Source organism: Chelonoidis abingdonii, chromosome 3 (genome assembly GCF_003597395.2).
Source record: "Chelonoidis abingdonii isolate Lonesome George chromosome 3, CheloAbing_2.0, whole genome shotgun sequence".
NCBI lineage: Eukaryota > Metazoa > Chordata > Testudines > Testudinidae > Chelonoidis > Chelonoidis abingdonii.
This window is the reverse complement of record NC_133771.1, coordinates 166,613,487-166,685,575: the sequence shown is the minus strand read 5'-3', so window position 1 is coordinate 166,685,575 and position 72,089 is coordinate 166,613,487. Positions and strand designations below refer to the sequence as shown.

Sequence of the window (72,089 nt, the reverse complement as noted above, 5' to 3'; positions counted from 1 at the left end):
CCATATAACCTAGCAGATTGGCTGCTTGTAGTCAAGCCCTATAGCTGACTTTAGTGACAAAAGTGAGCTTTTGCTGCTTTTTATTCCTGTCAGCCCTGCAGGGCCAGCCCAGCTAAGCAACAATGAGTCACCATCTATCCCTTCTAGCAGCAGAATCATTTAGCAAGCTCCAAATCATTTGCATTTGAAGGTGTCCTGAGACAAAGCCACCATGCCTCTCACCTCCAGAGCACCTCCCCATGCCTGGGTATGGCATTGCCAGGCTTTTTCTGGTTAAGTACCCATATGCGTCGACTTCCCCTCTTTTCCCTGGGTGCTCAAACCCCCCCTCCGCCCCTGACCCCATTCCACCCCTTCCATGATCCCTCCCTACACCTCTTCCCACCCCTTACCCATCCCAACCCCTTCCCTAGTCCCCACACCAACTCCATCCCCTCCCTGTCCCTATTCCAACTCCTTCCCCAAATCCCTGCCCCACCTTTTCCCTGCCTTCCTCCCCTGAGCATGCAGCTCCCTGCTCCTTCCCTCTCCCTCCTGGAGTATGCTAAGGCTGCCAAACAGCCATTTGGCAGCAGCCGGGCAATGCTGGGAGGTAGGTGGAGGAGCGGGGATGCAGCGCTCTCAGAGGCCGAGGGGGAAGGAGGAGATGGGGCAGAGAGTGAGGGAAGCTTGGCTGCCAGTGAGTGCAGGGCACCCACTAATTTTTCCACATGGGTGCTCCAGCCCCAGAGCACTCACCGAGTTGGTGCCTATGCAAGGCCCCCCATAGTCATTCTGGTGTCCAGTGTTGTACGTGGTCTAATCTTCCCACCAAGTCACCACTCAGTCCATGCCCCTGCCAGGGATTAACAGAGAGGTCCAGAAAATAAACTCAAATTCTAATGACCTTCAGGCCTGGCTCTCAGTCTGACACTTGTCATTCTTTGTTTCTTTTATTCTTGACATTCATGCTTCCCCTTCCAGTCTGGGGAAGAGGCAGAGGAAAACTCACCTTCTCCTCTGGCTTCAAACCCAGGAGACCCTGTTTACGTGGCTAAGGCCAGTTCTGTCAATGCCTCAGCATTTTCTCTGGGCTGCTCCTACCTTTATCTCACTCACTTGTATCACCACAAGATGTGCAGGCTCTGATTTCCTCACCCACCTTGACTTTGGTGGTTCCTCACAGCATCTCCTGGGGCCAGCTACAGAGGTGTTTCCTAAAAGCCAACCTTGGCTCTTCCCTGCAGCAGTGGGATTGTATGGCTACCATTTTCTCTGCCCCTTGCCTTAGAACAGTCCCTCTCTCTCTGGCACTGGAATTACACCTGATAGTCTGCCTTAGAGTAACCAATATTACCCTCCTCCTAACAGGAGTTCCCCTTCAGCCCTCTCTCTGGAGCTGGAGTTCATATCTCTGGCCTCTTGCCTTAGAGGAGTCACCCGCAAGGCTTTTACCAGCTTCCTTCCACTGACCCCCATTCCCAATTAGCTTTCCAATCTGGAGGGCTCAGCAGGCCAGTCTTCTGGCAGTGTCTGTGTGCCATGAGGGAGGAGGAAGGCAACCTTATGCTGCTCCCCTTCTCCAAACTCTTTGGCATTGGGTTGGATGAGAGGGGAGCCTCACTATGCTTCCTCTGTAAGGTTTCAGGCCTTAAAAGGTACAGTCTCCAGATTCCTTCCCCAGTTCCCAGGATCCTTAGGTTTCTATATATTTCTACCAGCCCTTTAAGGGTTCAGAAGAGTCCAAGCCAGGTGGTAGGATGGGTTCACCACTAGGCACTATTGCCATCAGTGGCACACTACCCCATCACAGGATATAAATGTGAAGACAATGGGGTTGCACAGGTGTAACTCATGGCCTGGTGGATCCTTTATTAATGGTGATGGAGAAAACCCAGCCTTGCTCTCAGATACCAGGATGTGTTTGCAGCACTGATAGTGATAAAGTTAACACATCCTGTTACTTGCAAACTGAGCACATTTCATATGGATATCACTGAGAAGCAACAAATGTGGGACCTCACCACCCCGTTGTTACAAGATTCACTTTAAGAGCAGAACTTCATTTTCTCCAGCGATGTCTGGGAGGCTCTTTCACTCCCTCAGATGGAAAGAGTATCAGTCTTTGCTTTTTATTTGTATTACAGTAGCACTTAGAGGCGCCTCCCACACTTAAGGCCCCATTGGGCTAGACACTGTAGAAATACATCATAAGAGACCCTTCCTGCCTACAATTTAAATAGCCAAGACACTGGGAAGAAAGGGCATATTATCCCCATTTCACATATAGGGAATGGAGTGAAGTTCTGGAACAGCCTTCCAAGGGGAGCAGTGTGGCGACAAGAAAGCTAACTTGTTAAGTTTATGGAGGGGGTGGTATGATAAGATTGCCTAGAGTGGCACATGGACCATCTGTGACTGCTATTAGCATTCTCCGGCAGCTGGAGATGGGACACTGGATGGGGAGGGCTCTCAATTACTACACAGAATTCTTTCCCAGCTGTCTTGCCCACATTTGCAGGGTCTAACTGACTTATTTGGGGTCAGGAGGAATTTATCCCCAGGGCAGATTGGCACAGAGACCCTGGGGAGGTTGTGCCCTCCTCAACAGCCTGGGGCATGGGTCACTTGCTGGTATGAGCTAGAGTAAATGGTAGAGTCTCTGTAACACTAAATCAAGATTTGCAGACTTCAGTAATGCAGCCAGAGGTTATGGGCTTATCACAGAGGTGGGTGGTGAGGTTATGTGGCCTGCGCTGTGCAGGAGGTCAGACCAGCTGATCGTGATGGTCCCTTCTGGCCTGAAAGCCCATGCCAAAGGACATGCACAGGGAGTTTGAGACACAGCTGGGAATTGAACCCACAGCCATACAAACCTAAATCCAATGCCCAGCTATACAACAATCCTTCCTGTTTCCCATCCATGCTGTTAGAATGGTGTAAATAGGATCTAATGCATTCTCATCACCACCATATAGAAGGAGACATACAGGGCAAACAATAAGTGGTTTCAGGGGGCTCAGATGGAGCCTGCTACCATTTCACACAAGTTATAATCATCCTGTACAGAAGGCAATTCCGATCTTTTATTGCTTATGCAGTATCCTGGCTGTAGCACCTGGGGCACATCACATTCAATTTGAAAGCAAACACATCTAACAAACTCTAGTCACTGAAATGGATGATGCAAACAAGCGCTCACACTGAAGCCAGGCCTTGCTGTGATAAGACTATCATTAAGGGGGAGAATGAAAGGGAAGCCTAGGACCAAAACCTGAACCACCACCACCACCTCTAATTAATACATGGTTAAAGCAAAAGGGCTGTGTCCCTTTGGGTGCCCAGCCACTTTCCCATTCTGGACTGAGCTCTATTGGGATCTGTATTTAAAACTCCAAAGGGCTTTTGTTCATGTCACTTTAGATAGTGATGCACCTGCTTATAAGAGAGACTTTAGCTAAGAACACTACAGACAGGTGCACTCTAGGGAAGGGATTGTTAGAATGATCTGGGAACTACAGTCGTCATCAGGGGACCTGGAGCTTACATAAAGAGATTGTGTGCTGAGCTCTTTGAGGGCATATCTGAGGAAGAGGTCAGAAACTCATGGAGTGTTGTCACAATTGGAAGAGGCTGGGGTTACGTGAAGCACTTTTTAATATACACCTCTACCCCAATATAATGTGATCCAGTATAACATGAATTCAGATATAATGTGGTAAAGCAGTGCTCCGGGGGAGAGCACATGCCAGCAGATCAAAGCAAGTTCAGTATAATGTGGTTTCACCTATAATGCAGTAAGATTTTCTGGCTCCCAAGGACAGCATTACATCGGGGTCAGGGCTGGCTTCAGGGTTTTTGCTGCCCAAAGCAGCAGGAGTGTTGTCCCAAGGATATAACAAAAAGAAAAAAAAAGCGGTGACTGCAATCTGTGGGAGCTCTACTGCCGCTGCTTCGGTCTTCAGTGGCAATTCAGCAGCTGGTCCTTCACGCCGAGAGGGACTGAGGGACCCATCACTGAGTTGCCCCAAACAGCTCCTGCCCGGCTGATGCCTGGAGCTGGCCCTGATCGGGGTAGAGGTGTATCTTAGTGTCCATGGTCCCACACATTGTAAGTTGTGGGTGATTTTCCTGTTTTGCAGTGATTGCTACTGATCAGACATATTTCAGCCAGTGCAGTAATTGCCCTGAATTGTGCTTTGTGAATTCTTTTAACAATCTCCACTGCTCTGCACATCCAGAAACAAAGAGCAAACCTATGTACTTTCCACTCTGAATGGCTTTTATTTTAGATGAAGGAAAAGCAGCAAAAAGGAGGAAGACAAGTAAAGTCTCCATGAGAGAACACAGTACATCTCTTCTGTAACATGCTGCATGCTCTCTGCCCAACAAGTAGAGCCCTGCGCAGATACAAAATTTATGTCCGCAGATGCAGATAGTCACAGATAAAGTGGATCTGCAGTAGCCAGAGCCCAGCCTGGTCAGAATCTCCTGTCTGGGAGCATGCAAGCCACTTGCACACACTAACACACGACATGGGATGGTGTTAGTGAGTCTGGTGCCTGCCCCAATGGGCAGGGCTGGGGAGCAGTACAGTCACTATGGAGGACCTGCCCAGGCTGGGCACTGGCTCCTGCAAGCGGTGGCCTGACATGCTGCTGCAGTTCCTGGTAGAGTCCTGAAGCTCCATGGATACCTGCTTTATATCCATGGATATCGCTTCCGTGGATATAAATTTAGTATCTGTGCCAGGCTCTACAACAGGGTCTCCAAACTTTTTATGCCCAAGATAATTTTGAATCCAAGAGTAACCCAGGATCTATCCCCCCCTTCCCCAAAGGCCCCCCTCCATCACTTGCTCTCCCCCACTCACTTTCACTGGGCTGGAGGAGGGGGTTGGGAAGAAGGTGCAGGCTCTGGGCTGGGACCGAGGGGAAACACAGTGTGGGAGGCAGCTCTAGACTGATCCTGGGACAGGGTATTGGAGTGCAGGAAGAGGTGAGGGGTGCAAGCTCTGGGAGGGAGTTTGTGCAGAAGGGAGCTCTGGGCTGGAGCAGAATGTTGCAGTGCAGGAGGGGTTATGAGGTGTTGACTCTGGATGGGGGTGGGAGGTGCAGGCTCCCACCAGGCAGCACTTATCTCCTCAGCCAGCGGTGCAGTGAGGCTAAGGCAGGCTCCCTGCCTGCCCCAGCCCCATGCCGCTCCTGAAAGGGAGCAACACTCCCCTGCAGCCCCTGAGGAGGGGGCATGTGGCTCCGCACGCTGCCTGTCTCTGCAGGCACCACCCTCACAGCTCCCATTGACCACAGTTCCCCGTTCCTGGACAATGGGAGCTGCAGGAGCAGTGCACAGAGACCCCTGCTCAATCCCAAGGCCACGGGGGCATGCTGGACACTTCCGGGAGTGGCACGGGGTGGGACAGGCAGGGAGCCTGCCTTAGCAGCAGCCCCACTGCACCAGAGATCGCGATCAACCGGTTGGTGACCAGGAGAGTTAGCTGGTAGAGAGCTAAGAGAAAAGTGATTTAAAAAACAAAACACAATTACAACTCAACTGTTTCCCTGCTGTAATTAGGAAGTATACTGTAATGCAGTTAAGAAAAGTAATTAGGAGTATAGGTTAAAGGCAAGCTACAGCACAGTTTTGTCTGGCATCTGTATTATTTAAAGGTCTACTGGTGGTTTCAGATTGGTTTTATAGTGTCTCTAGATGACATTTATCCCCAGCCTTCTCCAGGAAGCACTCCAGTTGCAGCTTTTGATAAGCTAAAGTGATCAAGTGTATGTAGGGAATTGAGATAACTTCAGCAAAATATGCAACATGTTCTCAGCCTAATACAAAAACTCCAAAGGGCTCTACTCAAGGCTCATTAGGACCCTCACTAACCAAATGATTCTGAAGGAGGCACCTGTTTTGTTCCAGTCTATGTCCATCCATTCCTTGTACCTCACTCACTGATTCTAAATTTGGTTATGGAACCTCTTTTTTTTTTTAGGCCCCATAAAATAGCCTCAGGCTGGGTAATCAGTGACATTTGAAGGAAATCAGATAACTGAATGAAGAGTACTTGACAAAGCATGTTTAAATGGATTCCAATCGACAGCATTTTTTCAGTGCTGAATCAGACATTTGTATGACAGCACGTGATCTTTCACTCAGGAAGCACAGATAAAAATATGTTTTCAAGCCATAGTCATGTGGCTAATAAATTTCATGGGATTATGGCTTGAAAACATGTTTGTTACCTGATCAAATGCTTGTAAGTCCGTCCTTATTGGATATCAAACACTAAAGAAGAAAGAGACCTTTCAAATCAAGGTCATGCTAGTAGTGTTTATGAACAGGACCCCACCATATCCCCGCTACTTCCCAGGAAGCCTGGAGGCCCAACAGAACCAAATCATGGCGAGTGGCATATAGACACCCTCCTTCTCACTCCCAGCAACCTTTTAGCCTCCTTCCACCTGGAAGCATGGACCATGCTCAGTCCTCCAGCATCTCACACATTCTCTATCTTTGACATGACAGGGATACTGTCAAGTTAAAAAAACAAAACAAACAAAAAACCCCACAACTCACAATCAAAAGTACAATTCCAAAAGTCCTCACTGAGCCAGACTTACTATTATTTATATTACAGTAGCACCTCCAGACTGCAACCAAGATTGTGGCCCCACAGTGCTAACCACTGTATATACTGTAACAGCATGTCACCCACTTCTCCCAAGCATCCCTTCTGGTCAGGTGTGGCTGTAGTCTTTAAACAGTCCCTGCCTTGGTAGCAGGCTGTAACCCAGGACTTCTTCCCTGGAGGCAATGGTTTTGCCCTATACCCAGTTAGGCCACTAAGTAGTTCAGGTCCCCTGCTGGGGGGGCTTATTGCTGTCCAATTGCAGGTCATTTCTCCAGGCCCACTTACTACTCCAGGCCCCAGCCCAGGGACCCTAAGAATAGCAGCCACACACACCCAGTAACCCTTTAACAAAACTGCTTTCAGTTCTCTAGGACACTTCCCTGGCCATCACCAAAGCTTCACTCCTACCTCAGGGCTCCTCTGTGTTCAGGTCCAGCCAACCAGTGAGAAGCTCTTTCTCACTCCCTGTCAGTACTGAGCTGTCCGTGGTGCTACAGTTCCCTTTGGTCAGCCAGGAACACCAGTAATACTCCTCTGACTTCAACAAAGAACTGACTGGGGTTGGCACTGCAGCTCCTTTTAAACTAGCCTGCAACAACTCTGATTGGCTAGCCCCCTGCTGCCTCCCCCTGATTGGCTGCTTCCTGTGCAGTCTCTATAGGCTGCTTGGAGGATTTAGCTCCACTGCTTCTTTCTTGGGACCAGTGTGGCAAGACCCTGAAGCCTTCAGCAGGGGGCCTCTGGGCCTACTCCACCCATCATGCATACACATAAAAGGCCTCAAGAAGCCTATAGTCTCAATGGGGAAAAAAACAGATACAAGGTAGGAGAAAGGAGATATTATTAACTCCACTTTATAGATGGGCAACTGAGGTACCAAAAGATTGAATGAAGGATATTCTCCCCTTTTTTAATCAGATGGGGAAACAGGGACACACAGATAGTAAGTGACTTGCCCAAGGGCACACAGAAAGTTAGTGATAGAGCAGGGAATTGAACCATAATCTTCTGACTTCAATCCATTGCCTAAGTCACAAGATAACCCTTCCTTTTTTTTACACAAAGACCTCCAATTTGGCCCATCTAATTAAAAATAATCAAAGTCTCTTATTATCTGAGTTAGCAATAATACCACAGAGTGGTATGAATTGTGAATTTCCTATACAGTTTATTTACTTACCTTTTGCACGTCTCCCAGCATGGACAGTGGAACTTGCCTAGTCAGCTCTTCTTTCAGGTTCTCATGCGCTCACCAACTGTTACAAAGTTTGGGGTGCAGATGGTTTGGAGGGGGGTGTACAAAAGCAATCTACAGCGAAAAACCTGTTGAACTGAAATTAAGACTGAAGAAGGTGGGAACATTTTATTACTATTGGGATTGACCACATCCTCACTATTATTAGGGTCATCATCTCTGGGGGCTCATCTCAAAGGATTTTGACTAATGGTGTTTACAGACTAAAGAGATAATTGATTCTTTATCATTTTCTCTCATCTCAAAGGATTTTGACTAATGGTGTTTACAGATTAAAGAGAATTGATTCTTTATCATTTTCTCTTGTTTTCCTCTCCTTTTCCCTGTTTAATTTACTCCATGTTAATTCCCTCTGAAATCACATATATTTTGCTAATCTCCATTTCTATTGTCACTTCACTTCTTACTGAGCAAGGTTTTCACAGTGGAAAGGTGTCACCTAATGAACAGCATAATGTCCTTCTGGACCTTCAGTGGCAGCCTAAAACCAACAATATTAAAGCAGGACCAGCTAGTCCTGGCTGAAGTAACAATTACTACTGCCCTCTAACAGGAACATATGTGGTGCTACAATAAACTACTCTTGGCCTGAGGTGCACTAGGGTAGTAAAATTAAAGAATAATGCTCACATGTGAGTAATCCCTGGTTCAGTGCTAATCACGCTTTCTGATTCCTAGCTAGCTCCACTGAAAATTAATGAACAAGTATTATGTGCAATTAAATAGTAACAAAAGGGAATATGCTGTAAGGTATACTGGACCCAGTGGGTCATTGTGGTTCTTAAACCTCTAATGATCACATCAGCTTTTGTACACATTTCACCTCTAATCTCTCAGACACCTCCACTTTGAAATGGCTTCTTGAAAGATGATCAGGTAAAGCAACCAAAGTAAAGAGGAATGGTCTCTCTCTCACACACCCTCTCTCTGTTTGCTGCCAACATAGGGATTTCAAACCAAAATTGAGATGGATGTCTCTAATGTTCAGATATTTGGGAGGGGGGAGTGGTTGTCCTAGGACATTGCCCCACTGGGGAACTAAAGTGGGCAATTCCCTTCTCCTACAGATGAAGGATTTTTGCCTGAAGAAGTGAAAGACCCCTGGAAGGCCTAATTCTGCTGCTATTTGCAGCTGGACTATTCCAAAAGAGGTTTAGTTCCTTATCAAAATAAATAAAGGTGGACCTTTATGATTTTATAACCAGCTCAGCGTTGTGCTTCCCTCCCCCATTTCTGCTCTTTCCTTTCTTTAAAGGCTTCAGCCAATATTTTTAAACCTGGGTGCACAAAAATAAGTGGCCTGGTTTTTCAGAGGTGCTGACTGCAATGAGACCTGTGGATCCCTAATGAAAACTCAGCATAGGTGTCTAGATGTAGTCACTCAATAGGCTCCAAAGCATATTAACTTATCTCTGACTTGGAGATCACAGCATTGTGTTGCCTGGGCTGCTTACTGGACCTGCGTACTCTGTGATGCTGTTGCCCTACCAGATTAGATACAGAAGTGTGTTAATGCAAACCTGCCAAGTGAAGCTGAAATATACTTATGCTGCTTTCTGTACCTCCTAGTGGTTTCACTGGTGATCCAGCACACAAGTTTATGAGCCACTGCTGAAAGTGCAGCCTGGGGGACAAGCAAGGCAGCTGATCACATGGCTACATCTCTGTCTTGACAGGCTTATGCATACTTGTGAGTGGTGCTTCTGCCATCCTTTGTTCACAGTGCTCTGGAAGACTGAGAGATTAATGTCTGGCTGACCTCATACCACAGGTCGTGAGGTTAAAGCAGTTATAATGTTGGAAGGAGATTCTACATTGCAAACAAGGGAGACGATGAGACTGTCCTTTTGGACGAGGGGGAAAGTTTCACAGCCATACCTGATGAAGAATCTAAAAGGAGCCAGACTAGCCTAGCTTGGGTAAACACGAGATCTTGCTGAGATCAAGAGCAAGTGGATGCATCTCTCACTGAGATCAACAGAAATTGCATCCATTTCTGCCAGGACTGGATTTGGACCAGATTGTCTCACAAAGATGCACTACTGTAGAAGAGGGTAATATCCCAGAACACTGCAATGTCACTTGGACATTACATTGTTTGGAACCACTGCTGTCCAATCCAGATGCTTTTTTAAAAGTAGGTATATATACAGTGTAGTTGTAGCCATGTCAGTCCCAGGATATGAGAGAGGTAAAGAGGGTGAGGAAACATCATTAGTAGTGGGAAAACATCAAACTTGTGGGAGGTTGGGTTCCTCTTGCACCCAAGCACTCAGTTGATTTTATGAAATTTATCTGAATCTCCTGAGGCTGTAAAGTTGGACTGGGATTATGATGTCAAGCGGAGATTTCAGAAACTGCCCGTCTGGGTTGGATATAGCATAAGCAAGGAAGTGCTCGTGTTCTTGCAGCACTTCCAGATCTGGCAGGCAGTCTGAAACTATGTGGAAATGCAGACCCACCAAAAATTAATTGGAGTTAGGTTCTGCAGCATCCGTTTGAGTGAATGGCTGAGGGAAGAGGTTTCCTGTTCAGTGGCATAAATCAAGGTCTCTAGCCTGAGGTGACAGGAAAGATGAAGGAGAAGCCCAATAATTCCCCATGGAAAAACTCTCCCGCCCTGTGCAAGCAATCACTTTATAGTGTGGGGTCGCCTTTGACTGCTAAGGCAGAAGCTGAGGCAACTATTTGCACTTGCTGGGCCTGATTCTTCTGCCAACTACACCCGTGGGACAAACCATCCTTATTCAGGGGCTGATTCTCCACAGCTTTGTACCTCACACCATCATTTAGTCCTGTGCAAAGTTGATGTAAAATGCTTCTTTGGTAGGAATTACTGCCATTTGAACTAATATGACTACACAGATGTAAGGCAAGCTGTCCACAAGTGAGTATGGCCCTCTGGACCTTGGCCAATATTTATAATACTCTACCACAGCAACACAGAGAGAGATTTTGGCTTTGCAGCGCACCATGATGCATGGTCTTCAGCACAGTCAATGGAAACACTGCGAAGTGTGGGTGGGAAGGGAACGGTTAGACTAGCCACTGCATTGCTCCCATGGGCAAGCTCTTCTTTGCCATCCTACATGCAAAGCGCTAGGAATCCGAACCAGGCACAGTCAGGTTTTCCTACTAATACTGCTCATATTATAGACATGAATTAATAAGCACTTGCAACACTCTTGCCCTGTGATCCCCATTAACTGACATGAAGTGATTAAGGCACTCGAGTCACATGGCAGCTACGGGTGCTTGGCAACTCTGAAGCCATGGCCACACAACAAGGGATCAGAACTCAGGAGTTCCTAACTCCTAGCCCCACACTCAGTCCATCCCCCTCCCTAGCCCATCCTGCATTCCCCCTAATAGCAGCTGAAGGCATTTTAGTCAACAAGCAATTAGGGCCAAAGGAGAAGAAAGACTGATGTGCACAGACACTTGTTTGGCTTGTCGCTTGAGGAAGAGAGACAAGATGACCTTAATTATCTTTTTGCAGATGCAGTCAAGTGGCAAGGAGAAGTGTATCCAGTGACAAGGCTTACTTTTAAGCAGTTGTCTGGAGACCAGATACCAAGTGCTGTGCTCAAAGAAAAAAGGAAGTGGCTCCTCTAGAACTGCCTCCAGATAAAGGAGGATGGAGTGTAACACTCTGTCCAGCCTGGAAAGGGGAGTGAGAGCCACAGAGAGCCACTGCAATAGGTAGGAGGTGTATTGAAATGGGGTCATATGTTACAGACCCCTTAATTGCCAAAGGGACTGCTGGGTCGCTACAGTGTATAACACATTGCAATTAACAGAGAGGAACTGTCACAGACTCACAGATCGTGTCCACTCATGACCACGTGCGGTCCGTGGGGGATGCCCCTTTCAATGAGACAGCCCTTCTCAGGGGTCCACTCTCTCTTGGGGTCAGGCCCCTTCACCTCCTGGAGCCGCACCTCTCTGAGCCTTAGCACGTCTGTCTCTCACCGTGGGCCCTCTCAGGGAGTCCACGCGCTCTGGACCCCCCGGGCCTCTTCACCCCCGAAGGGGTTGATGCAACCCTGTTCTCTAGACCGGAGCGACTCTCAGCCAGCATAAAACAGGAGGTTTTATTGAGAGTTGAACACAGCACAGGAAACTCTCAGGGCCTCAGGTCTGGCCTCCCTCAGCACAGCATACCCTGGTCCCCCTGCATCCAGGTGGGCCCTCCTGCTCCCCCTCTCCAGCCCAGAGCCCCCCTGCTTCCCAGCTGGGCCTCCAATATCCCTAGCCCCAAGCCCTGCCTCTGTCCATTGTCTTCTCTCCAGGTAAACAGGGTCGTAAACAGGAAGGCCTGGGTCTCCTCTCCTCTCAGCCCTCCTCTGGCCCCCCTCTGGCTGGAACCAGCTGGTCAGGTCACCGGGGTCCCCTCTTCGCAGCCCATTGTCCTCCCACTGGCCAGAACTGGCTGTGACTCCTGAGCTGCATCTCCGGGTCACCAGTTCACCGATTGCTGGGGTCTCTATCCTCCAGGCCATCGACTAGGGTCCCAAGTTCCCTCTCCGGTCCTCTGTAACAACAAACTCTCTCTCCCCTCCCCTTGTTAAACCAGTAACACCCGGGGACACCGAGTCCTCCTCCCTCTGCATGCAACCCACTGGAAAACACAGAAAAACCAAGAAAACCCCCCACTTCATCACAGGAACTCTCCTGAGGACAGAGATTTTACTGGGCCTTAGGGAAGGTGGGCCTTCTCTGCTGACCCTTAGCACAGGTTTCACTGTACATCACAGTTTTCATCCGCAAGGATCCCACAGCATTTTATAACCCAAGGGTAAAATATTCCATTCTTACATACCAAGCAGCTCACTAAATGCTAATCTTGCCCTTATTGTGAGAATGGTGTTCCCGTGTCAAACAACTCCTGAATATTGCAGGCAGCAGAGATCCCTACTTCAGTGAGAGAGAAGAATTTTGTCCTGTGCCTACTGTATAGAGTTCATTCACATCACTAAAACACAGCCACCTCTGGGATGGAGCATGGAAGCTGTTCTGTGCTAGCAATACTATAGATCAGATTTATTAGTGTGATGACAGTTAAGAAGGGGAATGGAAAATAACTTCTCCAAATGAAGCTGCAGAATATAGTCAGGCAGAATGTAGCTATTCAAACTAGAACTTGTCCAGGACGCTGGAGCTTTGAGAGGATCTTTAATTTAGTGACCAAGAGCCTAATTCAAACAGTTCTAAGCAGGAGCAAATCCACTGATTCTAAAGAAGCTGCATCCTCTGTCACCGTGGTGTATTTGCTTGTGTGTGGGTTGCAGGCCTCAGTTTCAAAAACTGGCACCTCCAGTGATTCCATGTTTGGAAACTTTACCTCCAGCTGAAGTTGCAAACCATCCTGCAGGCACTTTCAGGTTTCTAGTGTGATGAGCTAATAGGACTCCTTCCCAGGCTGCACACTCCCCTTTTCTACCTATTAAATGTAAATATTTGGTTTTGGGCCTGCATGTGGATCACTGACAAGGTTTGTTATCAACCAATGTGCCTACTGAGAGCACAAATCACGTTTCCTTACCACCTTGCCCTCTCCTTCTCCTACTTGAAAACATACAGAAGAGACATAAAAAGGGCCTTCAGATTCCCTCCTCCTTCTCTTGCTCACTAAAACTCAAATGACAGATGCTATCCTCCTTGTTTATTCTCAATCTGGAAGGCACTCAGGTGTTTTGCTATTCCTAAATGGAATAGACTAAACCATGTCACTAAACAAAGTCTTTAGAGATGGGCCCATATCAAACTCCTAGATTCAAATTCAGGATATGGGTGGATGCTTCAAAATCTAATACAAATTTTGAAGCTGACCCTTTCTATCCCTTTCTGTCCAGACCAGCTGTTTGGATCTGAACGCTGCTAAATCTTGGAGTGGAGCTGGAATTTGAATCTAAATTCTGCCCTTTGGGCCTATCTGTGGTAATTGTAACTCATGACATTTCAGCATGACACAAAAATACTCCCCAGGCAGAAAAAAGAAAAGGTTTGTTTGTTTGTTTGTTTGTTTTTTAAAGTATCATTGCAGTGTTTGTTTTCCAAATGGCAGGGAATCATTTTATTTTCATTTTGGCTTGAAATAAGTTGCTGGTGATTGAAACAGGATTTTTTCTCGCTGTAAGAGGGGAGCAGCAGATTGACAGTCACTCAGATACGCAGGAAATAAATATCTTCCAAGTTTCCAGGCATATGAAAATCATAACACATTTGCAAGAGTCACAGGGATCTGTACTCAATTCAGATGCAACAGCTCAAACTATTGCACAGCACAGCCACTGTGGGAGGAAGAGAAAAAAGGAGTTAGACTGCCTGGAAGGTCCATTAAATGTCTTTAATGGAATTACATATGGGCCCTGAAAGGAAACTATGGATCCAAATGCCACCGGACTTTGGAGAAGATTGGATCGGCATCTAATCTCTTTTATGGGGTGAACCAAAATCCACAGATCCAATCGCTCTTGAACTTTGGGGAAGTTCAGAGCTGGGAGCTGGCTTCAAACTTTGCAAAAATCGGGAGGAGAGAATGCTACAAAAAGAGATGCATGATCTTTTTAAAAAATCTTGGAGCCAGATTCCTCCCACATCTTAACTGGATATGATGAACTGCCACTGGAATCACAGTGGGGGACTCCCATTCATCCCTCTGTTTGGATTTTCCCTGCAGAGGAAGGACTGGGCCTCATTACTTTTGCACTACTTTGATTTGAACAATAAAAACCCTCATAAAAAAAAAAGGAATGAAATCTTAGTTCACCTTCTGCTTGTGCAAGAATTGTTCCCTGCTGTGCATTTTCTAGTGCTTTGCTCCACTTTGAAAGAAGAGACTGAAAATACCCATAAAGATATCATCTCCTAGACAAATGGAGGCATTTTGAATAAATTCTCTCTCGCTGTATGTATGATAAGTGTTCATTCTCTGGAAGAACAACTATTGGCTTAGGAAGGATTTTAGGAAGAGCTTTTTGTCTGAAAATCTCTCTTCCACTGTGGAATCTTCAGTAAGTCTCCTGTTTGAATCGTTATTACATTTGTTTATAAAGCTGATAATGGATTTCCTGAGGAAATATGTTTTAATTGTGACCAGTCATTGCAACAGTTTAACCATAGAGTAGTTTGATGTAAATAGCCTTACCTCAGCCAAAGAGAGCTGGATGACTCCATTCTTGTCTTTGTCTAGGATCTTGAACATTTCTGAAGAACAAAAGAAGGGAAAAAATAAAATATAAGTGTAAGCAGAGTCAGGATGAGCTGTACCCTGACATCTGGTGGTGAATTATGGGAAGTGTGGAAAGAATGTCCGGAATGTGAAGTCTCAAATATTTGCATAGGCACACCCAGCAAGGAGCCAGCAAGGAGCCTGGGAATGGTTATTTTGACATTTCTGGGATCCCCAATTTCTTAATGGGGCAGATAAATGAAGGTTGCCACCTGATTATGTAATGAGGAACTACAAGACTGCTTTATAACAGAAATGTCTCAATATAAAAAATGACAACTGCTAGACAGGGATGGGTTCCAAAACCCAGTGAATGAGAGAGGTTGGAGAGGTATCGGCAGGTGGTGCAGTCTCCTTGTGGAGCCAGAAGCACCAGTCCACCCCTTCTCTCTCCACTGTGAATGTCAGAGTTGATTTTTTTATCCCTTAAAGATCTAGATACAGGTTGCGAGCTGAACTCAGTTTGAGCTAATGGTGCACTAGCACTGGGGCTCCCCTACTATGTGCTGAGCTCACTAAGAGCGAAATCAAAAAGAGCTGAAATTGACTGAGCTGGGAGGCCTTGAATAGTGCTTGTGCTAACTACGGGGAGCCTGACGCTTACTCTTGGAACAAGCAGTGTGGAGGGAGCAGTTTGTGGGATGGCTGGAGCGGTCCAAACGGACAGCTGGTGGAGTGGAGGGCTGGCCAAGCGAGTAGCTGTGGACGTGTGGAGCAGCCCACGAGCGAGGCGGAGCGAGCAGTTTGCAGGGACAACTGGAGCAGCTCACAAGGCAGCTGGTGGAACGGAGGGCTGGCGTGGAGTAGCTTGTTGAACGGGTGGAGTGGCCCACGGAAGCGAGCGGTACCGAGCAGTTGAGGACAACTGGAGCAGCTCACGGGGCAGCTGGTTGGAACGCGAGCAGTTGTGAGGACAGCTGGAGGAGCAGAGTGGAGCCGGCCGTAAGGCGAGCAGTTCATGAAGAAGGGCGGAAGCAAGAAACCACGGAGAGGCAGGGCAGTTGGCCCTGGACCATGTAAGGGCCCTTTCACCCAGGCTGGGGGAGGGACTCTACAGATAGACTCTTGAATTCCTGGGGTGGCATTGACCAGAGCTTTTGGGTTGTTGGACTTTGGAAGTGATTAGATTTAAGCCTAAGGGGAAAGGACATTGCCAAATGTACTTGGGGGTGGTTATGGTTTGTGTTATAACTCTGTTTGTGGTGTTTCTCCAATGGGATGCCGCATTGATTCCTTCCTTTATTAAAAAGATTTTGCTACACTCAGATTCCGTGGTTGCGAGAGGCGAAGTATTGCCTCCTAGAGGCGCCCAGAAGGGTGTGGTATGTAAGTGTCCCAGGTCACTGGGTGGGGGCTCAAGCTGGTTATGCATGGTATTATTGAAACGGAACCCCTGGATACTGAACCCGGCCCTTGTTGCTGCCAACTCAGAGGGGCAGAAGGGTTACATAAGTAACACAGTGTCTGACAAAATATGGAGGCCTCCCACAATGGCCTATTCAAATCTGGATTCAGGGGCAAATTCTGAGTCACAATTGGGTAGGAGCATTAGAAACCATTTCCCTCCCTTCCTCTTAAATATCATTCATAAACCACTGCATGGGATAGCATATCAGGCAGGACCCACTATGACACATTCTGTGTTCAGAACAGGATAGCCACAAAGCACTGGTCATTTCACATGATATGTAGGGATGCACCAATGAATGTGAGATCTGACCCAGGCCTAGATAAGGTAAACTAGGTGAGACGTTTAGTGTGGGGGCAGAGCACTGGAAACATAGTGCATGTGATCATAAGTCATAGGAGGATTAAGAAAAGTGTTTCACCATTTTGGAAGAATCCCCAGTGGTCAGTCAAATGGAACAGTTACCATTAGCCTGCATTCATTCAAAAGAGTAAATGAGTTCTCCACTTTTGTCAGCCCATCTCTATTAGCAATCCACAAAAAAATCAGACCGTCCTTGATCTATTATTATACTGGGTGTTTCTTCAGAATTTACAAATGGAGGTTAGATGGCTACTCCTTTTCCTCTCTCCCAGAATCCTATAGTACATCAGCTTCTTAAGTGGCGGATTTTGTATCTCATCTGATTTTATAGCCATACAAACCCATGAAACTCCTTCACTGCCCCCAAACGAAAGCATATTCTAGATTTCCACTGTTTTCTCAATGTGAACACTGAGTTTATTTTTAATGAACCAAGCCTTGGTACCAGAGAATAATCTGCATCCTTGACCCTTTTACAGACAAAGAGCTTTGAACTGGTGCTGGGCAAACCTTAAAAGGGTTCAGAGGTTCATTTGAGATAAATGGCACCCAGAAATCATCTAACAGGTTAGAGAAGTTGGTTTGGTTTTGGTTTGACTTTCAGGTGAAGATTTGGGCCACTTATTTTGATCAGAACAGATTTCATCTTCCCCATTTTGAAGCTCTGCCATTCTCAGAACTCATTGGAGTTGCTAGATACAGTGTGGACTAGAGAACTGAGGAAAGGGCAGGCCATGGTGGAAAGCCTCCAGCCTGGATACATTTGGTTAGCTGAGCTAGGGATTCCTAACTCCTATTCCCAGTTCTGCCCAGTGGCTTGCTGGTTGGGTTGAGGCAAGTCTCTTAACCTCTCTGTGCCTTCCTTTCTTCACTTCTGAAATAGGGCTAATGTGGGTGCTGTGAAGATTAAAGAGTTATGGGTTGCAAAGGTCAGAGGGACAGATTTTTAAAGATATAAAGTGCCTAAAGATGCAGATAGGTGCCTAGTGAGATTTTCAAGACAGCCTAGGCACCTAACTCTCATTGAAAACCCCACTAGGCACCCATCTACATCTTTAGGGACCTAGTACCTTTAAAAATGTGTCTGTAAGTGCTAATTTGTGGCTAGATTGCACAAGCCTTACTCATGTGGTTGAGTATTTACTAACACAAATAGTCTCATTGAAGCCAATGATCCACTTGCATAAGTAGGAGATTCTTCCACGGTGAGTAAGTGCTTCACAATCTAGTCCATGACTACTGTCTAGAAGAAAGATGATTAAGGTTTGGATCTGGACTGAATTCCTCCAGTTTTTGTCTGGGGCCTTCTCTATTGGTTTGTGAAGCAGAGCCGGTTGTGCTGGCTCCTTTACACTTTCACACAGTGCTCTGCACTCAGCACTCTGATGTAAACAAGCCCCTCCCCTCCCAATGCTCAGCAGTTCTGCTCAGCAGCTGCGAAAGAAGGAACTTACTGAAGAGGGTCTCTAGGCGGATCATGCAGGCCACAAAGCTGTCAAAGTCAATGGTCATCTTGCTGCAGGCATAGCGGACAGCAATGATGTTTTGCACCTTATTGTTGAGAGTGAAACCTGAAAGCACAGAAATCACTCAAGCAGCAGTTACATACACTCTTTAACGCAGGTTGCACATGGAATTTTGCAGCTGCAGAAAGACATGGCTGAAGGATCGTGGGCTATTCCCCCTAGAAGGGTTGTTGGTCTCCATTATCTCTACTGTGTATTCGCCTTTCTATAACCCATTATGCTATGGTGGAGAGAGGTGTCATTCTCCTTCCCAAAGCCTTAATAAACTGCATACATTCCACTTATTCTGCAGAGTTCCTTAGCCCTATATTCCCGAGATAAGCACCTAATTAATAAGACTTACTGCACACCTGGGGCCCCAGCCAAACAGCAGCAATTGCAGCAGAGTCCATTACCTACATAACATGCTGGCATTGAGTTTTAGGGCTTGATTTAGGCTCATGTTAATGAGATGTCTGCTGGCCTAATCCAAAATGCAGGGACCCAACCACAGAAAGTCCACCAAGAAAGAGTTTGCAGAGATACAAATCATCCACAGAAAACCTGCTCCTGCAGGGGGTCCAGAGCTGGCCAGCACCACCCCAGAAGTGGATAGTACGGCCAAAGAGGAGGCGTGGCCAGGGGATATATATATATATATATATATATATATGGGGATCAGGAGGAGACAGGCAAGTCAATGATGTTACCATGATTATGAGGCTAGGAGGCAGGAGGGATAGTGGACTAGTCAGAATGCCTCAATATTTTCATTTTTTTAAAATACGGAATACCACATTAGGGCATCCTTTCTACACAGGATATTTACCTGCTTCCTTGAGGGCATTTCGCATCTCATGAGCATCTATGGTACCAGAATAGTCTGTATCCACTTTCTTATAGATCTCCTGCAGCAGAAGAAAGAGGAAGTGTGGAGTCTGCCTTTAGTCTGTTAGGAGCCCTATCTGATTGGCTGGGAGATGCATTGCTACTGCCAGCCAATGCATCTTTTCTCTGAAAGTGTTAATGACTGAAGGAAAATTTTCAATTAGCTAATGGCAAACTGTGTCCTGGGAAACCATTCCCAGTGGTCTGGCAGCTTGCCCATCGACATGTTGTGCTGTGGAAAATAGGCCCTTGTGGAATATCCCTCTCACTCAGCAAACACTATAATATACAACTTCCACTTGGGTTAGCACTTCAAAAGAAACAACAGGCCGTTCTCATAGCCAATTGATCCGCTAGCCAGCTTTAGCTGAGTAATTAGAAACTATTCTGGCCATCAGCTCAGAGGGGAAATTACACTTGGGGCATGTTTTAATTTACGCAGGCCATCTAATCATTGCATGCTGGTGACCAGAAGGTATCCAACCTGTGAGGATCTGAGCACCTCCTCCTTGGCTTCAGTGGGAAAGGAGGGAGCTGTGGCCTGCACAGAAGCAGGCCTGTAATGTGTACCAACCCAAAAGTTTATCTTAAAAGGGCATTGTCAAGTAGATTAGGTTCAAACTTTGGCCCTCTTTTAAACGGACTTTGCAGAAAATCCTCTGGATATTAAATTCTCTATAAGAAAAAAATGCAATTTCTTGGAAACTGTGACACTGCATCCCATATTCGTCATAGTATTATTATTATGATATAATTAGGGCATAATTATGATGCATTTTGTACAAGATAAGTCATGTGAGGTGTGATTGGAACAGTTATGATTTGCTGAATATTATTATCCTATATGTATGCGTGTATCATTTCTGTATCTGAAGTTATGAATACAATAACTCCTCACTTAAAGTATCAGAGGGGTAACTGTGTTAGTCTGGATCTGTAAAAGCAGCAAAGAATCCTGTGGCACCTTATAGACTAACAAACGTTTTGGAGCATGAGCTTTCGTGCGTGAATACCCACTTCGTCAGATGCATGCGCGTGCATCTGACGAAGTGGGTATTCACCCACGAAAGCTCATGCTCCAAAACGTCTGTTAGTCTATAAGGTGCCACAGGATTCTTTGCTGTCCTCACTTAAAGTTGGCTCGGTTAACGTAGTTTTGTTGTTACGTTGCTGATCAATTAGAGAACATGCTCGTTTAAAGTGGTGCAATGCTCTCTTATAACGTTTGGCAGCTGCTTGCTTTGTCTACTGCTTGCAGAAAGAGCAGCCTGTTGCAGCTCGCTGGTGGGGGCTTGGAACAAGGGTGGACCGGCAGCCCCCCATCAGCTCCCCGCTCCTCTAAGCTCCCTGTGCAACAGCCACCCAGCTGGCTATCAATTGCCGGGCAGTTCAGCTGTCCCTCCCCCCACTGCCATGTGCTGCTCCTGCCCTCTGCCTTGGAGCTGCTCCTTGGAGCCTCCTGCTTGCTGTGCAGAGGTGGCGGGGACGAGGGGTGCTAATGTCAGGGTGTCCTCCTTCCCCTGCTCCTGCCTCCTCCTGCTCTACCCTAGCTCCACAGAGCTGAGGGAGAACACAACAGGGCTCAGGAGGGAGGGAGCTTGCTGGCAGCAGCTGCTGTTTCAACTTGCTGATCCACTTTAAAAGGCAGTATACTTAGAGTGGGTCAGCATACTTAAAGGAGCAATGCCTGTCTCTCTCTATCTCACACACAGGGTGTGTGTCTCTGTCTCTCTCTTCCATGCTGTCTCCTCTCCCTCCATTCATTCTGCCTTGTAGAATGTGAGGCTACATTAACAACGTGTTAACCCTTCAGGGCTCAACCAAGTGCTAGTTCATCATTTAGCACTAAGGCATTCCCTGGGAAATACCCCACCCTCTGCCACACTCTGACTTCACCACCTCAACCAAACTTCACAATCATCATTGTTGTGTATGGTATTAAATTGTCTGTTTAAAACTTATACTGTGTATACGTGTGTGTGTGTGTGTATATATATATATATATATATATATATATATATATATATATATATATATAAAACATGGTCTTTTGTCTGGAGAAAAATTTTTCCCTGGAACCTAACCTAATTCTTGTGGGGAAATTGGATTTGCTTAACGTTGTTTCACTTAAAATAGCATTTTTCAGGAACATAACTACAATGTTAAGCGAGGAGTTACTGTATTGACTATGTATCTGTATTTCAAATGTAGTTACACCAGGGTAACACCCAATACGCAAGATGCTTTCAGTCTAGATAGTGGGTGGGGAAGGGCCTATTCAGGTAATGGACCATTAGGAAAAAATAATAAGTCTTAGGAGAAGCTTATCCATTACTTGGTGAGCCTCCCTGAGAACACTCCAGACAGCCTGTAAGTAATGGCAGCTATGACTCAGCAAGGTATGCAAGGGCCTGTGACCAGGCCATGGGACTCTGGACTCCAGCTTGGGATGTCTATGTTTTTCCACAAACTGGTCTGGGAACCAAACTTTGAAACAAAGAGTTTCCGCCATATGCTAAAGCTGTATAAGGCAGGGAGTGACATCATCAGTTATTCTTCACTCCCCACACAAGAGGACTCCTGGAAATAATTGGGGAACAAAGACTGAACTGGGGAAAGTGCTGGATCCAGGCTAAAGGGATTTCTAGCCTGTGTATGGAAACCTGAGAAACCCAAGCTGCAAAGCAAATGCAGCTTGTACCTTGAGAATCTGCCAGACTGCTGGTAGAATCAGTCAGGGTGAGAAACTGCTAATTCATAGTCAATCTAAATAGCGTGTTAAACTTAGTTTGCTTTTTTGTTGATTTGCTAGGTAAACTGCTTTGATCTGTTTGCTATCCCTTATAACCACTTTAAATCCGTCTTTTGTAGTTAATACATTTATTTTATATTTTAATCTAAACCAGTGAGTTTGGAGTGTAGCGCGTGGGAATCTTCGCTCAGAGGGGGTGTTGCATTTCCTCTCCGCATTGTGACGGAGGCAAACAGGAAAATACATTCGTATTGGTTGGAGTTTGGACCAGGGCAGAATAGTACAGCTCTGGTGCCCTAGGCTGGGAAGCTGGTGGTTATTTTGGCTGTAGCCTCTCTATTGTTGGCATGTAACTGCAGCTGGGTGTGTCCATACGTGTGCGTATGCTGGTGGAAGTGTAAGACAGGGAATGTGTCTGCAGCTTGTCACAGCAGGACTGTGCGAGCGGGAACCTAGGCTGGTGGGTCAGAGGGCTCAGTGGTGCCCCAGTCCCAGGTGGCACCCCATGGGGAACCCTTCACAGAGACATTTACCAAAAAACCCAAACAATACCTATTTTGGTCAGCCCTGCAAAAACAGAAGTGCCTTGTATTCTGCTGCAGCAGTTAACTAACAAACTCTCTTCCAAAGCAGGTATTAGTGACCTTGGTGCATAATACTCATGTTACACAGCAAAACAACAGAGCCATGTTCATTTCAGCTGTATTAAAATATAAGAGGTGGGGATGAATCCATGTTTGCCTAGCAGGTAGGAATGAAATCACCAAGCAAAGCGAGTTGTTCAAGCTTCTGAGGAAGTGTTACAAAATATAGAGTGATGGGCTGAGTTGGAAGAAGAATTGACTGTGTTCTTTAAATCAGAAATGCATCTAAACTAGAGCCCTGATCAAAATTCCAAACATAAGGGGAAATTGGGACCTGTTTCTGACTTTGGTGGCTTGGACACATCTCTGTTTAAATCTGTATTTCACAGAGCTAGCTGGGGGCAGGGAGACAATGAAATAAGTTAGTTACCAAATATTTTTGAATCTTCAGCCAAAGTATCTTGAATTCTACAAGTCCCAAGGTGCCAGTCCCGTCGGTCTGGGTATGTTAAGGCTCAGTTCAAATTCAGAACGGGTCAATTTCTACTCATATCAAAGAGGAAGAATAAGCAGCACTGATAACAAATAAATGACCCATTGCAATGTAGTGTACATTTGTAGTGTACATAGTAGTTTCCATTTGTAATCCACCCATTGGAGAGACACCTGAGGTTTTAAGTTTGCTTAGCTAAGGGTGTGCCAAGAATTCCTGGGCTATCTGCAGTACTGTATTGGATCATTAGATGGTAATACACCTGTTAGATTACACTCCCATTTCATACACAGAGGAGTAACCCAATACTTAAAGCCTTTTTTTTAATAGCCAAAATGATTGACTTTACATTGGACACTCAGAGGCTGCTCTGGTCTATGCTGATTACACCTGTGCTGAGCCAAGAACTTCTGACTGCTAAAAAGAACAAAGAGGTTTCAAATAATAAGAGATTCTGAATTAAATTAAAGTTTGTAGGTGACACAAAAACTGGGGCAGGGGTAAATAATGAAGAGGACCAGTCACTGATTCAGAGCAATCTGGATCATGTGGTAAATTGGGCAGAAGCACACAATTATTATTGGAGATATATCTATCTCCTAGAATTGGAAGGGACCTTGAAAGGTCATTGAGTGCCCCCCTGATTTTTGCCCCAGATCTCTAAGTGGCCCCCTCAAGGATTGAACTCACAACACTGGGTTTAGCAGGCCAACGCTCAAACCACTGAGCTATCCCTCCCCCTAATATGTGTTTTAATACCACTAAATGTAAAATTATACATCTAGAAACAAAGGGTGGTGGCCTCATTTACAGGATGGGGGACTCTATCCTGTTGAAAATGGTTTTGAGGTCACGATGGGTTCAGCTAACATGAACACCCAGTATGATGCTGTGGCCGAAAGAGCTAACAAGATTGTGGGTTGCATAAATAGGGGACTTTCCAGTTGGAGTAAAGAGGTTATTTTACCCCTGTATTTAGCACTGGTGTGACCCCTGCTGGAACATTTTGTCCAGTTCTGGCCCCCATAATTCAAGAAGGATGTTGTTAAATTGGAGAGGATTCAGAGAAGAGCCATGAGAACGATTAAAGGATTAGAAAAGCTGCTTTCTAGCAATAGACTCAAGTTGCTCAATCTGTTTATCTTAAAGTGAAGGTTAAAGGGTAACTTGATTACAGTCTATCTAGTTCTTCAGTCTAGCAGAGAAAGGTATAACACAGGGGTCGGCAGCCTTTCAGAAGCGGTGTGCCGAGTCTCCATTTATTCACTTTAATTTATGGTTTCGCGTGCCGGTAATACATTTTAATGTTTTTAAAAGGTCTTTCTCTAAGTCTATATATTATATAACTAAACGGGTGTTGTATTGTAAAATAAACAAGGTTTTCAAGATGTTTAAGAAGTTTCATTTAAAATTAAATTAAAATGTTGATCTTACGCCGCCGGCCCGCTCAGCTTGCTTCTGGTCTGGGGTTCTGTTCACCTAGGCCAGCAGCAAGTATCCGCCAGCCAGAACCCTAGACTGGCAACGGGCTGTGCGGGGCTGGTGGCCAGAACCCCAGACTGGCAATGGGCTGTGCGGGGCCAGCAGCTGGGACCCCAGAGCAGCAATGGGCTGAGCACTCAGCCTGCTGCCGCTCAGGGGTTCCATCTGCCGGCTCCTGCCAGCCAAGATCCCGGCTGCCGGAACCGCTCAGCCCGCTGCCAGTCTGGAGTCCCGGCCCTGCCCACATACAGTGGGTACCTACCTTCTCCCTGGTTCTGGCCCATTCTCTTCCCCTCTCTCTCTGCACTGAGCTGAGGGTGGGAGTGCACAGAGCACAAGGCTAGGGGTGAAGGAGCAGGCTGCGGGTTGGGGTGTAAGGTCTGGCCAGGAGATAGAATGAGGGAGGGGGCTCAGGGTTGGGGCAGGAGGTTTGGATATGAAGCGCTTACCTAGGCAGCTCTCATTTGGTGTAAGGGGTGCAGGTGGGAATGTGAGGGTTGGAGGGGGGTGCAGGAGCTCCCGTTTGGTGCTCCCATCTTTGGCACGCGTGCCATAGGTTGCCGACCCCTGGAATAACACAATCCAATGGCTGGAAGTTGAAGCCAGACAAATTCAGACTGGAAATAAGGGGTACATTTTTAACAGTGACAGTAATTAACCATTGGAACAATTTACCAAGTGTTGTGATGGATTCTCCATCACTGACCATTTTTAAATCAAATTTTTAAATCCTGCAGCTCTCATTGGCTGGGAACAGCAATCTGCGGCCACTGGGAGCTGTGGGTGGCCATGCCTGCAAACGGTCAAACTGTCTCACAGCCCAACAGCAGATCACCCTGATGGGCCGTGTGCAGCCCATGGGCCACAGGTTGCCCACCACTGTCCTAACCCTAGTCCTCTGGCCTTGTGAAGCTCATCTCCCTCAGGAGGCATGCCATGGGACAGGGGTATACAAAGCCTTTCCCCATCACATAGTTCCTCTGATCTTTCTCTGCACCTTTAGGGCTACACTGTGTAAAGGGAGAAGATCATATGGCCCTGAAGAAGGAAGTTCACATTGTGCATAACAACCATTGCACAGTTCCCAAGCACACTGAGTGTGTCTATCCTGAGCTCCCGTTGCTGCACTAGGTGTATTCAGGCAGAATGCCCTTGCTGTGCTGCAGAGCTGCAATGCCTGGGGTGCAATCAGTGCACGGGAGTGAGCAGGGCGGGCGGGGCCTGCGGGAGTTCCTGCTGGCGGCGCGCGGCTGCAGGGCACAGACCCCTTGCTGTGCTGCAGAGCTGCAATGCCTGGGGTGCAATCAGTGCACGGGAGTGAGCAGGGCGGGCGGGGCCTGCGGGAGTTCCTGCTGGCGGCGCGCGGCTGCAGGGCACAGACCCCTTGCTGTGCTGCAGAGCAGACCAGCTGTGTCTAAAGAACACATTAACAGATGAGAGCAGCAAAGCAGGGGTGGTGAAGGTCTGGTCACGAAAGGGTTAACATCTTTGCTGACAGAGCTACTTTTCTGAGTTTATTCCTACAGCAAGTGAAGACAGATGTACTGGGAAAATGGGAAGTGTAAATCTAGCCTTATCTAGTCAAAATTCTTCACCAGGGAGATCTAGGAACTTCAGAGAACAGTGAAGTGACATTTAAAGGATACATCTATGAGACTGATCATCTCTCTGCAGGTGTTTATGTTGAATCCATCACTTTTAATGTCTGCCCCTGACCAAAAAAAGTCAGAAATACTTTAGACAAATATTTTCTGCAGCCCAGAGAAATACAGTCCACCCACAGTCAGCATCTGCTATTAGGGCAAATACACTTTCATTGCTACTAACATTTCTTCTATGCACCCCCTCTCTCAATTTATTTAAAAAACAAAGTGATATTTAGTACAGGAAAAAGGGTTTGGATTAAAAATACCAGAGAAGAAAGGCCCGTTTATCCACAGAACATATACAGTATGGGCAGTTGCAGTACATGCTTTTCCCAAACTGCCCTGCCAAGGATCTATGCTGCATCCATTTAAAGAAAGAGAGAGCTTCTGTGTTTTCACTGAACAAAACTGATCCTTTTGTAATCAGTGTAGATTACACAGAATACACTATAGTGAACTGGATAGGGTGTATGTGCAGATGCCCTCTCCTGGTAGAACTGGAGTTGCACATCCTGTCATAAATCCTGTACTGCTAATAGAGATTCTCCTTAGCTCATGTGGTAGAGGACTGTGCTTTTGGAGCAGGAGGACCTGAGTTACATCTTTATTGTCAATATAAGGTTCCAGAAGGCCATGGTGTGCCGCACAGCAACACCTCTGGAGTCGTCCTTAGGCATGGATTTCGGACAAGTACCTGTACAGTTTGTTAGGCTGGATCCGAATGTAGAGACACACAGTGAGCAAGACCCAGTCACTTTTCCCAGGGTGAGCCCTGACCTCTCTATTTGAACTCCACATTCCAGTCCCATTATTTTGAAGTGACAGTTGTTTTGTAGAAACATTCATTACCCCACACTGATCCCAGCAGTTTTCCTTTAACATTATTACTTGTTCATCTGCTATCAGAAATGACCACAGCACAGAAGTTCATTGTGAACCAAAGAGAGATCCCGTATGTCTTACTTGCAGCATTTGCCTACCAGCCTTGCTCAGTGTGAAACTTCTAATGTCACTTACTATTTGCTAAAATCCTATTCAGAATAGTTTGAAGTTCATTTGCAGTTATTTCACAGTCCTGGAAACAGAAAACAAAGGTATTTCAGGTGATAACATGATAAACGTTTGGAACAAACCAACTGTGCATTCATTCACTGCAATACCCCTACAGATAACTCCACTTCTAATGCTTATCTTAAGGCATAGGACTCTAATGCATGGTCTACACTACAGACCTGACAGCAACACAGCTGTATCGCTGCAGCTGCGCCACTATAAGGTCTCCTGTGTAGCCACTCTATACTGACAAAAGTTTTGCCGACAAAAGTGCTAATGTAGACAAAGCCTGAGACATATCACAGATATTTCCTTATACCTAGAATGCGAAGTGCATGGTCTCTCAGCTAACCACAGTGTGGCAACCCACTAAATGCAACATGTCTACCAGCAACCACTGACTCAGTTTCTCAGCTAAAGAGATTCAGAAATGCATCCAGACTTATGGAAACTGAAAGGGAAGCAACTGAAATTCACCCATCACAACTCAAACAAGCTTCTGTGGCTAAAAATGATGCTTTCACACTTCAAATTGGCCCCAGGTATTTGCTCCTTAAGAGCAAATCCAATGTGACAGCTACAAGCTAGTTTGTGCAGCAGAATCCTGCAGATGCTAAAGTCTCCTAAGCAGTAATTAGGAGAGAGTGCAATACTACCCTCCAGCTAACAGACTGCTGAGTCCAGCAACTTCTAACCAATAACAAGGAATATAGTCCTAATAGCTATTAGTACAACACTCCAAATTATGCACCAGCACCAGGTAGCTGATTCCCCAGATAATTTGTATCACCACACAATAACATCACTCACTTCCACCATTCTTAAAAGGATGCTACACCTTGAGAGAATCACATTCTGCACCAATAAGAAGAATAACATAGTACAACTGTTCTGTTGTAGGGTACATTAAATTGGACCAAAATGGTAGCTGTGAGTTAATAAAAGGGGAAATCCATTCTATTCTTCGAAAGACTAGATAAACAAGAGACTTGGTACTCAAGATAGTTTTCTAACTCAGTACTAAGATTTCACTGTCTTTTTCTCTCTCTTTAAACCACTCACCTCTCCAGAAAGCTTCTGAAACAGGCTCTTGAACTCCTTATCTATGCCTTTGTCATCAACATGAGGCTAAAGGGAAGAGATAACCAGTAATGTGGTTTATTACACTAGACACAGGTGCCAGGAAACGGGTGGGTGTGTTTGAAATTGCCAAACAAAATAATTTCCTAAATAAATGGTTTAATTCAATTTGGAAGACGAACAGGGTCCCAGAGCTTGGGATCGAGTCCGAGCCTGATCGTCTACACAGCAATTTTATAGCCCTGCAGCCAGGGGCGGCTCTAGCTTTTTTGCCACCCCAAGCATGGCAGTCAGGCTGCCTTTGGCGGTGCGCCTGCGTGAGATCCCCCGCCCCGCAGATTCGGCGTACTCGCTGCCAAATCCATGGGACTGGCGGATCTCCTGCAGGCAAGCTGCCAAAGGCTGCCTGACTTCTGCCCTCAAAGTGACCGGCAGGCTGCCCCCCACAACTTACCGCCCCAGGCACGCGCTTGGTGCACTGGTGCTTGGAGCTGCCACTGCCCGCAGCCTGACCCAAGTCAGCTGACTTGAGCCAGCTGCAGATGTTTAACTGCTGTGTAGTAAGACTGATTGGAAAGGACTCTTGTGTTATCAAAGTAGGATCACAAAATAGACGTGGAGAAAATTGTGTTGAGACTGTCTATAGCAATTATATAGTTCCTTGGAGGCTTGCTTTTGAGATGTATTTTGAGATTCTTCTTCTTTATGGAAAGGATCACACTATACCAGGGGTCGGCAACCTTTCAGAAGTGGTGTGCCAAGTCTTCATTTATTCACTCTAATTTAAGGTTTCATGTGCCTATAATATATTTTAACATTTTTAGAAGGTCTCTTTCTATAAGTCTATATTATATAACTAAACTATGGTATGTAAAGTAAACAAGGTTTTCAAAATGTTTAAGAAGCATCATTTAAAATTAAATTAAAATGCAGATCTTACGCCGCCAGCCTGCTCACTCGCTGCTAGCCTGGGGTTCTGTTCACCTAGGCCAGCAGCGGGCTGAGCAGGGCCTGCGCTGGGATCCCGGACCTGGAGGGGGTTCAGGGCAGAAGGCTGGGGTGTGGGGTTGGGGGTTCAGGGATCAAGGCAGAGGGCTGAGGTGTGGGGGGGGTGTAGGGCAGAAGGCTGTGGGGGGGGTTAGTGCAGAGGGATGGGGCTGTGGGGTGCAGGGCGAAAGGTTGGGTGTGTGTAGGGGTTTGGGGGGTTCAGGGAAGAACACTGGGTGTGGGGGGGGTTCAAGGGTCAGGGCAGAGGGCTGGGGGTTATGGGGGGGCAGGTCAGAAGGCTGAGTGTGTGTGTGGGTCATGGCAGAGGGCTGCTCGGCTCATGGGGGTGCTCCCAGCTCCCTGCCCTGAGCGGCTCATGGTAGGGGGCTGGAAGGGATGTGCCCTGTTCCATCGCCTTCCCCAAGGCTCCATCCTTACCTCTCTCTTGTCCTCTACGGAGCTGCGTGCAGGCTGCCACTCTTCCCCCTTCCCCTCCCCATTCGCAAGGGCCATCAACTGATTGGAGCAGGGAAGGAGAGGGGGAGGGGCAGGAAAGCACAAAGCTGGGGAAAGAAGCAGGAGAGGGGGGAAGTTTGGCCGCCACAGGACCAAGCTTCTGCCTCCTGCTCCTGCAGGGGAGAGCGGTAGGCGGGGGGGCTGAATGGGGCTGGGACCATGGCAGGCAGCCGCGTGCCACTCAAAATCGGCTTGCGTGCTGTGTGTGTGCATGCTGCAGGTTGCTGACCCCTGCACTATACCATAGTATTATATTGTCCTTGCGTACATGTATTCTGAACTGATGCACTACGGCTCAGTTACAAAATTGCATGGGCAAAATTTTGCACCAAAAATGCACATGGAACCTGTAAACCAGATTGATAGGAGAAGGAGGTTTTCAATTACAGGGCTTCTTTACATGAGTATGGTTAGATACTCTGATTTCAGCTCAAGCCAACAGCAACAAAATCCCAAATCAAATGTCTGCTTGCCCAAGAAGCTGTTCATTTAGACCTAACTATGGCATTTACCTCATATGGTTTTGCAGCCACTACATCACCGATTTCCCTGAGGAAAAAAAAATAAAGACATGACAGTCTAGCATTGGCCTATAAAATACTTTACAAAGCAATGGATTCTTGTATAGCACTGCAGTCTCTAACATGATAACTTGAGCTTTTCTGTCTGCAATAATCCTACCTCAGCACACATAACATCACTACATTTTTAAATCCAGCACTGCTTCCATGTACACTAGATGACCTGTTCTCTTGCCGTGTATTCAGCCTCTCCAGCCTTGTCCTTCTACTGGCCACTTTGTATGACATATACGCTTGAAGACCATCTCCTCCCCCACGCTTCTGATCCTTTCTCTGAAAACATCTGCTCAATGTGCAATGGCAGTCAAAAAAGCTAACAGAATATTAGGAGCCATTAAGAAAGGGCTAGATAAGAAAACAGAAAATATCATAATGCCACTACATAAATCCACGGTACAACCACACTTTGAATACTGTGTGTAGCTCCTATCACCCCATCTCAAAAGAGATATATTGGAACTGGAAAAGGTGAAGAAGGACAACAAAAATGATTAAGGGTATGGAACAGCTTCCATATAAAGAGACATTAAAAAGACTGGAACTTTTCAGCTTGAAAAAGAGACAACTAATCGGGGATATGACAGAGGTCTATAAAATTGTTATTTACTTTCTCCACACCACTCATGAAGTGTTATTTACTCCTTCACATAACACAGAAACCAGGGTTACCCAATGAAATTAATAGGCAGCAGGTTTAAAACAAACAAAAGCAAGTACTACTTCACACAACACATAGTCAACCTGTGGAACTCCTTGCCACAGGATGTTGTGAAGGCCAAGACTATAACAGGGCTCAAAAAAGAATAAGTTCATGGAGGATAGGTCCATCAATGGCTATTAGCCAAGATGGTCAGGGATGCAACTCCATGCTCTGAGTGTCCCTAACCTCTGACTGCCAGAAGCTGAGAGTGGATGACCGGGGCTGGATCACTCGATAATTGCCTACTCTATTCATTCCCTTTGGGGCACCTGGCATTGGCCACTGTCGGAAGACAGGATACTGGACTAGATGGACCTTTAATCTGACATAATATAGCTGTTCTTATGTTTCCCAGGGTGCTTTTTGACGAAGAACTTTTACTCTGTCGACCGCAGGTGGTGTTCAGATACTACAGTAGTGGTGCACTAGAACACAGTTGACGACCTATTGCTCTACAAAGTGGGATGGATCACCCACAGAAAAAAAATAGTGGGTGCTCAGCACCCACCGGCGGGCCCTGCCAATCTGCTCCTCCCCCCCAACACCTCCCACCCACTGCGGATCAGCTGTTCAGTGGCAGGCACGAGGCTCTGGGGGAAGAGGGTGGAACAGGGTGGGAAGAAGGGGGGTAGGTGGGACCTTGGGGCAGGGGGTGGACTGGGGGTCAGGCCTGGGGCAGAGTGGGGGTCGAGCATCCCCAGAGAAATGAGAGAGTCGGCACCTGTGTGTGGATGTATTGACTTTGTGACACAAGTAGCCCTTGAGTTGGGGGCCTTCATGGTTCAACTCTCAAGACTTCCATGTAGTGTGGAACTTTCCACCTTGTTCCTTGCATGCCTCACTTTGAGCAGAGAGAGAATTATGAAGAAGATACATACTGAGCTTTAGCCTGTTTCTCAGAGAAAACTCGAAGGCAGAACTCTCCATCTTTGAAAGGCTCGAATGTGGATGGCACAATGAGGTACTCTCCTTGGGGCAGTTTGAGACGGCCGGAGACTTCGCGCAGGTTAACGTAGGTGTCAGACCGGGCTACTGGTCGGTGGGTTGTGAAGAAATCTCGGCTCAGATGGATATCTGTGTGATTTTGAAGCTGGCAAAAATAATATTCTATTAAAAATCAACTGGATAAAGTCACCAGAAAGCCTATTTTCCAGGTTCTATGTCATTGTTTAAAAGCCATCCCCAGAACTTCATGCTAGCTGAAAGCAATATAACCTCTGGGGTGTTTGCGAACTGTTCACTTTGACTATTCATGGCATGTGATTGGTCACATAGGGCTGCCAGCCCTCCAGGATTTGCCTGGAGTCTCCAGGAATTAAAGATTAATCTTAAATTAAAGTTTATGACATGTGATGAAATCTCCAGGAATATGTCCAACCAAACTTGGCAACCCTAAAGTCACATGCCGTTGTTTCTGCTCCCTGATTGGATGACTGAAATTTTTTAATCAGGAAAAGAGTGAATAGCAAACACTCTTGTTGTCATATGACTGTGGCAGTTATAAGCACAAAATAGTCAAGAGGACAAAACCCCAGCCATGAGAGTGTTCATGTATAGCAACCAGGGACACAAATATGAACAAACCAAATGGCCATTCAGAATTCACACAGATGTTTGGTAGCATTGCAGCTCTAGCAGCCATACAGTGTGGTTAACTCTCCGATTTCTTCACTCACCTGTTTCACCAGCCTCACAACCCTATCATCTATTCCTTGCTTCTGACAGTATCCATAATCCAAAACTGTGAATGGATGCAGGTTGTCCTTCAGCAACAATATACAAAGAGTATTCTTTTTATTGGCTATGTTATGTGAGCTATGAGCTGCTGCAATGGAAACTTCAAGCACCTTCTACCTCTAACAGTAGGTATAAGAATAACATGGCTTGAGGTTTTCAAAACCAACTAGGGGATTTAGTCACACAACTCCCATTAATTTCAGTGGGAAATGTGTGGCTAATCCTCTAGTTGTTTTGAAAATCCCACTCAACATTTCCATGACTGATAATCTGGTTACATTTTACATAGTTTATAAAGCAAATCAGTGACTCTTACATGAACATCAGAATTAAAACAAGATCCCAGTGCTAAATACACCTTCAGAAAGTCCATTCAATTTACCTTTACTCCACAAACTTTTCCTTCAAAATGTGTGATTCATCAAGGCAATGATACAAGAGAGGTGGAGAATGCTTTACTGATAGTGTTTCTGGCTTGACTATAAAGTCAGGTCACAGAGTAAATGTGCTGAACTCATTTGGAAGGGTGATCAGTTGTAACTTCTTATATAAAAAATACTATATTTAACAATAATAACCCTAAACACTACAGTATCTCTGTTGTAAACTGTAGATTGGATTTTGGTATAATCAACAATTCAAAAACTAGATCATTTCACCCCACCCAGTCTGAAGCTAAGCTACACTGCAATGGAAAATTAAGAAATCAGATCCAGCATTTTTTCAATATACATGTTCCATTTCCCTTTGTGTCTGAAGCTGTAAACAGAGCACAGATAATTGGTATATAGCTGCCCTTTATGTTATTGGACAAGAACAAAGGGGATGAAAAACACAGCAAAATTGGCAGCACAGAATGATACAGTCTAGTAATGAATATGACTCTGTCTAGCTCCAAACACCCCTTTGTGGTCCTAATTTTAGAAATGGAAAGCCGGTTTATCTTAACGTTGACACTTGATTGAGGATTGGGGAGGTAGAGTTGGAGAAATTGATGACATTGTGCCCCTGCCCAGCAAAGAGAAAGGGACCCACGGAGTTTGATATTTCTTTAAATAATGTAAGCTGGGTTTTCCTCTAAGCAGGAAAGGAAAATACAGTATGGACCCTGTTCTGCCAGAATCTTTACTAGACACATAGATCCAGTTCTGATCTTAGTTATCCTAAGATCAATGGAAGTCAATGGAGTCACTACATATTTAGACTAGCGTAAATGAGATCAAAATCTGACTGGGATGAAACCTCATCCTACAGTTCCTTTAAAATGGCTATTCAGAAGGTGGAGTGTTTGTCTTCAGATATCAAAGCACCCCAGTAAAAGGTCTCCTGAAGGTTTGTGGTCAGTTTAGAAGGCACCATGCTTTAAGCAGCGGTTGTATTAAACTCTCAACCCTAACAGGTGGTGGTCATCTGGAGGATGGAAGTCTCCAGTAGAATGCACATACCTCTTTAGGGACCTGCAAAAGAGAGAAGTTAATGAAAGGAGGCTGCTTAGTATCTTCTGCAGTCAATTCGGTGAAATGTTAACTAATGCCACATTTTATACACTCAGATAGTTTGTTTTTCATTCCTATTTACAACCATTTAATGCAATTCTAGTCCACGCACAAAGTTCTTACTTGTGCTAGAACTGTTCCAAAGGAAAATTAGCAGAACGTTTAGTCAAATCTTGAAATTCTTACTCAGAGTCAATGAGAGCTTAGTTCAAAATTGTTTTGAAAATTTATGAGGACAGGCATAAAAATCCATTTACCTGGCATTACCATGATACTGATGAAAAATGTAATGATACTTTAATCACAAGTCAAAACAGATATTTGCCAGAAGGCAAATAGAGTTTTGCAAAGCAGTTTCAATCTGTGTAATTTAGCCCTTGATGAGTTAATAAAATAGCTAAAAAGCACTGCTGTAATTTACACTTATGAATATAAGACATGATTTGCAAAAGCACCCAAGTGATTTGAGAGCACAGATTTCAATGGGACTTGTGCTCCCAAGTCACTTAAATGCTTTTGATAAATTCACCCATAGCCTCTTATAGAATGTCTTTTATGTATAGTTTAGATAGGAGTGCATTTGTTGGAGACTCATACCATATAAGAGTACAAGCCTGTGCACTCAGTTGTAGGAGTTATTACTGCTGTAATTGTCTTTCAGTTAGCTTCAGTGACATGACTTATATAAGATTTTACCAGGCAGGTAAGCTTCAGTATGCACATTCTCTTTTCTTGTTATACACATATCTGCTCAATGTTTTCCTGACTAGAGTAAGTCTTCCTTGGCCATAATCTCAGCTGGAATAATATCCATCCATAGGCAAAAGAGCCAGTGGCCAGCTTGTATCATGGATGAGAGTCAAGGTTAGAGGATTTAGCAGCCCTTCCTTTCAAGATATAGAGTTCATTTGTTAAGAGTTACTAAATCTACCCTAACAAATCAAAGATTATGAAGTGGGCAGATGAGTGAAATAGCTCCCAAGATAGGAATACACTAAGGCAGAAGGATTGTGTTTGGGTCTGTCTGTGCTGATAGATAAGTATAGACAGCCATTCTTTAATTTGCAAATTCTAGAATGCAAATGGATTGGGTTGCCTGGCATCAAACAGATGGCATGGCAAACACTGAGAGCTAGCTGCGTGCACAAACACTTTGGCACCAGGGAAAACCCTTGTTAGTTTTGTACCATTGGCACATTTTCAGCCCTGAAGAAAAATTATCCCACATATGCAGGAGATAAGGGAAGCAAAACACACAAACTACCTTAGCAAAAGTTAATCATTCCCATTAATGACCTTTGCCCATGGGAATCTATGCTATACTTCATGACATCATATCTGCAGAAAAGCAATAAATGATGGTATCAGTTGGAATTTCAGGTTTTTTGTTTTGTTTCCATAGCATCAGAGAAGTTAGAGATGGAAAAGTCGTAGTCCCATCACCTGCCTCTGCAGGATTGTTCCCTACAGTATATTATCCAACTGTTTACACAGACAGTGGTGATGCAAGTGTTATATAAAACCAGAAACCGACAGAACAATACTATAGTAGGTAGTGAAGCTAACACAATTTGCATATTCAAAGAAAAATAATTCAATCGAACAGCAGGAACTAGCGATGGGCCTAAAACTGAACCATTTATCTGGAATTTCCTTCCATTATGAACCAGCACTGTTTAGACTTTGCAAGAGAAAAGACCTGAATGAGATTTTTGCTAAATTATCCACCTCCACTTTCACAACGCTCTCTGTTAGAAACAGAATGGTACAAACCCCGAACCATTTTTCTGAACACTCCCATGCTATGGGGGTCAGATCGAATGAGAGAAGGATTTGAACCATCTCACAGAATCAAAATCTGATTGAGAAGATGCTGAAAAGTCAAAAGCCTCCCTGAGCCTGCCCTTCTCTTGAGGAGAGCGCAGCATTGAGTAACCCCTTAAAAGGAACTTACTTTACCTGATAAAGAGAATAGCCAATACTGAGTAGAGCTTCCCCCATCTTCTTTTCTCTCCTGCGGTTCTTCTGCATCAGGCCCACCAGCACAGTGCTTCCTTCATCATCATCATCTGGCTCATCCAGCTTGATTTTAAACTGAGGATTGGTCCAGTATGTCGCTAAAAAAATCCCAAGGGAAAATGAAAGGAAAGAGTGTTTGCTTTCACTGCAGCTGAGGTCATTCTCATGAGAGGCACAGAAATAGCACTTTGGAGAGACCTTTGGGGTTCAGTCAAACCTTTCCATTATATTAGATGGTTCCATGTTTTCCCAGCTGTGCTGTATATTTATTTATACAATAACAAATTACAAAGACATCTCCTGGGAAGTAATGACCAGCTGGGAAGAGCCGATGCCATTAACACCAACCAGTCATTTAGGCCCAGAAAATGTCCTCTGCTGACACTATTGTTGTTATAGGACCAAATCCCAGAGGACTTCTCTTCAGGTTTGACCTGAAAATGAATGCCAAATTACAATACTTTTTGTCTTTGAATTGTGACTGTATTGTGGTTTCCACAATCCACTGGCGATTAGTCCAGTCAGAAGCATGACTAGTACAGGCAAGGAAGGTGCATAAAGAAAACAGACTGTGCAGTGAATTAGCCGCTCAAGTGAGAAAAGAAACCCTGATAAAAAAATGAGTCTGAATCAGGTTTTGATTTAGACCACATAGGTTTGGATTAATATAAACGTGGAAAATAGGTTTAAAAAAACCTAGAGAAGGAACTTCAGATCCAAACCCTTCTGGTTCTTAACTCATTTCTAAGTTTCTGGTTCCAAATTAGAGAGAAAAGGACCTATTTTCTGAATCAGACACTGATGCAACCCAAGATGGCAGAAATCTCATGAAAATGACTGATCTCATAAGATTCCCAACCAGTCCTGATAATGGAAATCTCTTAATACCAGCTGATCTCATGAGATTTCTGCCATTTTTGGCAGAAATCTCATGAGAGCACTTGCAAGATTTCAACTTTGTCAAACCCAAACAGATAGCCCTGATTCAGCCTTGAGCCTAGACCCTGGACTAAACCAATCTAGATCTTTCCTTCACCTCTTTGATCTAACTACAAAAACAGCAGAACAACACCCCACAAAACAACCCACATTGATGCTGCAACAGTGATATAACATGGAACCTGTGTTGGAAGAAATTGTATCTATTTTTTCACCACACATACTAGTTTCACCTGGGTCTTTACCTGGATAGTTCTGGCAGCCTCCAGCGGTAGAACCCCGTCTCCACAGACCATTGAATAAGGTCAGACCCCATTTATGGACCTTGTCACTCGTCAGGGTGTCAGGAGTCAAGTTGCAGATCTCAAGCCGTGTAAACTGTCTTTGAAAATCTGAGAATGCCATCCTGACATCAAAGAACGCAAAGAGTCCATGGTGAATTCATGAACTTGGAACATGGCCAGATCCACTGTGAATTGATCTCTTTTCTAATGAGGCAGCAAATGGCTTAACCACAGGAGAATTACCTGAAATTCAGTCTAATTGAACTTTAAAACTAAAGTTGGCTTCTAGGAACCCCAACCACCCCTTTAAGGCAACAGTTCTCAATGGCTAATATTCATTAAGGGCTCAACTGTGCCACCTTTGCTCATGCTGAGTCATACCTTAGTACCCAAATAATTTCACTGAAATCAGCTACATGCTGCTATGTGGGGAATGAGATACTACTCAATGTAAGGGTAATACAATAGGGCCCTGTGAAAGAGCCATACTTCCAAATAGTCCCAGAGATTTTTTTAAAAATTGGCTATACTTCCATTGTTGCTGTTTCTTCCCTCTCTGATAGCTCAGCCTGGGTAACATTCACCTCATTCTTACATTAGAAGATAATCAGGTCATGTTGCCAGCTGTCCAAGAGAGCAGGACACACTGTTAACAGATGTTCAAGCACGCTCTTGGGGACTGATACCATTCCTTGCACTCAGAGACTGATTCTGATTTCACTTCCACTGTCATAAATCAGGTGTAACTCCATCAATGTTAGTGGAATTAACACTAAATAAATCCACAGCAAAGAAAATCTGAATTAGATCCTGTACACACAGCTTTGTCACTGATTCTCCACTGCCTTGCACCTTGTGTAGCTATTTACATTTGTGCAAAGAGGACAACTGCCATTCTAATCGAGGGTAGAGTTCTGCAAAGATCAATTCAATATTTACCCATGTAACCAAATACTGGGCTGGATTTTCCACTCACTCCCAGTAAATTGATGCTACCTGAGGTATAAAGCTAAACTTCCTCACTACTATTTAGGCAAAATCCAAGCCTCAAAATATTGAGCATCTGAGCTACATCTTTGCCACCTCATCATGCTATAGAAACCCTAATATAAAGGCAATATTTGAATGGGAAGGGAGATAACCAACAGGCTAATAACTCTCACACATCATGGCTGCATTAGTAACCCTTTGGATAGTGGTATTTTCTCAGCCACCATCCAAAGCAATGCTTACCAGGACATCTCTATGTACAGTTTTCAAATGATTAATCCCACTAAATGATTCTTACCAAAACTCTCCATCATCTGCTTGCTTATCCAGAGCCTGTTTTTGTTTGGGATCAATATAATTCCATTCTGGAGCACTGCAGACCAAACACAAAAGGCAATAAGTATAGTAGTTACATTTTACTTTATAACAATTTCAAAGAGTTGGAATCTTTCTATAGTTACAGCTGATAAAAGTGCTTATTTCCTTCAATGACTGGATCCTTTACCCATCCCAAGGGCTGTGCAAAATGCAAATTGACTCTATATACAGTTGGAAATTATTTACACAAGCTGGTCAAAGAATCAGGCTTTACTTTTAACTATATTTGCCGCAAATGAACCTTAAATTTAATCATAACTACAAGATGCAAGAATGCACAGATATGACTAGGACTAACTGGATGAAATTAAGAAAAGACTATCAGGAAATGTTTCTCAGTGTGAGATCTATTCTAATGTCTAATAGTCTCCCAAGCAGAGAGGTGAAACCTCCATTATTTGGAACATTTGAAAACAAGAATGGAGAAAGAGAGACTAGAAAATATACTGCAGGGAACAATCCTGCACTGCTCACAGAGAAGGACTAGGTATCCAATGCTTCTATTCCATCTCTATCATACTATTGTACAGTGGGCCAGATTCTGATCTGATCCCATGAAAATCTGGAGTAATTCCATTGATTTCAGTAGAGATGATCCACATTAAAACAGAATATGGCCCTGTAAGTTTATATGAAACATACTACTTTTAGGGTGAGCAAACCAGGTCCAACAAAAACAAGATTCACCCTAAAGCTTTGCTCAAGTTGCACACAAACTCAATGCCCTAATTTCAGCCTGCCCAGTGAGAAGAAGATATATCAAAATACTGCGTGAGAAATTATTTTCATGGTATTTCCAACCTGATCAAACCCAAGAAAATCTTAGAAACATTGTGACCATAGTTTTCATGAGATTCCAAGCCCAGCTTCCAGCCCATAGCAGTTCAGATGGGTATTCAAACCTTTGGGTGCTTAGCTGAACCCAATCAGAGCCTTCTGAGCTTCTCCAGCAGCAGTCAAACATTGCCCTTTCTCAGGCCTTGTAGTCCCATCAATGTGTATGGAGTTGCACAGCAATTTGGCCCTAACAGGTTTTCTAGCCATGGAAATTGACTGAATACTACACTGGTATCTCACCAGCATCAGTAGGATACAGGCATGAGGAGAGTCACCTTGAGGAATGACATGGGTCTGACTTCCTTGGCCCTGTTCACAGCAAGAACTACAGACTACTCTCCACAAATAAAGAACCCTGCCTTGGGTGAGGAGGTAAATCTCATGATGAGAACAGATCTGTAGCCAGTGCTGCTAATTTATTAATAATGTTTTATTTCTGACTAGTATCAACTGATTTAACACCTTTTCCAAATGTGCTGTATGGCTTATTAACTGCAGATATTACCAATTTAATTTTTAAAGATATTGGAACACAGTGATGATAGGGATGCCACAGTATATAACAACCTACTTATCACTCCAGGCTCCGGTCCATTCCACTTCACCCCAGGGATTTCTAATCCTGACTAGCTTCTCTGGGCGCCCGCGGTAGTTTACCTGTAGGATCCACAACAAGCAGAGGCTGAGCATTTTGTTAATTTACTCATTATCCTGTGGTATTTGCTTTTATATTTAGAGAAAAATACAATTTGCACTCTAGCAGGATGGTCAGAGATAAAAAAACCACCAAATGTCTCCCACCCCCATCATTATTTTATTTTCCCCTTCACCACCAACTCAGCGCTACAAAAATAGCATTACTTACAGGCCTAATGGTGAGTCATACAATATATGGGTAACATGCAAGGATGGGCATCAGCTACAACACAGCACAAGAGCTACATTCTCCACAGCATGTGGCATTTCAGAAGACAGTGCAGCAGCATAAATGGTACAAAGTTATTTAGCAGGATCATCTCTATAATCACAATAGCTTGTGATATGTAGAGAAAGTTTGTGAAATGTAAGGTTCAAGTGAGTTTATAATATAGTCTGTTAGTACAATGCAGGTTGCAGGCTGTGCTAATTCGCTGAGGTAAATTGGTTGGAATAAAGTCTCTGAGAGGTTATCACCAAGGGGAGAGATTTCAAGCTAAAGAACTTTTACAGTCAATCTCTGTCTCTGTGGCTGTGAAGATATTAGCAACATTTTCATATAGATCAAACATGGAGAGTCATCAGCAAGTTGTCAAAGGCAGTGTAGTATCGCAAACCCAAAATTATGTTGTGTGTTACACTGGGAAATCATTCTGTGTGATGGTAAGTTTCATCACCACTGTATAGGTCTGGTTTATCCATACGAAACCTAATAGGTTTAGCCATTATGTATGAGCTTACCTCTTCTGCTCCAGTGAGAGAGTAAGCATGTCCCTTTACCAATTTCTTACTTGTGATAGCCTCAGTTTCAGCTGCACTGGTGATCTAGGACAATAAAAATGCTGTTATATTTTGCACTCACACAGTTTTAAAGACCAAATTAATACAGTTGCAGATATCTAAATGGTATCATAAAATATAAAAAATTCAACAATACAAACTGTATTAAACAGAAATGGATCCAAACCCTGGAGCTCAACTTTGTATCTCCGGAACACCCCAGTTCCAAACACATCTGTGACTTTGGGAGGCGGGAGGGGTGCTGAAATCTGAATCCAAATCCAAACTTTCCCAACTTCAAATATTCAGGTCCAGTCCATTATAGAGAGAAGTTTCCATTACAAACTTTTATGTGAGCTCAGATCCAGAGCTCAGATCTGTTGTTTTGGTCGGAATCCAATAAGTCAATAATAAACTCAGTCTTTAGTGAATATAAAGGGTTCAGTATGCCAAGATTCACATATACAACACTGACCTTTTTTACTGTGCGACTTACCAAAAAAAAAAAATTAAAGTTGAGGGACAAGAGGAAGAAACGAATTTGAAAGATGTGGGCTTCTTTTAACTTATCTAATGTTTTCTATAACTGCTGAGACTGCCTGTTACAGATGTTAGTGATTTATAGGATTGAGAAATGGAGCCAACTCCAGGTTGTGTGTGGGGAAAAGGGCAAGTGTGGGTCTCAAATGATTGACTAGAGTACCTCATAATAAAGCATACTTGAAAGGCACCACAGAGTGAATGTAAGACATTCTCAAAGAGTTTGTGCCTGTCTCCTTCTCCTCATTTGGGTGTCTGGGGCTGTAGGCAGGCAGCATTTGAATCCTAACAGTAGTTAGAATTGCATTTTAGAAGCTGGATGACCCAGGCAAATTACTCGTTTCTTTTCCAGTGTCAAAGGAATGTGGTCAGAGTGGAAATATCATGGAGAAGTCTGAGCTGACATGCTGTCACTAGGTAAATCAGGCTTGGGGCAGACTGCCACAACTCTGTGAGAGACTCATGCCATCACCAGTACATATGAGGCTGTGTCAGACATCAAGGCTGAATAGAAAGTCAGAGAGTCAACATTAACCTAATATTTTTCAAGAAGTTTGTGCTGATAATAGCACTTTATACATCTCTAGCTCTTTTAATCCAGGGATCTCAATAGCCCCAAATTAATAAAACCTCACACAATTCCTGTGAGATAGGTTAGCATAGCTATGCCTATTTTACAGATGAGTAAAATGAAGTGGCAATCAGAGGCAGTCAGGAATAGAACCTGGCAATATGATTCCTAGTTCCCAGCTCTAATTATTAGGCTCTTTCCTGAGCAGGGAGACACGATGGGTTTTTGCCCATTTAGGACCTGAACCAAAGCCCACTGAAATCATTAGAAAGTTTCCACTGACTTCAGTGGATGTTGAAACAGGCCCTTCCATAGCAACAGTGCCTGCTGCTGACCTGAGCTTTCCCTACTACCCAGATCAGAGTTCTGATGGTGAAAGAGTAAAATACTGGCAGTATCTCACATCAATGGAGCAGCCAAGCAATGACCCAGTTTGCAGGGCCTTCTGGATGATCTGATATAGGTTTGGTGGGGCCTTCCTCAGATCATAAGACTCAGCGATGCCACCCGTGAAATCCTCAAACCCTTCTGTAGTGGTGCCTCCTGTGAGAGACTCATATGAGCCATTCAATCTACGGGGAAGAAAATAAGATAACAAACATGCAATAAGGACTATCAGGTCAGTTTCCACACATACGTCACATTTACATTACAGAAATAACATTTTCATGGGTGTTACTTGTGAAACTAGCAGATAAAACATTTTGAGGCAGAAGGTTGGCAGTGCTCCCTGAAGTGTTTGTGGGAAACAAGAAATGGTGTGGAGAGAGGAAGGAGGAGGAATAAGAGACTAACACTAGGGCAGAATGTGTTTGGGCCTGGCACTGGCATGGGTTGAGACCGTCACATTCCTTGCACTTATTATGGCCTCCCTCAGATTAGCCCCACTTACTTAGCATAGGCCTTCTCCAGCAGGGCGCTCCAGAACTCATTGCCTTCCTCCGAGTGAAGGAAGAGCAGCTGCCCATTTTTGGTGGGCAACCTGTCATCAACAACAACATCCACCCACTCCCCAAACTGCCAGAACTAAAGAAAAAGAAAGAAAGAGTGGTTAGAGCTGTGTGCTACAGTTACCTCCCTGCTAAAAATCCTCCTGCCACTCTCTGCTTCTCACTGCCCCCTATGCTATGGAACAGTCTCCCACTTCTTGTTGGCCATTCATCTTCTCTTCTCCATCTTCACATTCTTCATGAAAACCCACTTTGAGGAATACTTCCTACACTGGACTCCTCCCCACTGATTTCTCCTCAGTCTCCCATATGTGAACTGTTGTCTTCGTTTTGTCCCATCCGTATTACACTGCACATCATTTGGGACAGAGACCAATATTTTTTCTATTCTCTGCTTTACTATATTCCTTAAGGCTTTGGTACATTTACAAGCACTATGTGAAGGTTTATTAATCAGTAATATTAATGCTGCCTTGGATGGAACATCTAGAACATTCTCATAGTGTGGTCCATGGAGGACTTTTGGTGTCCACAAACAGCTGGCTGGCAGCTGGGATGCATTAAGACCTAAATTTTCAAAAGTACTTTAGGATGCCCAACTTGAGGCACCCTGAAGAGGCTTCATTTTCAGAAAGTGCTGTGCACCCACCCACAGACAAAATAAGGCCCCCTTAAAAAGTACTTCAAGTTGGGGAACCCAAAAACACTAGTCACTTTTGGAAATATAACCCTGCATACTTAGCTAATATTAATTCTCTGCGTAAGCAACTGCTGGAGTTGCCACCAGGATGTTATGTGGTCACAAATGAGAGGGGAGATGGACAACCTGACAAAGATTGGGAGGCAGGCAAATCCACAGGATAATCTCCCTGCTGAGATGAAATGTGGCCTACACTGTGAAAAAGTTGGCACCTGATCTAGAAGATTCTGCTCTATATCACAGTGGTATTAATCTGGAGTGACCTTCTTGCCACCATGGGCGCAGCACTGGGTTTACGCAGCTGTAAGAGAGCAGAATTCTAGTCCACTGAGTATGTATAATTGCATTTTGTTATAGTCTCCTCCATTCTTCCCCTCCCTGTCTTTCTCACTTGCACACTTTAATTGCTGAATATCTAACTTGTCATCAGCAATGAGACAAGCTACATTTACCTAAATATTGGATCTTTCTTTTGTTCCTCGCATCTTGAGCCTGTTTGATGGATTAGCAAGAGTTACCTGGAAATGAAAGATCCCAGCGTAGTTCTTCTGGAAGCTCTGATCTTTGGGAACAATTCGATGCAGGATTTCTTGATCCAAGGTAAGAGATGCAATGGCTGCTAGGAGCCAGCAGTCACCTAGGAACATGCAAGTTTCAAGATAGAAATGTATATCAATAAAATAGGGCCTTGCAGTTTCCTCATTTTGCCCTACACCACTACTTGAAATACCCTTTGAATAAAATGCCAAAGTAGAGTTCCCTGTGAGATCCTATTGGAAGTCTAGTTGCTGGGTTGTTTTGTTTGCTTGTTTTTAAATAGATCTGTTCTGCTTATTTTTCCAGGGGGGATGGGCTTTTGTATTTTGAATACAATTAGGCCCAAATCTTGATTTAAATTCTGCCAGAGTTTCCAGGGCTGATGACAGTGATGGATTTAGTGTTCCATTTCAAGTTTTATTTGTGTTTAGATCATATTTTTACATGCTTTTTAATGCCTTCAGGGAGCAATTTATGTGACTGAAGCAATGCAAGATCTGGGCTTCCCACAGCATTTAATTTCTGGATGATGGAAATACCATGGGGGGGGGGCAGGAAACAGACTTCATGATCTTTCATGGCCTTAAATGGCTCCCTGAGGCATTAGAGAAAGATCAGGTTAACAAACACTACTTCTGAGATATTTGGGTTTAACCCAGCCTTTGTTTCTTCATGTGGACACACATAGCAATATCATCAGTTGGTGTAAATCAGCAGCTGAGGATCTGGCTCAAATGGTCTAAACTGGGGTGTGCTTTAACATCGGAGGGCAGCAGTTAACTTCTTAAAAATTAGATAAGTGTATTCACTGTAGTAGAAGGTCCAACCCAGTCCTGCGAGATGCTGGGAGCTGCATGCCCTCAACTGTCACTAGCTTGAGGTTAACCTTGAATGGGAATGAAGGTGCCCAGCGCCTCACAGTATCAGAAGCCTAATTAGGAAACTGCTGATGGTTAAACTGCCCCCTAGAAAATTCTGAGACCTGTTTGTATCAGTTCCCATAGAAGTGCCCATCATTTAGCAAAATGTAACTCTCAAACTAAAACATGCATAGCTCTCCCAGCATTGTAGTTTGTGTTTTAAGGCCTGGCTCTTTAAAAAAAAAAAAAAAGTTAGCTGACATGAGAGGAGATAAGAAAGATATCTCCCCCCCGCCCCCGCCACACACACACACATACATACACAATGCTGGTCCGAAGGGTAAGGAAATGCCATACTGGTGTCACCATGTTTCCAGGATACCAGCACACACCATGAACATATTTCAGTACCGCTTTGCATACATGCAGGGTCCATACATGTTGCTAGTATCACACATGTTTTGCCCCACATAAGCACTGTTGAAGAAGCAGAATTAATCATAGTCTTTGGGATAGCAGGCGGATGTGGTAGAGGAGGAGCTCCTGATGTGGAGAGGAAACCAACAGCTTTTGAAGTGGGGATTTAAATCCTCATCTTTCTATGTATCCCTGCTACTAGCTCCCCTGCCTCCCAATTCCTCAGCTGCTGCTGGCCTGCTCTGAAGCACACAGTGTTATCTTGAGGAGATGGTGGAGCAGTTCTTCTGGAATTCCTGCTACAACAACAGCATCCAGCAGAGAACAGACACAGCCAATTGGTAAGGAGGAGGTAGAGTTCTCCCCATATGTGATATCTGGAAATGCTGTTGCAACTACTGAAATAGAGCCTGTGCCATTAACTACTGAGTGTCAGCAGCTGGGATTTGCTTAACCTCAAGGATGGCCACCTTGGGAATGTTTAGTCAGCACAAAACTATATAGACTCTTCAATTAAATGAGAAGCCTTCCCCGTGCTAGTTCTGAGTCTTACTATAGTAATGTAAGGTCTTGTTCCCCTAGGACAGCGCGTGTGCCCACAAAGTGAAGTCCTTCACAAGAATTCCCCATGGGAAATCTCTCTCTGTCCTAGCATTTAGGCGAATGCCAGCAAATTCCATCATTCAATCATTTCTACTTCCTTCAAAAGAGGCTGGATCAGAAAAATATGGGGTCCTCCACGTTGTTCCAGATAGGAGAAAAAATTGATGATGGAGTCCGAGACCTTTTAATGCATCTTGTTTATTTACAAGGAGTGTTCAAAGTCCTGTTTCTCTGAACAGAGGAGGAACCAAACAATAGTTTCCTTGCTCACAGCACTAAACCTCTGTTAGCCAGCGCAAGACCTATAACCCCTCTTTCTAGGCTTCTCTCAGGGCCACACATCATTCTTGTCCAGACTGGGTAAGGAACTTCAGTCTCTGTCTTTATGTGTGCTTTTCTGCTTCTCCCCCCTGCACACAACAATACTCTGCCCACATAGTACAAATTCCTGAGTAGCCTTTGATGAGCCTTTGTTTTAAGCAGTGCCACGTGCCTGTGCTTTGATTTAGAGACCACTATTCTTTTATAACAAAACTTAACTGTTTCTGCTATCTTAAATGAAGGGCAGCAGTTACACCCACCAGCGTGCGTCATGAGCTTTAATCCAAACTATAACTATATTTTAGATAAACATTAAGGGCTGGCGTATCCACCCACAACTCCCACCAAAAGAACTACATTGCTTTTAAGTGGCACCATTTGTTATTCTGGCACAAGTCTATATGTGGATATTCTTATTTCAGAATAGAACTGTCCTATTTAAAATGAAACTGTATGATATCCACGCACAGCCTGGCACTGAAATAACAAAAATGTGACGCAAACCCCATTTTGCTATTTTGGCACAAGTTTGTGGATAGATCAGCCCTCAGTCAGGTATTGTCAAATAAGGAATCATGATTCAACACCGACCTCAATGCTGCACATCAGACCCTTCTCACCGTGTAGGGCCCTGTAGACTTGAATGTGGCTCAGTGAAAGTGCTAGAATTAGCCATGTCAAAGCATTTTCAGGATTGGGCCTAAATTACTTAGGTCAAAGAGCTAGGCTTACTTACAAGGTAAGCTTTGGGGGCAGGGCCCATCTCTCTTTGTACAATGTCTACACAATAGAGCCCTGATCCTGACTGGGGCTGTACCGCACCACTGCAATAACAATAACAATACACGGATAGTTATCAAAATCTTACTAATTAAAATGTGAGTGTTCTGTTTTTAGAGAGGCTGACAAAGCCATGTTTCTAATCCTACTCAATGGCAATGTTCACAGCTTTTTGTTGCTCCTACCAGCATGCGCCTATGATATAGTTCAGAGCCCAGACACCTCTCTTTGAAACCTAAACAAATATCTATGCAGCACCACCAAAGCCTGCCAAGGCAAGGTGTTCAGGGATATTGTTGCTGATTAGAAATCAGCTTTCAAATACTGAGGGAAATTTGGCTTCAGTTTCCTAGAAAGTGAATTTAGTAAATCCAAAGAGAAAAAAGGACCCATCGAGAACACATACTTAACTGAAATACAGTTGAAGTGCAGTTGTAGTCAGAAAAGTGCCTATGTTAAAATATCTGTATAAAACCTATCTGCTCACTATGTGCCTTCGGGTCACATCTGTTTAGTTTACAGATGCAAGAAAGTTTTCACTACTGTGAGCCTTGCAGAGCTAACCTAGCATGAGCTGGATTCTATCTGTCTCATACATCCCAAGCATGCCCTTGTTGCCTGAGGTCACCCTGAAAGCACCCTGCCTCAGTTTCCCATACACTCAGGCTTCTCAATAACTCAACAAAGACCAATAACAATGTCTGTTTGTGGGGTCTGGTTTATTAACATAAATAAAATCTCTTCCTCTGCCCAGCCTCACACTGGGCACTGCCCCTCCTCCCTGAGGTTTGTCTATCTTTAAGTTTGTAAGTTGGAGCTTTTTGACCCACCCTAGTCTCTGCTCAGCCTCTCCCCTCAGCCTACCCTGGGATCCTTTAAACACTCCCTGCTCTTTTCTGAGCCTTCCTAACTGGAGTCTTCTCACAGCAGCTCTTCCCAGGCTTCTCTTCTGGTTTGGGCTCTCAGCCCTTCCTAGCTTGACCTTCTTCCTGGTCAAAGGTCTCCTGCAGGACCCTCCTGCTCGCTGCTGTTCTGCTCTAGCTTCTGCTCCAACTTCCTCTTCCCTTCTAAATCTTTACAGAGACCAGTTGCCCTCTATCCACAAAGACAAGTGCCAGTACAGGCAGGGACAGCTCCAGGCACCCGCGCAGCAAGCGCATGCCTGGGGCGACAAGTCGCAGGGGGCGTCCTGCTGGTGGCTGTGAGGGCGGCAGGCAGCCAGCCTTTGGCAGCGTTTCTGCGGGAGGTCTGCCGATCCCACGGTTTTGGCAGTGGGTACGCTGAAGGCGAAGGACTGGCAGACCTCCCGCAGAACTGCCGCTGAATCCGTGTGACTGGGGCTGACCTCCCACAGAAACGCCACTGAAGGCTGCCTGTCTGCTGTGCTTGGGGCAGCAAAAAGCATAGAGCAGCCTCTGAGCACAGGACCTTTACTATTGGCGATAAATGCACCCGAAAGATTTCAGCTTGACTCTCAGATCCTAGGCTGAGTTTGTGATGCAGGCAATATGCATTTTTTTTTTACTTGTGAAGTGAGCAAATTGATCTGGAGTTTGTGAGAAGAAATAAACATGAAATCCTACCATGTCCCTTTTAGAATTACTTTATTGACTACACCCTACATTTAAATCAAACTGTTCCTTCTTCACAACTGTACCATAGTAACTGATGTTCTCTTAGAGCAATGCTATCAGCTTCTTGATTTGTTAAAATAATATCATTGAATACTAAATCTGTGGTAATCTTGGAACTCTGACTTAGATTCCTGTATAATTATATATTTGCTCACCTGCACTGCACTCATGGTGACTATAAATAAAATCCACACAGAGGCTTCTTTCACTAATGCTAAGTGTCTAAACTGGTAAGAATTTAGGTCTCTAGTCAATGATCTAGTCAAGCAGAGATGAACCAAAACTGAAAACCCAGATTGGACGGAGGGGGCAGGAGGAGAGAGAGAGAGAAGAAAGAAACTCCCCAAATTTAGAGTTTTTGAGCCCCGAGATCTGAATTTGGCAGCTCAGAGGTGTCTCTGCATTAAACATTTCCTGCTATTTCAGCAAGCCCTTAAGCTCAGAATAGATCCCAGGCAAAATGCTCTCATTCTCTTAGTTCCCATCCTGAGATCCTTTCCGTCAACATCTTCCCTCTACCCAGACTTGACTCTCAGTTCTACCCTTCACTGCCAGCACTTGCCACGGAGCTCACAGCACACGGACTAGACTACCTGACTTCTGCAGTGCAGTGGATTACAATATATTAGGTCAACAAGTTTACTACTTTTAAAGAAGGCCTCTTGAAGTTTTGTACTAAAATGAGTTAAACTCTACAATTGTGTGTTAAATGCTGCAAATAGAAGCGGTGCAAAGGGACATTCAACAAAGAAATAGGCTTTTACTTTCCTCAAAGGCTATCTAATTGGCCTCAGATCCCCTGATCCCCAGAATGCATCAGTCTGTGATATAGCAGCTACCAGAAACTCCACAGCCTATGGAGATGGGCTTTCTGAGTGTAAACATATTATACAGTGAAACCAGTCACAGAAACCACTAGTATTAAGCAAACTCCTGTGTTAAGAGGCCAAAAAGAATCCCCAAATATACTGAGTACAGTTCAGATCCAGCTTCACTAGAAGACATCTCTCACAGCTAGGTTTTTGCCTGAATGGGCACTTTAGCTATGCATATATACTTGTTATAGATAGAGAGAGTGTGTGTATGGGACAGATCTTCAACTGGTGTAAATAGGCATAGCTCCATTGGCTTCAGTGAAACTACACCCGTGCACACTGGCAGAGGATCTGGCCCGCTGTTTCTAAAGCGTGTACAGTGCTTCAGGAGCCTTCAAGATGAACAGCACTTTATAAATGCAAATGACATGGATCTGGAAAGCTACTTTAAGTGTATTTTTTATCCCCACGGATGTAAAATAATATTTATTTTAAAAAAATAAATCTCTGCCACTTGCTATTTGAGGCCTTCACCAAATAATTTTGGGGTTAACATATTTAGATTGCTGTAAGGAAACTTCACAGGTCACCTTTAAATAATAGACTGTGTGTGACTCTGCATTTTAAGTTGTAACAAGGCCATCAAAAAGAAATGGTTCAAAGAGAGCATTTAAAATATTTGCAGTCTTTCAAGTTCCCATCAAACTCGCCATGCTGATTTTCATCTAACTTATGCTGTTGTCAAAGAAATAAAGTTTAATGGAGTGAGACTGTAACTCTGAATTTCCTGCTTTTGTTCCTATAAGCCCAGACCTGTGGTGTTCTTTTTAAAAGCAAAACATGTCACAAAGAAATATAAAAAATGGGGTTTATTCCCCTAAAGGACTAGTCAATGGGTCACAGAGTTGACTTATGTAAATATGTAACCAGGGTTTGTTTCAATAAAAGCGTTTTACATGCAACACTTAATGATCAGCACTTTGATATTCAAGCTATTAGATTAAATAACAAAAAGGCCCAGCGGTGTTAAGCAACTACCACCTGCACATTAAAAGACACGCTCCCTGGTTATGCTCCAAACTCAAGTTGATTTTATTTACAGTAACGCCTCACTTAATGTTGTAGTTATGTTCCTGAAAAATGCAACTTTAAGTGAAATGATGTTTAGCGAATCCAATTTCCCAAGAAGAATTAATATAAATGGGGGAGTTAGGTTCCAGGGAAATATTTTTTTGCCAGACAAAAGGCATTATATACATTTTAAACAAGCAATTTAATACAGGAATAAGTTTTAAACAATTTTAAAGAAACAATTTTATGCTGCAATTATCACTGCTGAGTCTGAAGTTTGAGGTGGTGGAGTCAGAGAGTGGAAGAGGATGGATTGTCCGTCTGCTCCTCTTGCTGTTCTTGCAAGCACAGGCACTGACTTTGCCGGGCGCAGGGGGCTCAACCCTTGGCCCATCCACTCCACCCCTTCCCCTAGACCCCTATCCTTGATCCGCCTCTTCTCCCCCCTGACCTCTTCCCTCTTTACTTCGCACACTGCATCCTCACTCCTCCCCACTCCCTTCTGAACTCTGCAAGCCAGCTGATTTCCATGGGCAGGAGAGAGGGGGAGGAGGGGGAAGGTGCTGATCTGAGAGATCTGCCAGCAGGCAGGAAGCACTGTGGGGGGGAGTGCACAGGGAGGCTGCCAGCTGTGGAGCAAGCAGGCAGCCAAACAAGGTAATAGTGGAGCATTGCACAACTTTATATGAGCATGTTCCCTAATTGATCAGCAACGTAACAACAAAATTAACCGGGATGACTTTTAAGTGAGGAGTTACTGTATATATGCATGTATTTTTATGAGGGGACAGAGTACTGTGGAGTTGATAGATGTGATTCTATTCAGAGATGCAAGCCAGCCATCATTATATTATCAGCCTGATCTTCTACCCTTCCCACGAGACAAAAAGGATTGTTCTGAGAGATGGGCTCAAGCCAGACAATTCTGATTCCGATTTCAAGAACCTCCCCAAAAGTTATGGGGTGATCAGCTCCAGGGCTTTGGGGTTCTGCCCACAGGACTCTGCTAGGAAATCTCAGAAACATGCCCCACCCCCTAGTCAGGGCAGGCTCCAGGCACCAGCATTCCAAGCTGATGCTTGGGGCAGCAATCTGCAAGGGGCGGCAGTCCCTGTTGTTTTGCCCCCACGCAGGGCGCCAAATTGCCGCCGCGAAGGGCAGGGGCAGTCCATGTGCCCTTAGGGCAGAAGGCCCGTTTCCGCGGTGAAGGCAATTCAGCGGCAGCTTCTATGTTTAGCTGTCCGGAGCGGCTTCAGCTAAACATAGAAGCTGCCGCCAAATTGTTGCCTCCGTGGAAATGCGCCTGCTGCCCTATGTGCACACGGACTGACCCCGCCGCCCATGGCAGCAATTCGGCGCCCTGCTTAGGGTGGCAAAAACTGTAGAGCTGGCCCTGCCCTTAGTTTATTATTCCTGCTATATGATTTACTTTGGCATTAGTCCACGGTGAAAGTCTCTGTTTACAAAGTGCCACAAGGCTGTCAGACTTCCATGCGGAGGCTGAAATGAAGAACGTAAAGAAGGAGCTGGAACAACTGGCCCTGAGGGATTCTGCATTATTTTTATGGCATTAACTAAAATGATGTTTGTTATGTTTGTATGTCAGACTAGACAAGGCTGGAAGTATGCTCCAGTCCCTTAGTTTGTAAAATGCCATGGAAAAGAGGATTGTATTCTGGGCATGTAAAAAAATCCACACCCATTACAGAAACTTCATAGACTGTGATGCTGACAAGAAATGGAGCCTTTAATATTCTTACTGAACAGCCCTCTGAAAATGCAGTAAGTGATCTCCTACACCCTGATCCAGCGTTAAGTGAGTAAATATTCTGGTGCAAGAATATGATCGTGCCTCTTATTTTTAGCAATTGGAACACACACACACAGGGATTTTCTAGCAATTGCTTTAATGGAGCTGTGTTTACTGGGGCAGCTCTTGTGTCATTCACTGTCAATGACTTCCAGAAATTGCATGAATTTTATTTGCACAATTGATGAGACTGAGGTATGGTTAGAACTACTGCAGTAAGCACCTTAGAGGGGAGGGAGCTAAGACGTAATATAACTAATCTATCAAGTTCTTATTACAGGGCTTTCAGAATTTTAGGCTGTGTGTGCTGGCAGGAAAGCCTGTGATGCCACTGCTGCTCCGGTTTTCCAATGATGGATCTTATCAATTGGATAGCAAAGAAAGAAGGCATATGTTGGGTTAGAATAAGGCCTTAAAAAGGAATTAAAAAAAAAAGTTAAAGCCCCTATTAAAGTTCTATGTAAAGCAGCATTCAAAAAGCAGGTAAGGAAGAGTCAGCTTTGCTATGGTGGATGATAAAACATCTTCCAAACATTAATCAATGTTGCTCTGCAATTCAAGGAGAAATGTTTGGAGCCACCTTGCCCTGCTATATTTAAACTGTGTGCCTGGTGTACGGTCTCCCCTTTCTTTCTCCATTATTTGCTCACTGTTCTGCACCAAATGCTCTAGAAATAGAATGTTCAACATAAAATTGGAACAAATTACTTGTTAAGGATGACCCTGCTGAGCTGATGTGCTCCATTAATTTCTGAACGATGTGGTCAAAAAGAGAGAGATCTATGTTCAATGACCTGGAAGAAATAACCACATGCAAACATATCTCTATCTGATTAAGGCTTTGGGAATTTCCACTCTTCAAAATCCTTATCTTGGAGCAAGCCAGAATTTATTAGAATTCTTTTGATTCTCCACCCACTGCAAATCTGAATACTCAAGTTACCAATTAGAGATGAAATTGCTCCATACCCACTGTTGCCTCAGGTGCAATGTTTAGGAAAGTCTGAATAAATACTTCCAGATTATTTAAACCCTAGAACATGGTTTAAAGTCTCCTACTACTTCCAAGGAAAAAGTCTTGGCTTGCCTCTGAAGCACTTTCACACGAGTTTATCTAAATTAACTTGATTACAGGGTGGCCTTACCGATGAGGCCAAACTGAGGTGGCCCCTCAGTTGCCAGACCAAGAGCAAATAAGAAAAATGTGTCTGCCTGCTAAGTGCATATGTATTGTCTCTCGTGGCGCCTCTAGATGCACCAGTGAGATTGGGGGGGTGCTCTGGCTGGAGAGGAAGGAGGGCACAAAGAGACATAACCAGCAGGCCAGGAGAAAATGGGTGAGAGAGGAAAAACAAGGAAAGCAGCAGAAAAGCACGTTCAGGGGAAGAGAGAAAGAAGAACGCCTCTTTGTATCTCTTCTAGCACCCCAGGAGCCTGGAATTAATGGTACAAACACTGGCTTCTCCAGTAGCTTCCTGTTTCCTGTCGCTTCCCGAACCACCACCCTGAGAGAACAAGGCATTTTATCTAGAAGTAGTCGGAGCCAGTAAGGCCGTTAGATGCCTGATATCTTGCTCCTCCACTCAACCTCGGCTACCAACTGGGGCTACTTGTCCACCTTCAGCTAGATGCGAAAAGCCCCACAATAGCCTGACTAGGCATACCAGGGAAACAGGAGTTCATGGAGTGAAAGGAGAGGACAACATGGTTTGTAATGCCCCCTGGGGCAGCAAATCAGAAAAAGAAAGAAAGACACAGAAGCTTTCTATCTAAGCAGGAAGGAGCTCTCCTGAGATACATAGACACCACAATGTTCACTGTGAGTATTCCGGCCCCAGTGAGGATGTGAGTGGTGAGGAGATGCCTGATGCCTTCAATTAGTCCAGGGAGCAGGTGACACTGGCAGCACTGCAAGCATCCCAATATCTCCAATCTCAAATGGATGTAACCATGACAATTCCTGTAGAAAAGTGTAGAATAGAGAAGACTGTGGTCGAAGCTCAAGAAACAGCTGCTGCTGAGTTAAGTTCATTAAGGCTAGGATGATCCAGGGACTTGTGGAGCCACTTGAGCAGTAGTTCTGATGACTATCCTTGTACTGATGGGCCATAAACAGCAAGTTGAAAAGCTTCCATGTTCCCAAAGACAATGAAAACGAAGTTTCCATCCAATGCATTAGCTGTGGTTTGCAGATCCCAAATGGTGACAAAGTGGAGAGCCATGGCTTATGTACTCAACCCAGAAATGCTGGCATATTGTTTTTTGGGGTTGAAAACTCTTCCAGTCATAATGTTCAGCCTGTCATAAACAAGATGTTAAGGGTTAAATGTCTCTTTACCTATAAAGGGTTACAAACCAGTGACCTGGAACACCTGACCAGAGGAACCAAATCAGAAGAACAAGAATACTTTAAAATCTCGGTGAGGGAAGTCTATGTGTTTGTGTGTGATGTTTCTTGGTGTTCTCATCTGGGTTCTGAGAGTGGACCGGACATCCTACAGGCTCTCCTAATTTTCTGTTCTAAGTAAGAAGTACAAAATAGGAAGGACGGTTTAGTCTTTTTGATTGTTTTCTTATTTGCAATGTGTATCTGCTGGTAGAAATCTTTAATTTGTATTTGGACTGGAAAAATTGTATCTCTGTTCGGAATTTGTATGTATGCTGGGGGAGGATTCTCTGTAGTGTCTTTAAGCTAAAAAAGACCCTAGTAACAAATTGTACAATCTGATTACAGAGACAACTTTATGTTTTTTCTTTCTTTATTAAGCTTTTCTTTTTTTAGAAAATCTAATTGGAATTTTTTGGTTATCCTTATGTAAGACCCCAGGGGAAGGAGTCTGCACTCGAACCAGGGAATTGGTGGGAGAAAGGAAGAAGGGGGGAGGAAAAACCTGACTCTCTGTGTTTATATCCTGTCTCCGTCGTCCGGGAGAGAGGAGGGGAGCGGAGGAAAGGTGAAATCTCTTTATTTTTAGATTCACGGGGCTTCGAATCTGTAATGGCTCTTGGTGAGGGGGAAAGAGGAGGGGGGAAGGTACACAAATTCCTCTACTGTTTTAAGATTCCAAGGGAGTTTGTAATCTAACAGTGATCTTCCCAGGGTAAACGCCCAGGGAGGGGAAGTCTGGGGGAGAGCAACGGTGGGGAAAGAGTTTACGATCCAGGGGGTCTGGGTCTTTGGGTCCTCTGGGAAGGCTTTGGGGGGACCAGAGTGTACCAGGCACTGCAAGTCCTCGTTGGTGGCAGCACTACAAGATCTAAGCTGGTAATTAAGCTTAGGGGGATTCATGCTGGTACCCCATCTTTTGGACTCTAAGGTTCAAAGTGGGGACTTATACCATCACACAGCCACATTGGGTTCCACAGGAACAAAGGACTGGAAAAATCTGGCTAGAAATCTGGCATGCCATGAGAAGGCAGCAAATCACCAGAGAGCATTCCATAGGTGGAAAAAGCTTGAGATGAGATTAAGGTTAAAGCCCACCATAGATGATCAGCATCAAGAGAAGATTGCATCAGAGTCTCTTTACTGGCAAAACATTCTGAAAAGGCTCATTGCCATTGTGAGAATGCTTGCTACCCAAAACCTAGCACTGCGTGGCACTTCAGATCAGCTGTATGTTCCAAACAATGTAAATGTCCTTAAAATTGTGGAGCTGATGGCTGAGTCTGATGCTCTACTCCAGGAATATCTAAGAAGAGTCACTCCCAAAAAATGTACACACACCACTACCTTGGAAAAACACTTCAAAATGAGATCATACAATTACTGGCAACAAAAGTCAAACAGAAGATTGTGGCAGATCTGAAATCAGCAAGATATTACTCTGTTGTTCTGGACTGCACACCTGACATAAGCCATACCGAACAAATGACTTTAATGGTGTGTTTTGTCACAACAACGGAACCTAGTGAAAATGTCCCTGCAATGGTGACTGTCAGCGAGCATTCTCTAGAATTTATTGACATTGCTGATACTACAGGAGCTGGTATGACAAATGTGCTTCTTAGCCCTGGTCTACACTACGAGTTTAGGTCGAATTTAGCAGCATTAGATCGATTTAACCCTGCACCCGTTCACACGACAAGCCATTTTTGTCGACTTAAAGGGCTCTTAAAACCAATTTCAGTACTCCTCCCTGATGAGGGGATTCGCGCTGAAATCGACATCACCGGGACGAATTTGGGGGTAGTGTGGACCCAATTCGACAGTATTGGCCATTGCTTCTCTGATGCGCAGCATGCCCTGTAGTGCTCTTCTAACCGCCCTGGTGTCAGGCTGCATGTAATCAGCGGCCACGTGATTTGCCTCAACCTTCCACCTTGCCACAAACATCTCTCCCTTACTCTCACAGATATTGTGACACACACAGCAAGCACTAATAACGATGGGAATATTGGTTTCGCTGAGGTCTAACCAAGTCAGTAAACTGCGCCAGCGAGCTTTTAAACGTCCAAAGGCACATTCTACCACCATTCTGCACTTGCTCAGCCTATCCTTGAACAGCTCCTGACTACTGTCCAGGGTGCCAGTGCATGGCTTCATGAGCCATGGCATTAAGGGGTGGGCTGGGTCCCCAAGGATAACTATAGGCATTTCAACATCCTCAATGATTATTTTCTGGTCTGGAAAGTAAGTCTCTTGCTGCAACCGTTCAGACAGACCAGAATTCCTGAAGATGCAAGCATCATGTACCTTTCCCGGCCTTCCCACGTTGATGTTGGTGATGTCTGCTACAGCTATCCCCCTATTCCATTTTGTTTCTTACAGCTGTCCCCATACTCCATTTTGTTTTTGTTCTTCTGTGGCCTCCCCTCCCTGGCTGTTAAGTTGTTTAGCAGGGCCACTGCCCTTCTCAAAGGAAGGGCCCCTTAAAGTTGTTTACCAAGAGCCATTGGTATGATATTCCAAAACTCCTCACTATTCCTGAAGAAGACCTACACCAGCAATGCAGGGCACTAGAGACAGTGTTGACACATTATGACATGTGCGATATTGATGCGAGTGATTTACGTGATGAACTGAAAGCCCTTTCAAGATACATTTCAGCAGGATCAACTCCAAAGGCTGTTCTGGAATATATGTGCACAAATAAGATGACCACCCTCTTTCCAAATGCTTTTGTTGCCCTGAGCATACTTCTAACACTTCCTGTAACAGTTGCCAGTGGAGAAAACAGCGTCTCCAAGCTGAAGTTAATAAAAACACATCTACGTCCACAATGACACAGGAGAGGCTGGTTGGCCTTGCAACCATCTCAATAGAATATGAGCTGGTCCAGACTGTGAACCTTCAGGAAGCAGTTCAAATCTTTGCAACCAAGAAGGCACGGAAAGCACCACTTTGATTATTTAAATAGATAAAAATGCCAGTGTTTACTATGCAGACAAGAAAAGTTATGTTTGCTGTTCAGGCGTTTGAAAGTTAAGTGTTACTTAAAATTTTTGAAGAAGGCATTTTAAATTGTTAGTTCTCCTTTACCGGGGTAGGTAGCAGAGCAGTACCATGAGAGGAGCAGAACAGGAAGAAGGCAGAACTGAGACCTTTCAAAGTTTTGCCTAAGCAAGAGGGCATGGAAGCGTCATTTGAGCTCCCTGCTTCAGGTGCCAAAATGTTGTGGGCCGGCCCTGGTGATAAGCAGCATACAGAAGAGTTATTGGGGTGTAGGTGTTAAGAGAGAAGCTGAGATTCTCTCCCAGTGGGAGCTGGGCCCTGTTGCCAGACAGCTTGCTTCAGAATACACATCTTTGGATGGTGGGGGAGCCAGGGTGGGCCTTATGATTTATGCTGCCCCAGCAAGAGAGGACAACTAGTCCATGAGCTGGCTCTCCCTTTATTGCTGCTGCTGAAGAGGAAGGTGGGTCAGCTGGTGAGTCTAAGCTTGCATGAGATAAAGCTCTCTGAGGTGCTGCCTGTTTTGCTTATGCCTGCTTTTGGCCCATTGTTGAGCAACCTTCCCTGCCCACAGTATCCTGTTCTCTGTGTGGGTAGCGTGTAGGAAGGGGGCTGGGGCACTGAGCAGCCCCCTCCCAACTGCCCACGTACTGTAGATCTCTGCTGCAGCAGCACCTAGTGACAAAAGAGCCCAGTGTGACTCATTTTCAGGGTATGTCTACACTGCAATTAAAAACCCGCGGAGGCCGGTGCCAGCTGACTTGGGCTTGCAGGGGTCAGCTAAGGGGCTGTTTAATTGCCGTGTGGATGTTCAGGCTTGGGCTGGAGCCTGGGCTCTGTGAGGGGGACAGGTCCCAGAGCTCAGGCTTTCAATTTTTCATTCATCTGAAAAATTTTGCAACATTTTTTATTTTGAAAATTTTCTTTTTGAATTTTTTCATCTTGGAGGAGGTTTGTGTTCAGTTTTACAGTTTCACTTCCCCCCCACACACACACATACACACACACATTCTTTTTTCCTTTTTACCAATTTTTCCTTTTGTCACTGAAAGAAAAATGGAGAGGGAAACGGAGAGAAACAAAGGAAAAAAGGAAACCCAATAAACAAAAAACAAACAAAAAAAGCCCAAACCCATACATTTTTCATTTTCATCGACAACACTAATTTTTTCATGAAAAAGCTCATTTTTTAAAATTAAAAACAAATTTCATTCAAAACGTTTAAACCAGCACTTCAAATTATAGTGTTTTGGGGGTTGGAATTTTTAAAACTTTTATTTTAGTACAAGCCTAATTATTCTGGAGTAATACTGGGAAACACATGATGCCAGTAATAAGCTTTAACTGGTGACAAGTAATTCCTAGGAGGTATGAAGGTTCCATTTGGACAAGCATCAAAAGTTCAGATGCTTTTCTCAATTGTACTGAAACCTCTCATCTCTGCAGAGTACTGCTGGAAATCTTATGAGAACAGTCTCTCCTTCTACATTTCTGGGGCTTCTCACATCCCAAAGGGCTTGAAATTGGACAGTAGTCTTTTTTATGATACTCCATTACTTTCAGTTCTAGTTAAAACAGGGGAGATGAGGAAAGGTGGTAAAGAATGAAGGGAAAGGATAATCTATGCCTTTTGTAGACTTCAAGAAAATTCCAGCTCAGATTCAGTTTGGATTTTGGAGTGAAAGTTCCAGTTGAATCTGATTTGATCTGAATCTAGTAAAACATGTAATGAAGCTCTCTTACCGTGGGTCGCTTCCAGACAATACCCTGCGTTTTAGGGGAATACGGCCCCAAGTCCCTATAGCCCAGGGCAGAAGGACCGGCTGGGAATTCTTCATCCTTAAACAGAGTGCCAGACTGCAAGCACTGCTGCCTGAGAGCCTCATAATCCTGATTTAAATACTTCACTGCCTTCCCATTGGAGCCAAGCCCTTCTAATACATCTCTCTCTTTGGACAACTTAGCTGCAACTCCTGCCATCACCGTTTGCCTCCAGTGAGGTGTTGTATGATACCTCGGAACAAAAGGGGAGGAATATAAGTGAGTGGCCAGGTGGGGTGGAGCGAGTGAACACATTACACAGTCCAGCACCTTTGGAGGGAGGAGGCACAATGCAAGTGCAAATATGTACTCAAGACAAGAGTAAGGAGAAGCTGGGAGGAGACAAAGAACCTGGGCTGATGACTCACTGTAGATTCTGGCTCTCATTATCTTCTCTATTTGTACTACAGCCTGGGAGTTCCCTCTCTCTATATATTTTAGCAGAGGGCAGGGAATAAGGGGGAAAGTATTTAATACTAAAGATGGCTCCTAGCCACATAATTCAGATCAGTTCTGAGCCTTGATGGGTGCTTGGATCCAGGGGTTTTGTTCAGCCTGTTATAGAGGACAGACCAGGATCACAGTTAGGATTCTGATAGCCTGCTCCTCCTCCAAGGTCAGGGATGTTCCACTCTGAGGAACATTATTAGAGAGATGGGGGCTAACCACAAAATCCAAGTCTGGATTTCCACCAACACCGAAGGATTGGGGTGCTCAGACACAGGGTCTCACTGAGGTTTACAGTGTTTTACATTCAGAGAAATCTGCCCTAAGTGACATTTCAGGTCAATTTAACTCAAGTTGAAACATTGTGGCTTGTTGAACTGAACCAAAAGATTTTATTTTGAGTCAGTTCAACTGCATCTCTCTAGATACTGCAGTGCTCCACGGCCCGATTCTCTGCACTCGGGTGGGTTCCTTAGCCAAACTACATTTTCCATGATGCACTGTAGTCAGCTCTCTGACCAAGCCATCTGATGCACCATGGGAATCCATGACTGCAGGTGCATCATGGGAAATGCAGTCTGGCTGGGGAGCAGGGCCGGCTCTGGCTTTTTTGTCGCCCCAAGCAAAAAAAAAGGGGGGGGGCGGGTCCACCGGATCAGCAAAGCGGGGGGGAACACGGTCCGGCTGCAGTGGCAAAGGGCGGGGGGAACAACACAAAAACCCCGCGACTGGAGCAGCAAAGCAGGGGAAGGAAACAATGGCGCAGCCGGCAAAGCAGGGGAAAAACAAAACAAAAAACCCTACAGGGCGGCTGGAGAAGGGGAAAAAAAAATGGCTGTGCCGCCCTAGGTTTGAGCGGAATGCCGCCCCCTTGAATCTGCCACCCGAAGCAGGAGCTTGCTCAGCTGGTGCCTGGAGCCGGCCTTGTTGGGGAGTCCAGAATGAAGGCAAGAGGCATCCAAACTACAACTCCATTAAGGCATCACAGCACCAGGTGCAGTTTAACGTCAAAATGATTCCAAGTGAATTGCTTTGATTTGGCTCAACAAATCAAAATGAAATATTTCAGTTCAGAAATGTTGAAATATTTTGCTTTGAATGAAAATACAATCAACATATTCTAGAACTTTCCATTTTGTGAGTAATGTCAATATTTCTTTTTTCATCCTGAATTGGGGCAAAAACAGATGTTGAAATATCAGAAGGTCTGATTTTCACTCAGCGCTAACTCTAAGAGAGCTCACTGTTAAATACTCTTCCTGATAATCAACATAAGATTTCCTTTGCTGCTTTCATCCCATTTCTCCTAATTGTGCCGTTCCAAATCATTCTGCTCCATCTTTGTGTTTACACCCACCAAATACTTGTAGACAAACAACCTGACTAGCTTTTAACAGGTTCCCTTATCTGAAAAGAGGTTTCCTCCCCTAGGAAAAAATCTTTGCCTTTCCAACCCTGCAGTATAAATTTACTTATATCCTCTGTAAACAGAGCTATTATTTACACAGGCCTGCACTGGTTCCAAAGCAAACTGTGCTTGGGAAAGCCTGATCAATCAAAGAGAAGGCAGAAGGGTGAAGTTACACCCAGTGAGGACTAGCCTCCAAAAAGTTGCAGACATTGTACAGAGAGGAAGCTGTGCATAAGTCAGCTCCAATTGTATTGGAGGAACCAGAGCTGCTACTTTCAAGCCCCAATCTCTGATTTAAAGGGAGACTGCCAAGCCAGGGATATTTGTTCATAAAGGCACTAATATTTTGCATGTATAAAGCGTCTTTTTCCCAAGGATCTCAAAGCATCATACAAATGTTGGTTGACTACACTTCACAACAACCCTGTGAGATAAGTAAATGCTGTTATCCCTGGTTTACAGGTGGGGAAACTGAGGCACATAGCACTTAAGTGATTTTCCCCAGGTCACATAGTGAATCAGTGACAGAGCAGGGACAGAACCCTGGAGTACTCATTACTGGTCTGTCTTAGATTTGGCTGGTAAGCACAAGACGCTGCCTCCCAAGACTCTCATTAATCTGTAGCTCGCTGTTTGTAACATGTAAGTAAGCGTGTTTTACTGTGCCATACCTCCCAATATTCCAATGGCTAAAGCAGGCTGCAGCACCACTTAGGTTTGGCCTGTCGTCCCTCTCTGTCTGGAGGAGTAAAGGGGCCAAACTTGAAGTGTCGCTGCAACCCTGCATAGCAGGTCATAATGCCACTTGTTTGGGAGCCCTCTCAAATAGGGGACCCAGGGCAAACTCCCTTCAAACAGGACAAGAGGCTTTGGAGGGTCAAAGCGGGGCAGTTCCATAAAACCTGGGACTGCTGGGAGGTCTGCTGTGCTGGGTATATCACTGCCCTGTACTGGACAGAGTGTCAAAGGACATTAGTCTCCAGCACTGTCAGTGCACACCTTCTGTTGGCACTAAATTAATTCACAAACGTGTTTCTTAAAATCACTGAATCTCATTCGAGCAACCCCACTAAAACCCAGAGACTGTGTTATCACAATTAGAGATGGGTGCAAATTAAATAGCAGTTCCCCACACCCTTAAACTCTGGGGGAAGGAGGGACTGGGGTCTGATTCTCAGTTTGCAGGCGGCCTTTCTCTGTGTAATGGATCACATCAAAACCTTGGCTCTAAACACCTTCATGTTCTGAAGTGTCTGAGTCCCAGCTCTGATCACAGTGCATGTCTTTCCTTCCCCTTACCTTGGTATGCTGTGGGTATGTCTACTCAGGACTCGTGCTGTGGTGCTAAAAACAACTGTGTAGGTGTTCCAGGTCGGGCTCTGAAGACTAGGGTAGGGGTAGGCTGCAGAGCCCAAGCTCCAGCCCGCGCTGCAACACCTACACAACTGGTTTTAGTGCTGTAGTGCAAACCTGAGGTTGTTGACCTGGCGTCGGAGACTCGCTGCTGCAGGCTGTGTGGACATAGCCTGTGGTTCCCAAGCTGAGAACTTCCTCATACCCCTTATCTACAGGCTATATAGATTCTCTAGTCTTACATTCAGTTTTGGGGGGTACTGGCAGGTCCTTGGTAGCTCCAGGCTACAGATCTCAACTGCACTGTTCATTGAAACGCAGTGTTCTCTGGGATGTGTGAATCATCACTTAGGCTGAGAGACTGTCACTTCCTATATGTTCTTTGGCGAGCAGGCAGCTCCACACTGCACATTCTGGGTTTCACACCAGTAATGTGTTGGATGGAAACTTCTATTTTCATTGTCTTTGGGGAACATGACGTTTTTCACTTGTTATGGCCCATGCAGTACAAGGAAGTCCATCAGGCTACTGCTCAAATGGGTCCACAGTCCTGGATCATCTAGACTTAAGGAACTAAACTCAGCAGCAGCTGTTTCTTGTGCCTCCACCACACTCTTCTCTGATCTACACTTTTCTTCAGGAATGTGCATGGTTATATCCATTTGAGATGGAGATATGGATGCTGCAGTAGCTGCCAGGTAACCTGCACTCTGACTAACTGAAAGATCAGACATCTCCTCACCACTCACATCCTCACTGGGGCCGCAAGGCTCACCATGAACTTTTGTGTCTATGTATCTCAGGAGAGCTCCTTCCTGCTTAGATAGAAAAGCTTCCTTTGCTTTCTTTCTTTTTCTGAATGCTGCCCCAGAGGGGCATTTTCTTCTTTCACTCATGACTGCTGTTCTGTGCCAGCTATTGTGGCTCTAAACACTCAATGGAAGGGCACAAATAAGAAAACTGGTAGCAAGGCCTGAGTGAGAGAAGATATCAGCATCTCAAGGACCTAACTGGCTCCGACAACTTCAGTTGACTGCCTGCTCTCCTCAAATGGATTCAGGGAAGCAGCAGGAAACAGGAAGCTCCCTGAGAAGCTGGTGTTAATCAGTCCAGGCTTCTGGGGATGCTAGAGAGGTACATAAGAGGCTTTTCCTCCTCCTCTCTCTCCCTGAAGCTCCTGCTGCTTTCTGTTATTCCTTCTCACCTCTTCTCCTGCCTGCCTGCCTGTTATATCTCTTGTGCCCTCCTTTCTCCAGCACAGCACTCCACCATCTCTGTGCATCTAGAGCAGAGAGAATACATATGCACCAGCAGCAGACACCATTTTCTAATACTTCCGGTCCTAGTGGCGCCCACTCACAATCTGGCACCTGAGGCGGCCGCCTCAGTTTGCCTCATGGTAAGGCAAGCCCTGCTTATCGACTTCATTTAGAAACTCGTGTGAAGTGCTCAGAGCAAGCGAAGACTTTTGTCCTTGGAGAGAGTGGGGAGACTTTAAACCATGTCCTAGCTTTAAAATAATTGGAAGATTTTATTCAGACTTTCCAAACAATTGCAACTTTGAGCAAGCAGTGGGTATGGACAATTTCATCCCTATTTGTAACTTGAGGGCTATTCAGACTTGCAGTGGAGACAAAAGACATTCTAACTTAAAATCCTTGGCTGGCCCCAAAATAAGATTTGAAGAAGTGGGAGAATTACAAAAGCTAATAGCAATAGAAATGTTTGCATGTGTATTCTTTCAGTTCATTGAAAATAGGTGTGAGAAGTTAAAACACTAGCCCAAATAACAGCAGGAAGCTAGTGCCTGAGTATGAGGAAGTGAACCTGACCAACCTTGTTCAATTGACTGAGCCCAATGAACTACAGAGTAAACAAAAAGGGCCAAACCTGGAAGTTCCTTCTCAGTTTTTACTCACGCCCTATTCAGGCAAAACTCTCATTGCTGTCAAGGGCAGAAATGACTGAGTAAGGGCATAGATTTAGCTCAAAGGGTGTAAAGTACATTAGAATTTAAAGTTCCACTGAGTTTTCATAACCTGAGATGTTGCTAATAACACAGGCAAAGAACACTTTTCCAATGTGTGTTTTTTAATCTCGATCTTTTAAATATATCGCAAATGTTTACATTTCTTCTTTCTCTGGATTTTGAATTGAAGTAATATGAGTCAGATACAAACTGCAGCTTTTGTCAGACCACCAAAAATAACATGAATTTAACAATATTATTTTCAGGAGTTATGTACCAATCCTCAGTTTATAGTGCGGAGATATAGGAAGAAGGGGACACACATCAGGGCCCAAATGTGGCTTTGGGTGATCACTACTTTCCACCACCCAACACAGATGTAATGAGGTTAAGTGGTGTCCATATAAAGAAATGAAAACTACTGATTATTCCTCAAGAAAGGCTTTTAATGATTTACGGCTATAAATGCAACACGGACAGAATAGGAAAAGAAAAATTAAAGACCAGCATTGAATAAGAATTAATATGAATAAAAAATTATATTGCAAACAAGCACAAGTACAGTTATGCATTAGCTACTTATTACTATAAAAGCATGTTTTTGACATTGCCAATTTTTACTGATGCAAAGTTATTATTACTTAGTGACTATGAACCTTGCAAGTTTTATTTCTGCCCTTACTAACTATAAGTACACAGATACAGTAAATTAACATCTTTTTACTATTTTCTAAACAATTTAATACTAGTATTAAACTTTTACTACTATTTTAATACTGCAGTACTAATATCATCTGAGATTAAATTATCCCAACACTACCATTCTTAACACTATAGTGTCAGTACAATTTGAGATTAAAACAGCTCGAGCAACCCAGACTTTTTTATCCGTTACCTTATTTTGCATGCAGCCACACTTTTTTACTTTAAAACCTTAACGCTACCAGAATATATCACCTTCTAGTCAACCGCTTTTTGCACTGGCAAGGTGCAGATAGTTGGTGCAGTTCAGGTTTTCTTGGTTCACGGTGTGCGGGTCAAACCGATCAGAGAATAACTTCTTAGACCAAGACACACGCACACACACACCCCTGAGATTCTACACATTTAATCTCATCTGCCTGCCATGCTTTTAAGCAGGTCAACCAATTAGGTTAGGCCAAATTTAGTGTTATCACTTTGGCTGTATAATTCATGCTTACTTATGTTTTTGTAGCCAATTATTATTTTAGTTTATACATTATGCTCAAGGAGATAGCTTACTTCTGTATAGCCCATTGTCTCAACTGTGGGTTTTTTTTTAGTTTTCTAGGTAACTTCCCTCTACATGGGTTATTGGCTTGATTGTGAGTGAGGTTATCTTGATGACCTACACCTAAAGGCCTAGCTCATCAAACCCACACAGGAATTTGTTTTTTGGCTGCAGCATCCCTTAACCACAAGTTCCAAAGGTGGTTTCAATAAGCCGTACCCGAGGGCATGACTTATTAATAGCATATAGGAGTCAACATAAAAGCTTGTCTGGTTGTAGGCATCTTTTGACCACAAGTTGCAGCTTAATTTTGCAAAGCTTGCTTTTTAAAGATAATTTTGCGAAGCTTATTTTATAAAGCTTCTGGAAGTCTTAGGTCTAACACTGGCAATATTGTTGTTCATCTTAAGCTTGACAACACTTTTGCTCAAATTAATCACATATAGTTGGAGCAGCCACTCAGACAGACATTTGTCAAGGGATCCTGGGTGAGTAGAATAATTCAGCAGAATTTTGCTTGCTTTAGAGACAGGAAAATACCTTTTGTTATTTGAAAAGCCATGTAACACACTAGGTATGTGTATTCCATTCTGCACTACGCAGAAGATAAAGGGCAAGAACGTACTACTTCTATCAGCTAATGGAATTACTCTTTTAGATCAAATAATTGAAAGCTGTGCTGAAGGTCTCAGGTTCAAACCCCACTGATGATCCACAGGAGGGGTTTTTATATCATTCCCCCCTAAACTCACACATATACGCACATAACAGCACACATAATGCTCATTCATTCTTATTTAGATAGCAAGTTTGAAGTTCAGCTATTTCTGAGTTATCATTTTTAAAAAAGTAAGAATTTTTTATACTAGGGAAAAATATATACTTGTGGGATTTTTTTTAACCCTGTGATAACTTTACAATAAAAATGTGTTTGGGTCTTTTTTAAAAACCGTGTCATATCTTTAAAATAATTAGGGGATTTTATTCAGATTTTCCAAATAATTTCACCTTAGAGTAGATAATGAGCATGGACAATTTCATCCCAGAAGCTCAATATTTCCAGGAGGTCTGAGTGTATGAGAACAAGGGGTTAAAATGGAAATTGTTTTACAGCCTTAACAACAGTGATCAGTGCCACTATCTGCCATATCAACATACGGGCAGGACAATCCATCTGGTCATGGCCATGAGTTAGGAACGCTGACCACATCGTTCAGAAATTAATGGAGCACATCAGCTCAGCAGGGTCATCCTTAACAAGTAATTTGTTCCAATTTTATGTTGAACATTCTATTTCTAGAGCATTTGGTGCAGAACAGTGAGCAAATAATGGAGAAAGAAAGGGGAGACCGTACACCAGGCACACAGTTTAAATATAGCAGGGCAAGGTGGCTCCAAACATTTCTCCTTGAATTGCAGAGCAACACTGATTAATGTTTGGAAGACGTTTTATCATCCATCATAGCAAAGCTGACTCTTCCTTACCTGCTTTTTGAATGCTGCTTTACACAGAACCTTAATAGGGGCTTTAACTTTTTTTTTTAATTCTTTTTTAAGGACTTATTCTAACCCAACACATGCCTTCTTTCTTTGCTACCCAATTGGTAAGATCCATCCTTGGAAAACAGGAGCAGCAGTAGCATTACAGGCTTTCCTGCCAGCACACACAGCCTAAAATTCTGAAAGTCCTGTAATAACAACTTGATAGATTAGTTATGTTGCGTCTGAGCTCCCTCCCCTCCAAGGTGCTTACTGCAGTAGTTCTAATCATACCTCAGTCTCATCAATTGTGCAAATAAGATTCATGCAATTTCTGGAAGTCATTGACAGTGAATGACACAAGAGCTGCCCCAGTAAACACAGCTCCATTAAAGCAATTGCTGGAAAATCCCTGTGTGTGTGTGTTCCAATTGTTAAAAATAAGAGGCACGATCATATACTTGCTCCAGAATATTTACTCACTTAACGCTGGATCAGGGCATAGGAGATCACTTACTGCATTTTCAGAGGGTTGTTCAGTAAGAATATTGAAGGCTCCATTTCTTGTCAGCATCACAGTCTATGAAGTTTCTGTAATGGGTGTGGATTTTTTTACATGCCCAGAATACAATCCTCTTTTCCATGGCATTTTACAAACTAAGGGACTGGAGCATACTTCCAGCCTTGTCTAGTCTGACATACAAACATAACAAACATCGTTTTAGTTAATGCCATAAAAAGAATGCAGGTTCCCTCAGGGCCAGTTGGTCCAGGAGCAGCAGGGCAGGTACATTTTCCAATATTTTGTTTTTAAAAGTATCGTAACGAACCTATGGGATTTCCTGGTTGTGTGACCGTACAGCACACCATGAACCCTTAGAACTTCATGGAGGCAGCAGGGATAGAACGCAGATCGTTCTACAGCCAAAAGCCCTCCTCCTACTGCTTCAACAAAAGGAGAATCTCTACAATCAATTATCAGTCTATGAAACAGTTGAGCAGTTTTCATTCTGTCCAGTGGAGGAAAGTGATGCACTTACCCTCTAGCCAGTTCATTATGGTAAATATCCTAGAGTAATACCAGACTATATGTAGATTTACAATTATAATTCAAAAAATCATCTGCAGTATAAATCATTGAAACTTTTAATAGGAGAAAGAGGAACTTGACCATAGAGACACTGTTTCCCATACCTAATGCTGTGCTTTATGGAATTTTGACCATACCATGAGCATGCTAAGAGATGCTTTGGGCATGAACTGTAAGATTTTCTCACCTTTGCAGCAAATGATGAAGTTCACAATCTTACGCTGGCTGAAAAAATTCTTCATTGTGACACATTAATTGTATGTGAAATACAAACCACCACACTGAGGCCTGGTCTACACTACGCGTTTAAACAGATTTTAGCAGCGTTACACCGATTTAACGCTGTACCCGTCCACACTACAAGGCCCTTTATATCGATATAAAGAGCTCTTTAAATCGGTTTCTGTACTCCTCCCCGATGAGAGGAGTAGCACTAAAATCGGTATTACCATATCGGATTAGAGTTAGCGGTGGCCAGCAAATACGACGGTATTGGCCTCCGGGCGGTATCCCACAGTGCACCACTGTGACCGCTCTGGACAGCAATCTGAACTCGGATGCACTGGCCAGGTAAACAGGAAAAGCCCTCGACTGTTCTGATTTTTCAATTTCGCTGTTTGCCCAGTCGTGGAGCTCTGATCAGCACGGGTGGCATGCAGTCCCAATCCAAAAAGAGCTCCAGCATGGACATCGTACGGAAGAATACTGGATCTGATCACTGTATGAGGAAAAAATCTGTTCTATCAAAGCTCCGTTACAGAAGACGAAATGGCCAAAGCGCTTGAAAAAAATCTACAGAACTACAAGTGCTGCGTGACAAGCGTAACGGGGAGCCAGAGACTCAAATGGATGCTTATGGAGGGGGGGGGGTACTCAGAGGATCCAGCTATCCCACAGTCCCCAGCCATCTCCGAAAAGTATTGCATTCTTGGCTGAGCTCCCAGTGTAGGTTCAAACACTTTGTCCGGGCATGGTTCAGGAAATAGCTTCGTCAATTTACTCCCCCACACATGAAAGAAAAGGGAAAGAAATCAATTTTCTTGACTTCTTTCAATGTCACCTATGTCTACTGAATGCTGGGGTAGATGTGATGCTGCGCGCAGTGAAGAGCAGTATTCGTCCTCTCCCCTTCCCTGGTGGACAGATGGTGCAGTAGGGATTGCTAGCTGTCCTTGTTATCAACCTGTAAGTCTCCTGGCTGGCTTCAGGTGAGGCTGGCGGGGCTCCTGGATAAAAATAGGAATGATTCCGTCGGTCTTCCAGTAGATGGTACAGAACGGTGGTAACTTCCTCATTATAACACTGGGGGATGAGGTCCATCAGCCCCCTCCTTTCCTGTGTAAAGAAAGAGATTCTGTCTGCCTGGACTGTCATAGCAGCAGGCATGCTGGAGCTTCTCTCTCCCGCACCCGCTTAATGTCCTGCCTGGACTGTCATCAGCACCGGGAGGCTGCTCCCCCTCATTTTATGTCACTAAATCATCTGTTCTTATTCCTGCATTCTTTATAACTTCATGACACAAATGGGGGGGACAACTGCCACGGTAGCCCAGGGAGTTGGGGGAGGAGGGAAAGCACCGGGTGGGGTTGTTGCAGGGGCACCCCCCGTGCAATGGCATTAGCTCATCATTCTGCAGGAATCTGACACGGAGCGGCTGTGCTCTCTGATCGCACATGGTTCTCTAGTAGCACTTGCCCATATTCTAAAGCAGGACTGACTCTATTTTGAAACTTAGAAATTTGACTCGGGAGTCATTCCCAGTTTTTGCCTTTGCGCCCCACTAGCCGATCTCAGCCAGGGCACCCATGATAGCAGCAGACAGTACAGAAGAACAGATAACCCGTCATCTCATTGCCAACTTACACGGGAGGGGGCAAGAGAGACACAGTAATGAATGACTGATAACATCTCTGCTAATCATGCAAAGCAAACGAATGCTGCTGTTGTAGCACTGGAGTATCACCTTCTGTCCACGGGCATCCAGTACAACATACGGTGACTGTATGAAAAATAAAAGCTGAACGGGCTCCATGGTTGCTGTGCCTTATGGCGTCTGCCAGGGCAATCCAGGGAAAAAGGGCGTAGAAATGATGTCTGCCATTGCTTTCCCTGGAGGAAGGAACGCTTCCATCCGATCTGACGACATTTACCCAGAACCACCCGCGACAATGATTTTTGCCCCATCAGCCACTGGGCTCTCAACCCAGAATTCTAAGGGGCGGGGGAGACTGCAGGAACTATGGGATAGCTATGGAATAGCTACCCACAGTGCAACGCTCCGGAAATCAACGCTAGCCTTGGACCATGGACTTACACCGCCGAATTAATGTGCTTAGTGTGGCCGCGCGCACTCGACTTTATACAATCTGTTTTATAAAACCGGTTTATGTAAAATCGGAATAATCCCGTAGTGTAGACGTACCCTGAATTTTCATTGCCGGTCTAGGTTTAATGGACAGAAGATAGGAAATGTAAAGTTGAGACCGATATTTCACCTTGCCTCATGCCACTGCAGCAAGAAAAGGAACAGTAGTGTGACCTAAGCAGGGTGAGTAATTAACCATACATTTTCTGGTTGGTATCCCTTTATGGCTTGGAACGATCAATTATTTTGTTCAAGACACAAGCCTTCTGCACTTTCCACAATAACTGATTAGCAGGGAAACTGGTCAGGGGCTGGTTAAATGTGCCTGTCTCAACAAACCAAATGGAAACACATTTGCAGAGTCCACTTGCCATCCTCTGAGGATTGCAGGATCAGGATTCCTCTGTTGCCTGCCCTCTTAGCTTTCATGTCAGGGTCAGAACAAAGGCTAAGTTCCATTGCCTGTTTCCCCTTTAACTCCCATTGTGATCTAAGGGGGATTTGGTCAGTGGGAATCAGGCATCCCAAACCAGAACACGTCTCTAACTATTGTGCCCAAGGTCGAGCACTTCTGCCATTGGGCACCTTCCGATTCAGTAAAG

General features: G+C 44.4%; 1 protein-coding gene across 1 annotated transcript; it reads right to left on the bottom strand.

The window, feature by feature from the left end:
- Nucleotides 1–13,921: 13,921 nt before the first annotated feature.
- LOC116825586 (calpain-8-like) lies at nt 13,922–60,288 on the bottom strand. Its single transcript, XM_032781718.2, has 21 exons — nt 60,044–60,288; nt 47,613–47,619; nt 44,576–44,694; nt 43,300–43,433; nt 42,811–42,979; nt 41,258–41,341; nt 40,392–40,477; nt 38,904–38,978; nt 37,577–37,737; nt 36,333–36,490; nt 34,323–34,334; nt 32,019–32,230; nt 30,372–30,408; nt 28,339–28,404; nt 27,241–27,298; nt 26,224–26,288; nt 23,033–23,101; nt 19,208–19,286; nt 18,328–18,444; nt 15,019–15,077; nt 13,922–14,161 (listed from the first exon to the last, which is right to left on the bottom strand). The coding sequence occupies exons 1-21, from the start codon at nt 60,278–60,280 to the stop codon at nt 14,138–14,140; spliced, it is 2,028 nt and encodes a 675-aa protein (XP_032637609.1). The 5' UTR covers nt 60,281–60,288; the 3' UTR covers nt 13,922–14,137.
- Nucleotides 60,289–72,089: the final 11,801 nt, after the last annotated feature.

Excerpts from the sequence above, each read along its gene's own strand:
- LOC116825586 (XM_032781718.2), bottom strand. The coding sequence starts at position 60,280 with ATGGCAGGAGTTGCAGCTAAGTTGTCCAAAGAGAGAGATGTATTAGAA. Across the intron at positions 26,289-27,240 it reads GAATAGGATTTTAGCAAATA|GGGCAGACATTAAAAGTGAT; the intron begins GTAAGTGACATT and ends TTTTTTGGTCAG. Across the intron at positions 14,162-15,018 it reads TCCAGCTCTCTTTGGCTGAG|TGGCTGTGCTGTGCAATAGT; the intron begins GTAAGGCTATTT and ends TTCCTCCCACAG.